Source organism: Diadema antillarum, unplaced genomic scaffold (genome assembly GCF_040938485.1).
Source record: "Diadema antillarum isolate AM-2024a unplaced genomic scaffold, OU_Dant_1.0 seq00001064_RagTag, whole genome shotgun sequence".
Lineage (NCBI taxonomy): Eukaryota > Metazoa > Echinodermata > Echinoidea > Diadematoida > Diadematidae > Diadema > Diadema antillarum.
In genome coordinates, this window is record NW_027271890.1 from 455,898 (window position 1) to 527,986 (window position 72,089).

The 72,089-nt window shown below is 38.7% G+C and overlaps 1 protein-coding gene, 1 long non-coding RNA gene and 1 pseudogene across 2 annotated transcripts in view; 1 reads left to right on the forward strand and 2 right to left on the reverse strand.

Moving 5' to 3' along the window:
- Nucleotides 1-3,922: 3,922 nt before the first annotated feature.
- On the reverse strand, nucleotides 3,923-35,203 carry LOC139743268 (cornifelin-like). Its single transcript, XM_071653764.1, has 5 exons — nucleotides 35,093-35,203; nucleotides 12,034-12,094; nucleotides 9,532-9,622; nucleotides 6,199-6,338; nucleotides 3,923-4,976 (listed from the first exon to the last, which is right to left on the reverse strand). The coding sequence occupies exons 2-5, from the start codon at nucleotides 12,082-12,084 to the stop codon at nucleotides 4,869-4,871; spliced, it is 390 nt and encodes a 129-aa protein (XP_071509865.1). The 5' UTR covers nucleotides 12,085-12,094; nucleotides 35,093-35,203; the 3' UTR covers nucleotides 3,923-4,868.
- A 22,762-nt stretch (nucleotides 35,204-57,965) lies between these two features.
- LOC139743277 (uncharacterized) lies at nucleotides 57,966-59,896 on the reverse strand (annotated as a pseudogene).
- Nucleotides 59,897-66,779: 6,883 nt separating this feature from the next.
- The window catches only part of LOC139743269 (uncharacterized), a 15,299-nt gene continuing 9,989 nt past the window's right edge, over nucleotides 66,780-72,089 (forward strand). Inside the window, exons 1-2 of the long non-coding RNA XR_011711747.1 lie at nucleotides 66,780-66,900; nucleotides 69,624-69,701. This is a non-coding gene — a long non-coding RNA (uncharacterized lncRNA). The remainder of the gene's footprint in view (nucleotides 66,901-69,623; nucleotides 69,702-72,089) is intronic.

A 72,089-nucleotide genomic window follows, 5' to 3' on the forward strand; every position in this document is an offset into this window, starting at 1 on the left:
TGCTTTGTGTATATTGTATGTACATTGTTCATACTCTATGTTTGTAATGCCAATCCATACGATTGGAACCAGTACAGTGATCCTTGTGTTCTTTTATTTTCTGTTATTTGTGTGTATTTGTCATTCGGATGTCATAATAATTTTGTTGCATGTCGTTGTTTTAAAAGAGATCGAAAAAGTGTGCAACATTCTAGAACAATAATTAAAGAATGGAAGAAAGATATCGGCGGTGGATTGCGGTGGATTGAGGTCTTCATAATCTTGTTCAATCAAAAATTATTATATCAAGAGATGATTGTCTTTTTTACCTCGCCAATAAGGGAGCGATGACTGCTATAAGGAAGCAGTCTGGGGACCGACCATGAGGACTAGATGCCTTGAATTGGCAGATTGGGGCGCAACTGGTGGGATCAGTGGACTTGAACAGGAGAACCTTTTGATTGGCATATGGGGGCGACAGTGGGGTTTGGTTCCATTCAATTCTAATGGTCCATGGATATCTTATTACAATTGGATATCCAATGAACAATCGCTTACTATTATGTGTGTGTGTGTGTGTTCGTGTGTAGAGGGCAGCTCCTCCGAAAGGCCAATTCATGCCATTGAAATGGTTACCCGAAATAAAGTAATAAAGATATGTGAACAGTTAAAGGGGAAGGTGAGCTCACACGCTACATTACAGAGATGACAATTTGTGACTGATTGATTATAGTTATCTTTAAAGGGAAGGTACAGTATTGGTGGAGATGAGAATTGGGCTTTTAACTTTTTGCGAGATACCAAGAAAACACTTATGATATAGTACAGAGCATACCACTTTAAGAGGAATTCAAAGTTTATTTGATAAAAATCGGGTTTGGAATGACTGAAACATCCAAAAACAAAGTATAACAAAGCGATCGTAATAAAGTGTGGGTCCCACACTTTATTAGAATCGCTCTTTTTGGATATCTCAGCCATTTCAAAACAATTTTCATCAAATAAACATTGAATTCCTCATAGAATAACATGCTCTTTCATATTTCACAAGAGGTTTCTCATTATTTCACAGAAAAATGTTAGAAACCTGAAATTTGGTCTCAACCAAAACTGTGCGATCCCTTTAAGATATCATAACTTTCTTCGTTTTGATCAGAATATCATCAAACTTATTCTGTCTTGTTCCTCTCATATTTCTGCTTCTATTTACACGAACTTATTTTCAGGATGGGCACCTATACTCTGTACACACGCAAATGCACCTACACCTACACCTTCACACCTAAACACACACACACACACACACACACACACACACACACACAGGCACACACAAACAATACGTCATACACATACTTCCATTTCTACTATTGACCTTTTCCATTTACTCAGTCGTTCATTTATTTATTCATTCATTCATTCTTTTCCATCACTTTCATAACTGTATCACTTTCGAAGACGCTTGGCTAATTCGTCTCTGTGGGCTTGACCCTTGGTGTATGCATTAAAAAAAAATATAGGTTTTTCTTTCTCTCTCTCCCCCTCTCTCTCTTCCTCTTCTCCCTATTTTCTGTTTCCCTTTTTCACAATTGTGCATTTTTTTTTTTTATTCCCGGCTTTCTCCGTTTCCCGTACTTTTTGTAGTTGTAAGCTTTTCATCCTCCCTTATTTCCCCCCCCCCCCTTCCCTCGGAGGTATACCCACATGATACAAGCATAGTCTTTTGAGTGGGTACCTCCACTTTTTTTTTTTCGCAGAGTGTATATAGAGTGTTTGTTTCTTCTTCTTTTCTTTTTTTTTACTAAACATGTAGACATAAACATGTTGTTATCACTGTCTGACTATGTATATTATCAACGGTTCGCATGTCAAATGTATCATATTGTTTCTTGTACATTCTGTTGGAAAATGTGAAAATAAAGTTTGAATTTGAATTTGAATTTGAATTTGAATTTCGTGCAGAAGGGAATAAGTGTCATGCCTTTCAATAATGAATGCACGTACTGCATTTCAAATACAGAGAACGAATTACTCACAATGGCATGTCCTGAGATTCGATGATGATAATAATACAAAAAAGATGAAATAAAATACTATGCAGATCACATTTACTTTTTTGATCAGTGTCACATTACCAGCAAAATTTACATTTAAACGTAAAACGTTAAAACGTTAAACGCTAAACGTCAAAAGTTAAACGTTAAACGTTAAACGTTAAAACGTTAAACGAAAAACGTTTCATAGTCAACTCTCCATTGTATTGTTACTCCTACTCCAGTCTCATTTCATGTTTATTTGTTTGTATATCTGTCTGCTTTTGTTGATCTATCTTTCTAATGGGCTTCCAGACTATTACTTTTTTTTTCTCAACTGATGTTTTTCCTCTGAGGGGCCCACAATCTACAAGCTTTGTCTTCTCAGTGGGTCCCTCCATTTTTCGAATTTTGCATACTGTATAATTACTTCTAATCGCTTGAGTTATATGATAGTGTATAATTATTATAAGGTGGTACAATCATTGTATATACATTCTTTCATGTTATACTTTACGCACCTTAATTTCTGTTATCAAAAAAGTGATGTTCATATCTTTTTTGTCGAAAAATGAAATAAAACATTGAATTGAATTGAAAAATTGAATTGAAAATCATGAGTATTGTTTTCTTGTCAAAATTTGTATTCAATCTTTCATATCAAGATATGATGGCTCATAATTTTCTTTTTCACACTACCATTATAGTACAAGTGTATTACTCTTATTTTTAATTTTTGCTTTGTCTTTAATAGTGATGCATTTGTTCAATATGCTGTGCGGAACCAATAGATGGCGCCCTACAGTTTCTCTTGTCGGGACCGGTGAAGCTGCAGCCTCCAGGTACGCCGCTGAGCAGTGTACTTTAAAGGGAACCCAAACCCAAAGAGCAATGTGGATTGAATGAAAGCAGCAACATTAGTAGAACAGATCCGTTAAAGTTTGAAGAAAATCGGACAATCGATGCAAAAGTTATGAATTTTTAGAGTTTTGGCGTTGGAACCGCTGGATGAGGAGACTACTAGAGGTTATGACGTATTGTGGACAATAATATAATGAAATACGTATAAAGAAAATTCCACAAAAATTGATTTTTCATGTATCATGAAAGAGCACTTGACTATAACCGCTTTCAGAGTGCAGGGAGAATAATTGCTGCCCTTAGTATGTCGGTATCAAGTTGATGGAATGTGTAATTTTCATGATCTTTTTTTTTTTTTTGGGGGGGGGGAGGAATTCATATTTTCTTTATATTGCTGTCCTCTCATACATCATACCCCCTAGTAGTCTCTTCATCGAGCAATTCCAACACCAAAACTTTAAAAATTATTATTAGTTATTATTGTTGATAATTACGGTTGGTCAAAGAATGACAGAAAACTATAAAAAAAATCAACTACGAGGAACGGTTTTGCTCATTTTTACAGACACAACCACTGAATACATACATTGTAGTTACTGTCGTACATCTACCATGACCTTAAAATCAATTCTGACAAATGAAACACAGACACAAGTTTTAATTTTATTGAAAGCCTCTGTATTATTTTATCAAAAAAGTTACTTTAAGTTTGGATACGAAAACAAAACAGTCTGTGACTTTACTTTTACCCTTTTCTAAAAGCATATTATGTACAATATAATGAGACATAAACTTACATACTTAGAATGACAGAGTGAAAAAAAATAAAAACACATAAATTGTACTTCATCAAATAAGTACGTGGCAAAGTGTAAAAACTTTAAGACATGATGGTCTTTCTAACTTTTGCTCAAGGTATCAAAAGTACCTTAGACTCATGCCAAACATGCATCAACAGTCTTTCTTATGCATATTTCTACAGCAGCAAGACCATAGACAAACGAAACCAATGATTATAAATACGTGTAAGTCTTCCTTTCCTTCAAAATGAAAAACCGAAAAACAAACGTAACAGGCAGGAGTTCGGTCGTCAGTAGGAACAAAAAAAAAAAAAAAAAAAAAACGTAAAATCTCCCATGCAAAGACAATCAAATTTGAGTTTATCATTATGAAGAAAACAGTAGTCAACATAAAGAACACACGAGATGAGACCTACAGAATCTTAAGATAGTGTTAGCTGTAAATGTCCTCTCCCTGTACACTGTAACAACGCCAGTAATAAGAAACCATTAATGCCCAGTATTTTACGTTTATTACAGTGTTTGATACCACTCCAAAACTTCTATTTCTTAGAAGGGAAAAGTGTTTTAATGTTTTTGCTGTTTTTTTTTTTACTAATAAAAAGAACTGACTTTTCACAACAGCATGGTTTATAAGATGATAGTGCGTGTCTTCAAGTAGCGTCTGCAGATCGAATATCCTTGATAATGAGTGAAGAAATTACTACAGAGTATAATCATATTCCCCAAAATTAGGTACAGTGTATATGAAGAAAGCAAAAGGTGCTGGTCTATTTCCACTTTTATGGCCTACTAGTAGTCATGATTGCCTCAGCTCTTTACAAAGGCGGCTAATACAGTATCTACAAAAATGCAGCTACAGTCTTTGTTTGTTTTTATATACAAGCAAGTTTCGGATGTGCATATTTTTTTTTTTTGTAAATAAACGTTTATGCCAATATTACAAACCTGATTCTGCTCTACAAACCCATGTTTACAAATACGCAGTAGTTACAACATCACCTCAGGTTCCTGGAAAAACTACGGTAAGGCACAACATACAGCATAATATGAAAGAGACGCAGAACGTCCGTAATTACACTACAAAGCCTATGGAGACGAATGACTGCAGCCCCCTCTATCGACAGATCCGGTTCCATGTTGCCATCACACGACAGGTCCTGACCTCCACCTGGTGCACAGGGTCGTGACCTTCTTACGCCTGCACGCGTCCGTCCTTGATACCCTTGACCTCGCGGTGGAGTTGGCACTGCGCGCACGGCCCGCAGAAAGTGGACGTGCAGCAGTCGTTCATCAGTGTACCCTACGCGCACATGGGGAATGAAACAATAATGACCAAACTTAGAACCAAATTTTATTTCTGTAGTTTACGGGGAGGCGGGTATTGGGAGGAAGTACTAGGTGTAGGGGGAGGGGGTGGGGAGGGGTGTTTGGGGTTTGGAAGATTCATGGTGTTAAAATGAAGTAAAGAGTCAATTGCGAGTCGCCTTTGCAAAAGGCTAGGAAAATAGGGGAAAAACTACGGATAATTTTAACCAAAGCTTCGATACTGTAAAAATTTCTTAGGGCCACAATGTCGTGTCATGTACATTATGTTTATAATGTTCTATGACATGCCTCATGCTGACAAAACTCCATTTCCTTTCCCGAGCAAAAATCATACAGTGATGGGAGTGGGGTTTCTAATGAAAATAGAAACTGACAATACATGTGCTGGGGAAAACAAGCTTCAGTGATGACTGTGTATACGATCATAACATTTCCGCATACTTGTAGTGCACTGCATCAATATTTACAGAAACAGGAAGAAAAACACATAAAAGCAGACACTTTATAGGCAAACAGAACAGGCAAACGAGAGTCTTTTGCATTATAACTATGCTGGAGTCATGTTTAACTCTCTAGCTGTATGCATTGAGTCCGGATTTGTACAGAAAGGTGTAGTACATGTAAACGTTAAACTTTATTGTCGAAGGTCCGTGGCACACATGCAGGGCACACAATAGATTACGAGATTGTATCTATCATGAATTACAGTAAAAGTAATGACTGTGAAGTCGAACTGACTGTGGGTATGCTAAAAAAGTGAAAAAAAAAAGATTGAATTTTGTCATGTCAATAATATTATCAATCATTTTCGCATGATGTGTGTGTGTCTTATCTTATACTTAAACATAATTATGCATTTAGTGAATCATAATGACACGAATAATGTCATATCAAACCTACATTTCATGTGTAATTGGTCTTGACGAAAAATAATCATTCCTCAACACTTAAAGGTTACAATCACCCAAAAAATGGGTGATGATTTCAAATCGTGAGTGACGAAGACGTCATGCCTACTTCAGATGGTCAGATTACGTCATGTGAACTGACCAATAGAAATCATAAGGAATGAAAAAAATAAAAGCACATTCGTCGTGGTACCTCTATATTAATGGTGGGAAGATGAAATGAAATGAAATTTGCCCTTTGAAAAAAGTAACAATATCTTGCAACAACAACAACAAAACATGACGTACCTGCACGTTGTGTCGTCCACGGTGAAGCGCCCTCATTGATAGGAGCGGGGCAGGCAGACACACGGCCGTGCAACAGTTCTCGTTCATATCAGTAGCCACACAGCAAAGATGGCACGGCTCGAAGAAAAAGCCCAGAAGACCTGGTACCAAATGAGATAGACACAAAAAACGAACAAATTAAAGCAGAGTAAAAAGTGTGTTTTGCAAAATATAGAATTTGTTAACCACATACATAACTACAGGAGGTTTCGATATAGGCCTATTAACTCGTTATTGAGCGATGAAAAGAGATAACTAGCCACATTAACTATAGATTATTACATTGGAAGGACGCTCTATGTAAGAGGTCGAAGGTTTACCATCATACTGCAAGACACCTGATGTAACAAAGAGCTGATTTTGATGGTCCCAATATACATTTTTTTTTTTTTTTACGAGGTTACACTGTCCGGACAGTCATAGTTTGAACTGAAATATTTTCTCTCCCCTTTCCTTTTGAACGAAATGCCCAAATATCTCCCCACTAAATGAGTGTTGCAAAAACTATCAAGAATACCTCGCTACAGCATTGAAACTACCGGAGCTTTGAAACAAGATCCGATCGTTCTCTGCTCACAGAAGGGCTTTTTACACTTGTAAATTTTTGCTTAGTCCCGTACCAACGGTGGGGCTAGGGGGGGGGGGGGGGGGGGGGGGGCCTTAGCCCCACCGTTGGTACGGGACTATCCTTAGCCCACTTTCTGTTTACACTCGTTTTTGCCAAAAGGGCTTTTTACACTTGTGTTTCGTAACCCCGGACTTTCTCTGACCCAGGACTATCGTTAGTCCCGTACCAATTTTTTCAGCTTTTTACACTCGCCAATTAGTCCCGTACTATCTCTTGTCCGGGGCTAAGGAGAAAACTGACCTTTTTACACTCGTATTTCTTAGCCCCGGACTTTCCAAACCACATGAATATTCATAATTACGTTGTGTACTGTACACGTACACGCACGCACCGGCAGCACTTGATTACCTCGTTTCTTATTGGTCAGTGAGGGTCGGACTTCGTCTCCGTCGCTTAGCCCAGGATTATTTTTTCGTTCTGTTTACACTCACTTGCTTGGCACCGCAATTGCGGTGCTAACCCCTGCTATTTTGCAGGGCCAGATAGTACCGTACTATCGGTGGGGCTAGCCCACTTTGGCAAAAACGAGTGTAAACAGAAAGTGGGCTAAGGATAGTCCCGTACCAACGGTGGGGCTAAGGCCCCCCCCCCCCCCCCCTTAGCCCCACCGTTGGTCCGGGGCTAAGCAAAATTTTACAAGTGTAAAAAGCCCTAAAGTGGGCTAGCCCCACCGATAGTCGGGTACTATCTGGCCCTGCAAAATAGCAGGGTTAGCACCGCAATTGCGGTGCCAAGCAAGTGAGTGTAAACAGAACGAAAAAATAATCCTGGGCTAAGCGACGGAGACGAAGTCCGACCCTCACTGACCAATCAGAAACGAGGTAATCAAGTGCTGCCGGCGCGTGCGTGTACGTGTACAGTACACAGCGTAATCATGAATATTCATGTGGTTTGGAAAGTACCGGACTAAGAAATACGAGTGTAAAAAGGTCAGGTTTCTCCTTAGCCCCGGACAAGAGATAGTACGGGACTAATTGGCCAGTGTAAAAAGCTGAAAAAATGGTACGGGACTAACGATAGTCCTGGGTCAGAGAAAGTCCGGGGTTAAGAAACACAAGTGTAAAAAGGGCTCAATTTTAGGAACACAAATATCATAACAACTAATTAAGCGTATATGGTCGATATCAACCATTTCCCCTCTCAAAACCATCATGATGCAAAAGTGCAAAAGGTTGTTGCTGTAGTTGTTGGTGGTGGTGGTTGTTTTATGACTTCATGTAAAAAAAAAACGGGTAAGTTTCGGGGAAATCTGTCAATTGCGACTTGGGATGCAATGGTATCAGCAAGCTGTTGTTGATGTTGTAGATTCTAATCATCACTACTTCTGAGGAAACTGTCAAAATAAATGATGACTATCTAGAACCCCGATACAGGTCCAAGCGCAATGAATCACACCACGTGTTACGTTCTGGAGTCTGCTGTTATATTTTTTCCCCTGCAGACAGTGAGGCGTCGGCACATCGAAACTGCATAGATACCAGCCTGCATGAGCTGGCTGTGCTCACGCATTCACATTTTTTTTTTGTCCTTCCACAAAGTCAAAACAAAAACACACTATGATATCATTATTGGCAAAATGTCAGATTTTAAGCGTCATTTCTCGATAAGACAATATTGGTATGAGGCCCTACACAATTCCAGGCTAAGCGCCAAATAAACAATCATACGTGCGTGTTCACAGTGGAGAGCTGCGATGGCCGTAATGTTGATATTGCTTCACCTACAGAAATGGCGCAATATCTTATTAATGACGTCACAATCACTTGGAATATCCAGACAAATATGTTCAGTGTTTAATCACGCGTGACAGGTCCGTGCTTGACACTTTTTTTTACTAACACCGTAGGTTACAATCCACTTCACAGCAGATCACAATTCAGACTGCAAACGAGATTAACTGAAACTACGAGAAATAAAGTGAACCGATCCTAGGATTTAGTCGTACTCATTAATTTTGCCTCTGCAACTGTCTCTGTGCTGTAGTAATTTGGAAAAGAAGTGAGCGAAAAACAATAACAACAAAACAACACAAGAACAAAACAGACGAACAAACATACAATGAACATATTAACATTATTTTTCGCATTATGATCTCATATTTTTCGCATTATGATCTCAGTTTAACTCGCATGTATACAGACCTTGTGTATACCAAGACAAACTTTTGAACATTCCGGTGAAGTTCTATTTTGAATTATGTTCTGTATAGATTTCGTATCAATTTATTTTATATTGTGATATATGTGAGAAATATGAAAATAAATTGAAATGAAATGAAATGAAATTATACAATACTAGGTACTTGGTCCTAACTATATTTAGCACATGGGAAGGATAATAGTGAAACACTCACAAATACTAACAGTGAACAAGTGAACAAGAGTAATAATTCTATGTACATTTTTAGTGATTGATAAAACTATCAGACAACAATCTAATTAGTCATTGCTAATACAATTGTACATCTTGAATTCTCAGTACCTCCAGTAGGCCTATACAAATCTAAGCGTTTTAGTGTCAATCCAACTGTAAGAATTTATATATTTATCCAGGACACATATTACGGTTTTTTTTTTATGTGATGCAAGTTTATCCTTTCCCATCTGTTTACGTATCACTGTAATAACATTTTATAGTTCCGGCGGCAGCAGTAGAAGTGTACTTACACACAGGGATGTCACTGAAGCAGTCAAAAAGACTCGTGCTCCAATCACGCGGGACACCACGGGGCATCAGCGGGTTCGACGTCGTGGTCATCTGCCAATTCGAAGGGGGGGGGATGAGGCAAAGCAACGAGTTTAAAACATGAAATGACGGTAAAAAAAAAACAAAAACAAAAAAGTCGTGTTGATGGAAACAGAATGCAATAAGTTACACATTAAAGGGATAGTACAGTAATGGTGGAGATGAAAATTGGGCTTTTAAATTTTTGCGAGATACCAAGAAAACACTTATGATATAGTACAGAGCATACCATTTTAAGAGGAATTCAAAGTTTATTTGATGAAAATCGGGTTTGGAATGACTGTAACGTCCAAAAACAAAGTAAAACAAAGCCATCGTAACAAAGTGTGGGTCCCACACTTTATTAGAATTGCTTTTTTTTTATATCTCAGCAATTTTAAAACCAATTTTCATCAAATAAACGTCAATTCCTTATAGAATTACATGCTCTTTCATATTTCATAAGAGGTTTCTCCTTTTCTCACTTATTAATGTTGTAAACCTGAATTCCCATTTCAACCAGTACTGTACAGTCCCTTTAAAGGACAAGTTCACTTTCAAAGACATGTGGATTGAGTGAATGTAGCAATATTAGAAGAACACATCAGCAAGAGTTTGAGGAAAATCAGACAATCTGTTTAAAAGTTATTAATTTTTGAAGTTTCTGCTCAGTCACTGCTGGATGAGAAGACTATACCACAGCTTGTGATGTCATATGTTTACAACGATATAAAGAAAATATAAAGAACATTCAACATAATTATTTTCACTTTTCTCGAAAAATAAAAGAACACTTGACTTCCCTCTTTCAGAAGGCAAGAGGGAATAATATTACTCTTAACATACGTCAGTGACGATTCGAGGAAATGTGAAATTCTTTTTATATTTTCCTTATAGGGATGTACGCATGTGACATCATACACATGCAGTAGTAGTCTTCTTATCCAGCAGTGACTGTGTAGATACTTAAAAAAATCATAACTTTTGAACGGATTGTCCGATTTCCCCCAAACTTTCATTGATGTCTTATACTAACATTCGTTCAATTCACATGTCTATGAAGGTGGACGTTTCCTTTAAAGAGAAACTCCATCTTGATATCAAGGGGATGGTATAGTTCTTATGAAGATGGGGCTTCAGGTTTTCAACTTCTTGTTGTGTGTAGGTGTGAGATAATCAGAAACTCTTTTGAAATAATATAAAAGAGCAAAGAATTCCAAAAGGAATTCAAAGTTTAATAAACTTCGAATTCCTCTAGAATCGCGTGCATTGTAACAATTCATAAAGTGGTTTTATAAGTATCTCGGAAAAAATTTGAATCTAAATTCTCATCTCAACCAATAATATTAGTATACGATCACTTTAAGTTGCCTTGTATCATGATGAAAACAAAGAAATCAGACAAGAAGACCAGTAAAAATTAGGGGGAAAAACAAAAGGGGGGGGGGGACATAGGGCCTACACAAACAGAACCAAAAAAAAAGTTATGTACTGTTAAAGGTTAGAAAGCATGACAAGATGTCAACCCTGTGTGATAGAGATATGTTAAGCAGCAGCTCTCTATCCTGTCTGTACACCAAATTTTGATTTTCGCGGGAGAAATATTTTCTTCCGATCTGTTCTTGGTACACAAAAAGAGTAAAACGTTGTTTGCATATCCTCCTCAGCTTATAGTTCCGTCAATGTACAAATATTTCATGAACATGAAATTTAGCGGAAATGTTTGTGTAGAAAAGTTATGGAGAGCTGCTCAATACGTTGCCAATGTTTCTTTCTCCCTAAACTTCATCAGGTCATAATTATTTTGTGTTTACGTCTGATTTTTTTTTCCCCAAAAATTTCACTGATCTGCTTCTCTGATACTTTCTGTTTTCATGCAAAGCAACATAATATCAGTAGGTATGGACTTTTCCCTACAATAAGCAGATCTCTCAAGTCACATATATGATTATCTGAGGAAGACACTTTAAATCCATAAATCTATCTATCTACCCATGATGCACAAATTGGCTGCACGTTATAGGTATGGTGCGTCATGCCGCCTAGGGCAGAGTAGACAAAGTTAAAGAATAGCGAATGTCTGCAAATTGACAATTGGAACTTTTCGATTGTGTGGACGTGGACGCCTTTCTCGTGAAAGAGCGGTTCCAAATTGCTGCCAGTCCACTCGTTATCTCCGCGGTGTTATCACCCATTTCGATTTTTCAGTGCACGCCGTTCACGACGTACTGCTATGACGTCATGGCCACTTCCCCTCGAGAGGGTTAGCAATAATTGGTGCGCCAAGCGAAGACATCACTCATGTCCCGAATCTAGGGGGACGTGAAATCCGTGGAAGACGCGTTCGCGATTCTGGCGTTGGACGTGCTGTAGAACCTGTAGCAAGCGCAGTTGTATTCCCTCGATCAGGGTTATCGCTAGGGACACCGCAGGCCTGAACTTACCTGAATCACCTGGCCGGCTACTGGCTGTTGCATCACAACGGTTGTTGTCATGGTGATAAGTCTGTGAGATGGACAGAAGAGGGGGGGGGGGGGGGTGGGGGGAGAACAAGAACAACAAAAACAACTTAGATGAAGTTTTGACATCGATTCAGATTTCTCCTATATGATCGTGTATTTGAATTTATTGGATGCATTGTGAAATAAGAAAGCTAAACATTTTGAATCTACCACTTCCCTATCTCATTTGTACCCTCCAAACAATAAATATACTCATTACATTGAACTATGTTCAAAAACCTTGAAACCGCACTTCCCCTGGTCATCTCATCTTAACCCTGTAAAACACACACACACACACACACACACACACACAAACATATATATATATATATATATATATATATATATATATATATATATATCATATTCAATTACATAAATTTATACCCAATGAAAAAAAAAAGTATTAATCATTGGAACGGTGGCAAAAAGGGGTCCAATTAATCAGCCTTTGAACAGACGTTATTGATATTCTGTACGATTCAAAAGCCGCTCCCCTTTTTACACATTTTTGTTAAATACAAGATGTTGAACTGATATATGTGATTCTATTAACGCATAAGAAGGGTATATCATATAAAATACGTGGATAAACCTACTGCGCCTCCTTTAATAAGAAGAGTTTCTCTTATTTGTGTGAGTGCAGAATGGATGGTACAGAAACTGGGCCCCGTTGCATAAAAGTTACTACTGTGGTAACTTTGCCATCCAATGGTAACTACCATGGTAACAATACTCAACAGCCAATCAAAATCAAGAATTCCATGGAAGTTACCATTGGATGGCAAAGTTACAATAATAGTAACTTTTATGCAACGGGCCCCTGGTTCTGCTAAACAGTATTATAATAATTGCAATCTGCAGGTCTTGGACTTACTTTTGGAAGCGCTCTGTGTCACGTTAGCTTGAATGGACGCTATTCGTATATCATTATAGTATCCTAACCAGGAAGTATAAGTCATTGTATTTGTGCGAGAATAATTTTGTTGCTCACGTACAAACGTCACAAGAGGATTTTTTTTTCAATTAGTGTGCGAGAAAGACGTTACAGAAACTCTAGGTACTACATGTTAAACTTCAGGAATATTCTGGGCAGGTAAACATAATTCTACCGCCCCCCCCCCCAAAAAAAAAAGGAGAAGTAAGAATCTATGAGCAAAACAGTCAAAATTTGATGAAAATTGGATAAACAGTTGAAATTACCGAAACTTGTATGGAGTTCGTAACTTCCTTGGTTTTCATACGATTATGATCAAATTTTCACTGTTTGTGCTTGGTAACTTAAAAACTTCTTTGCCATTGCTCTGTACTATAACAAAGAGTATCTTATGGGCAGAATTGTTATTGTCCGATTTTTTTTTCTAGGTTTTACTGCGTGTTTCAGTTTTGTTTCGTTTGGTTTTTTCTCTTCACTCACGGAAATCGCACTTCACGTTTGAGAGAGTTTCCCCCATGTAAGTGTTATCGAGTGCTTCTCTGAAACCAAAGTACTTTGATGGACAGTGATTAAATCTTGCCCTGAAACAACAGACGCCCTCCAACCTTTTCTTCCAGTGTAGCCTGGAATAATGTACACGCTTGATGGCATTTATAAACACAAGTGACTGGGAAAGAGTCTATACTTTCGGGGCGTCGCGGCAGAGGTCACATAGCTCCGCTTAAGGTCGGGCTTACGTAGCTCCATATCCCCACCCATCAGTAATGTAAACTTGCCCGAAAACACACGCAGGGAGTGGTGGTGGGGGGGGGGGGGGGCGCTCTTTCAGGTCCCTGGTAAAACAAATCCCCCGCCTCCGCACCCACACACGCAAGTTATCGCATGTTATACGCTAAAACAGAACAAAACAAAACAAGAAGCGGGCGTTGCTGGAGAAATGCTTCTTAACCCAACCATCACCACCTGCAATAAGAGATGAAACATGAAAGAGCATGGAATTCCACGTGGAATTCAACGTTTATTTGATGAAAATTGATTTTGAAGTGGCCGAGATATCCAAAACAGAGCGATTCTTATACAGTGTGAGACCCACACTTTATTAGGATCACTTTGTTTTGCTTTGTTTTTAGATGTTTCAGTTATTTCAAACCCGAATTTCATCAAATAGACTTTGAATTCCTCTTAAAATGGTACGCTCTGTACTATTTCGTAAGTGTTTTCTTGGTACATGATGTATCTCGCTAAAAGTTAAAAGCCCACTTCTCATCTCCACCAATACTGTACCATCCCTTTAAGTTACATGCTCTCAGCTTTTAGAGTTTTAATGTTTTTTTTCCCCAGAATATTTTATTTCCACAAACACGCATAATACACACCCTGGCCTATTGTGTGTGTGTGCGCGCGCGCAGGGAGGTGAGCTAAGGGTGTATGTGTGAGAGTGTATGTGTGAGGGTGTGTGTGTGTGTGAGTGTGTGTGTGCGTGTGTGTGTGCGTGTGTGTGTGCGTGTATGTGTGTAATAACATAACATGACTTAGTCTTATACCTATGCTACGGCATAGAGGAATCGGAAATAAAGTAGTCCTATGTATCGCTCTGGAGTGAAGGACGATAATCTGTCACGATTGTGTTGCAACTTGTTATTCTTTTCTTCTCTCAACCCCCCCCCCCCTCGACTACCGATCACTTTCTCCCTCTCTCTCTCCCGTGTCTCGGGGGTGGGCGGGGGTGACAAGGATCTACATACAGTATACAGGATATGATCAAGGTTAGTTAGTTTGTGGTCGATTGCAACACGGACAGTAATCGGTTAGTTGCAGATCATTTTAGCACGCAGGAAGCGTTGACGAGCTCATGATAGAAGAAAAAAGTGCAGATGACAGGACAGGGAACTGGTACACAAGCACATGAATGCAAATCTCATTTATAGCTTTCTGAACCCTTTGATTTTTGGTTTGGTTTCTCTTGTAAAAGGGACTGTACAGTTCTGGATGAGGCGAGGATTTAGCTTTTAACGTGTTGTGAGATAGGCCTATTCAGAAACCACTCTATGAGATGTCAAAGAGCATGCAATTCTAAGGGGAATCAAAAGTTCGTTTGATGAAAATCGGTTTTGAAGTGGCTGAGATATAGCCAAAAACAAGGTGAAACAAAGAGATCCTAATAAAAGGCGTGGCCTGTCGCCTTTTATTATTATCTTCTCTATTTTCTTTTATATCTCAGCCAAACCAATTTTCATCAAATAAACGTTGAATCAATGTTATCAATATCATGCTCTTTCACATTTGAGGTTTCTCATTATCTCATCTAGGAATGTTATAAACCTGAATCCTCACTTCAACCAGTACTGCACAGTCCCTTTAAGGTTTAATCGTTGTTCTTGTTAAGGGTGGAGGGTAGTCTGGCTTCCAGACCCTCTGCCTGTCATGTACTACATGTATTTCGCTATTTAAGATATTGACGCCCTCAACGTCGAAAACTAATTAAGGTGGTTTTTGCCTTCGGCAAAGGCGGCGACGAAGAAGTCAACGCGGCGGAGTCCATTATTTTGACAAAGGGTCTGGAAACCAGACTAGGTGGAGGGACGAGGGAGGGAGACGCGTACACGAAACTGTGTATTCCCCTTGAAACCGAAACGTTCTTTGTTGATGAGACGTAAAACTCTTGGTTGGTTTGCTGTTTTTTCTTTCTTTCTTTCCTTCCTTCCTTCTTTCCTTCATTCTCTCTTTCTTTCTTTCTTTTTTCTTTCTTTCTTTGTATGAGGACTGTGAGCAAGAATATAAAGGGAATTCCATTTAAAAAAAATCGATTTTTCATAAAAATTACACATTCCATCAACATGATACTGACATAGTTAGGGGGAGCAATTATTCCCCCTGTTTTCGGAAAGCGGTTAGTCAAGTGCTCTTTCATTAATTATGCTAGAAATTTGAATTTTGCAAACTTTTTAGGTGATCCGAGTATCCTTCGGATCACCTTCTGTATCTGTACGGATTCTTTCTTCTTCTTTCTTTCTTTATTTCTCCGCAAAAGTTGTGCAGAGGTTAGCTCAGAAAGTCCGCTGCCTATCAATTTCAAAATTATACCATGTATGCATCATGTCCCAAAGACGACAAATCTAATGTATCATTGTGATCAGTGGACCGTGACGTCACTATGACGTCATTATATGAAAACACATTCTCAATCATATCTCATTAATGGAATGAAATTTTTCAATGAAATTTACGTCACATATATTTCAAATTATGCGCATTCTACTCATGTTCTCAAAATGCATATTTTCTCTTAAAACGTGCGCGTACGCGCGCGTTGAAATATTTGTATGCTCCAATCGAGCTCAAAACTTTTTTGCACACGTTTCAGACCATTTGGAGCATTTTTTGAAAAATTGAAAAAATCGGACGGACGCGTACGCGCGCGCGCATATACGCACGCACAGCTCATGTGCAATTGAAATTTCCAGTTTTTTCACTTTGATCGGCTGTCTGAAATGTTAAGGAATATTTATACCAAGTTTCAAATCAATCCGACTCAATATGACGTCATACGGGGCCGTCAAAGTTGAAATTCCGCGCGCGCGTCAATGGCGATATGCAGTGCAACTATGCCAAAAAACTGCCAATTTTAAATCCGATTTTACTCGTCAGGATGGACGGTGACCCCCCATTTTCTGTACATATTTTGAAAGCTGATGAGTTGTACATGTCATTTCATGGGGTGGCAATGCTGACAAAATGATTAAAAGATATCAAATTTCTTAATAAAGTAAAAAAAGTAAATTTTCAAAATGACGTCATCAAATTTCAAGTTCATTCGAGCATATCTCACTAGTCCTTTGTCAATTTTCACCCAGATTTCAGTATGATGTAGCTTATTTAATGTTCTTTCAAACATAAAATTACAATATTTTAATTGGATAACGGTATCACCTCGTAAAAATGGATTAAAAGTAATCTTGTCAAATTTGACCAGTTTACGTGTTATCTCTATGGGAGTGCAGTTTTTCTGGAAATGAAAATTGACATGACTATCTTTATCGAGCACTAGCTCACTTAAGCTTCGGTAAATTTCTCCCAGATTTTAATATGTTGTAGCTGAGACTTTACGCTACCGTAAGTGTGCCCTTTGTTTTTTCATACGATGTCAGAATCACGTCAAAAAATTGGGTTGAAATTCAGGCTTATCTTCGATGTATTGAGATATTTCTTTCTTTCTGCAACTTTCTTTGCAATAACTCAAGAAAAACGGCCTCTATCACTTCTATATTTTGCACATGTTTAGTTCATGTCACGTGAATTATTTCATAAAATAACAACTACTTGATCGGACACCATCTTGGGTATGTAAATTAGGGTCAAAGGTCATAAGTGTTTTATCCTGTATCTTGGTGAATACATGTTCTATCTTCCCCATATTTTGCACACGTAAAGACCGTGTTACAAGGATCATTTCACAAAATAACCACTTTTTGCTCAGATGCCATCTTGTCTGTGTAGATCGGGGTCAAAGGTCATATGTATTTCTTTCTTTATCTTCGTTATGACGTGTTATCTCTATGGGAGGGAATTTTTCTAGATGTGAAAAATTGACATGATTGTCTTTATCGAGCACTAGCTCACTTACCCTTCGGTGAATTTCTCCCAGATTTTAATATGTTGTAGCTGAGACTTTGCGCTATCGTTTTGTTTCCTTTGTTTTTTCATACGATGTCGGGATGACGATAAAAAATTGGTTGAAATTAAAGCTTATCTTCTATGTATTGAGATATTTCTTTCTTTCTGCAACTTTCTTTGCAATAACTCAAGAAAAACACGCCCTATCACCCCCATATTTTGCACATGTTTAGTTCATGTCTCGTACATTATTTCATAAAATAACAACTACTAGATCGGACAACATCTTGGGTATGTAAATTAGGGTCAAAGGTCATAAATGTTTCATCTTGTATCTTAGTGAATACCTGTCCTATCTTTCCCATATTTTTCACACGTATAGACGATGTCGCGAGAATCATTTCACAAAATAACCACTATTTCATCAGATGCAATCTTGGGAGTGCAAAGGTGGGTCAAAGGTCATATGTATTCATTGCTGTATCTTCGTTATTCAGTGTATACAGAATTTGGTACCAAAGATGGCAGATATGACTCCCTTTTCTAAATGAGAATGCAAACATCACACGGCCAATGTCTCTAAACAGAGATGAAACTTGTATGGTCATGCCTATTGCGATCAGGACTCGAATCATTGATAAAAAAAATCGGATCACCTTAATTTGTCAGTGATGACAAATTACAATCTCTAGTCTTCATATTGTTGTCCACACATACGTCGTAACCTCTAGTAGTCTCCTCATCCAGCAGTTTCAACACCAAAACTTTAAAAATTCATAACTATTGCATCGACTGTCCGATTTTCCTCAAACTTTCACTGATGTGTTCTTCTTAATGTTGCTGCTTTCACTCAGTCCACATTGCTCTTTGGGTTTGGGTTTCCTTTAATCAATCAACAAAGGCCTATATTCATTTGGGTTTCTTTCTCATTTTGTTTTTGATCCAATGACAATGTGAGTGCAGAAATGTGTTTTGTGGAGGTTCTGCTTGGTGGTACGTGACAATGTAAATACCTGACAATACACATTATGTGGGAGTGTCTGTTTTCAATGTCAAATCACACAAAAATTAAAGCACATAAACCTCTCGTGTGTACCAATCTATGTAGGTGTACTGCGATTTATGATAATTAGGTTTGGATATACAGAGCAGTGTGGTTCCTTCCTGTTCGTCTATCATTGTTTCAAGTTTTGATATGGCAATCAATTATTGTGCGTTATACGGACCAACGCATCATTTTGTGTGCCAGTTAAATTTCCGGTTCCCTCGAGGCCTATATGAAAATCTGCGGAAGCCATCAAATCGTACAGAATGGTTTATCACTTGCGGGGTCAAATCAAAATAGCAAAATATGCACCCAAAGAGGTAGGCCTCTCTCCTCAGTGCAGAGCACCGTATCACTCATATAGGGCCTATGCATTTTGGAATCTGCATACACAATGAGCAAAGTCAAAGCTGACTCAAGGCATAAAGTTTTCATGAAAATCGAACGCGGCACAAGAAAACTTTCGAGACTGTAATGTTCTACATGTTACTATGCGAAGCCGGGATCTTAGCAGGTGTGACGTAACGTCCCTGGTCTTAGTGATGTTACCATGGTAACGGTTCCACAAGTCTCCCTTCGGGTTGACCTGTATACATGATACCCATCTTCAAATCATTCAAAATCTGCACTGAATTTCAGCTTCCATTTGGGGTTTGGACATGACAAGAAAACCCATTCACATTGCACGTCATTCACAAGTACAACCAATCACATTATTTTTTTTTTAGTTGCTTATAACAGTTATACAAGAGTTATAGCTGAAAAAAGGCATGATTTTCATATTTGTGTGTGTGTGTGTGTGTGTGTGTGTGTGTGTGTGTGTGTGTGTGTGTGTGTTCTGATTTGATAAGTGAGAGAATTGTGACTTTGTAATGTCATTTTCTCGGGGAGCTCAGGTATAGTATGCCGGAATATAGATTCAATTATCACTGTGGTCATGCACCATCGATTTCACTGTTCGGTGAAAATACAGTAATGTTGAAACTTTGGCATTCCATTAGGCCCATTGTGTCTCATTCCATCTTTCTATCATTCTTTTTCTTTCTTTTTCTTTCTTTTTTCTCCTTCTCTCCCTCTCTTCCTTCTTTCTCTATGTTTCACAAAAGACACGGCTCCGCATGGCCAATTCTCTTACAAATGAAAATATGCGGGAAGCCAGGGATGTTAACTGTGTTATAGGAAACAGTTATATGCAAATAGTTTCCACATGTTCAAACACAAATTCTTCGCTTTTCATCCCCCCCCCCCTCGTTTCCTTTGTGATGCACCCACGCATCCTGGTTATAATGGTTAGAGGTTATTGTGATTTTCTTTGTCCTTTTATTTCCGCCCAAGTTCATCTGTATAATTTAAGTTTGCACAAGGGAGGCGGCACCGCCCTTGCAGTGCACGTTTGCCCCAATCTGTTTCGTTTTCAATGCACAGGTGTTCGCTATATTATGCTGTGGATTAAATGAGAATATTATCACGTATCTTGTCGATGCACAGCGTACATGTGTATATACCCAGGGTGGTCTCACCTCCCTGATACAACAGGATTCATGCTACACACTATGGAATTGGGATGTAGTATGTATGGGCGTAGACAAAATCATGTTATAACTTATATAGTTCGCGAACGACAAATACATAATTTACCGCATCGAACAAATACACAAACACGCACAGACACACAGTAAGTAACAGCAGCAACAACACATGAAATACTGGAATATTGAATATGTCTTAAAGATTGTCATTTATATATATATATATATATATATATATGTATATATATATATATATATATATATACATATATTTGGCCTATAGACCTATCATTTTTTTAAATCAAAGTCAGATAATTCTCATCATACGTACAATGTACCCTGCTTTATGATTTTAAACGTATGTTGACATCTCATCCCTATATTCACTATGTAATTATCCATGTGCTATTGATTACCTATAATTAATGGATAAGCAGGGGGAAATAACTTGAACATGCTCATGAACTATGGACTGATGCTGGATTATGACACTGCGTTAGTGCGTTTGCCTTGAGAAATGTTAGGGTTCCAGTATACAATGCGATGGTCACAGAAAACGAACTTTGGTACAAAAATCCCCTCAGTGCCAGAGACTTTGGAGAGAATAATCAAAGCTATATGGGGGTTTCTGTACCAAAGTACGCAACAGGTTAATGCGTGTTAATGGTAATCATCACTACGTAATGTATCATACAACTATCAAAGGCGACTGATGTGGTAGGTATAGAAAGCTTATCCGTCTACCTTATCATAAAATATTCCGTCCAAATCAGTCTGCATTGTCTTCACCCGCTCCGCCCCCAGCTGCCCCGCCTACCTTTCCCAACCCTCTGCTTGTCTGAACCTGCCATTATTCACCGGTCCTCTAACGAGTCTGAAATTTCACTTGTTTTTTTTTCTTTGCGACCCACTTTAGGATTTCCGCCGAAACACCGGTCAATGCAATATCAGTGTGTGGGAAGATTGCAACATCGCCACGAAATTATCTGAGTATGTGATATCAGCGATAAAAAGTTACCAATGCTTTTATCGAAAGAGACAGATTTTCACCGTACAATGAAAATGAATGAATACAAAGAATACGAAAAAGAATACCTGGTGGTTGACAAATTTTTCCAATCACATGAAATTATTTCTATTCACAGGAGTGAAAAGGATAATCATGTAACAACATCTTAGAAGGGATGTGTCATATTCTTTTTAAAATTTTCACTGATCTACTTCTTTGATTTTTCTGTTTTATACAAAGCCATATCAGGATGGAATTTCGCTCTGATAAAACAAGGATCATGATAGGCCTACACTATAAGCAATACACTTTAATTATCACATTCTCGGTAAAGTGGCCAAACACACAAAACCGATTGATATGAGCGGTTATCACGTATATTGTTGTGAAGTCTATACGGAACAGAGAAACGACTTTGACTACTATAAAGAGAGCTTTAGATAAAGAGATCTTGCGTGATTTGATCTGATTAGATTTAATTAAATCTAATTTAATGGAACTTAATTTAGTTTGATTTGATTTTATTTGATTTGATTTGACTTAATTTATAAGAGTCTCTCTATTATCATTATCATTTGATTTGCCTTGATTTGATTTGATTTATTCTCTGTATTGTATAGCATTGCTTTACAATTATACCAATTTTACAATTAAACCAATTTTACATTGCATAATGTGGCATTACACAGTATGATTATTGTAGTACAATTTTAACATTTATTTTTCGTTGCTTTGTAATTTTATTTTCGTTGTCTGTAATAAAATCAAAGCGTTACATCTCAAATTCCACATACAGTTTGCCAGAGAATTTATGACTGTCCACACTCTTAAAACATCCGAGTCAGAACTGACCCGGAACTGGGTCCGTTGGGGTCATACACCGTTCCGGGTCAGAAATGACAAGGAATGGGGTCACATATAACCCATTTCGGGGTCTTCATAACCAAATTCCAGTCATTTTTGACCCGGAACGGTGTATGACCCCAACGGACCCAGTTCTGGGTCAGTTCTGACTCGGATGTTTTAAGAGTGCAGTAACAAAATTAACAATGACAACTGTTATTGATCAGAACCAATACAAAACGCTCAAGCTGGATTTGAATGATCACACGGCTTCAAACCTTCATGTTTGGAATTTGAGTTTCAATTATTATAATAGTCAACCACGCGCCCTTCATTATCATAGGAATAGGATCCTGATTGAGCAGTAAAGTTTGGGGTGGGGTGGGGACGGATATCCGGGCAGAAAATGAAGTCTTGAGATTATGCCATTAAGTCAAGCAACATGACAGTTATCTATGAAAATTTTAATCGTACTGCCAAGCTATTTAGAAAACCATCCACAGAAATAATAATAATGGTAAATCCGGTCACTTTATACCTGAAGTACTACAGCTGTACTAAGAAAAGTTGGGACCCACCTTTCATTAGAACTATACTTCATTTTCGTTATTTTTCTACATATCAGGTATTTCAAAACCAATTTTCATTAAAGAAATTAATTCCTCTTAGTTGAAATATGAATTCCCCATCTCAACCAAAACTATGCCATCCCTACTAATATAATCATGGAATTCTATACGGATCAAAGGAAACAACACACTGCGTCGTCGAGACATTTTGAAATCTCATATCCCATACCAGCTCTCTAACCTTACAGTAAAAAACAAACACACGTAAACAAAGTCATGCGTGAATACTACACCCACATTATTGCAAGTATAAAAGGATCGTAATTGCCCATACCAGGGAGGTGACCTCCCTGCCCATACGTTGCGTACCAGCTGACCCGGTATAGCCGTTGTATTAATTCCTTGTGGTTGCTAATTCACCGACAGAAAAAAAACTATAATGTAATATACTATAATGACACCGCATGGTGTTGATTTGATACTGCTGGTGTTAATGTCAATGGAACACCCGTCCAGCTTCAATTATGAGACCACACCAACTGGTGTTACTATAGTGTAGATGTGTTCACACCTTTCTTTTTCAAAAATCAAGTACTTTATCGGAAAATTCTTTATTGTCTTGTTGAAGTTCAAAATCAACAAGAAGAACAGTAACTAAGAAACTATTCCAAAAACAATTTTATATTTTTAAATGACACCCGGAGGTGTCAATTTAGCACCATAAATGAGCACCGGAAATTAAACACCAGCTCGGTGTTTCATATTTTTCATATTTTTTGCAGCGATATAGCTTCGGCTGAGTTGGCAATTCATGTTCTAAGTTTTTACGAGATAATTAAAAACTTCATAGGCCTATATGAAATATTAAAAAGCATACAATTCTAAGACGAATTCAAAGTTTACATGACGAAAATTGGTCTTAAATGCCTGATATATCTAGAAACAAGGTCCTAATTAAAGGTGGGACCCAACTTTTAATAATTATAGGACCTATTTGTTTTACTTTTTTTATATATTTCAGCCATTTCAAAACGCGTTTCGTCAAATAAGCTGTGAATACCTCTGAGAATTGACTGGTTCACAATCATACAAGCATGCTTTTTGCACCTCTCAATTCTTTTTTCTTCTCAGCTGAGGCATATAACTTTGTATTTTTGCCGGTATGAATGTATATCTTAATCTGTATCATTTATCCTCCGCAAAGTCGAATGTATACATGTATTATGTTTATGATATAATTCCTGATTTATCTGTTTGCATTCTTTTTTTTTTCAACAAAACGAAAAAATAATAAAAACAAATAAATTGAATTGAATTGAGTACCTCTACGAATTGAGTGGCTCTCGTGCCCCTTTCATTTTTTTTCAACTGAAGCATAACTTTGTATTTTAGCCGGTATATGCATATCATTCATCCTTCGCAAAGTCGAATGTAGGCCCTATATGCTTAAGATATCATTACTGATTTAGTCTGTATTATGTTTTGTTGAAAAAAAAATGAAACAAATTTATCGCATTGAATTGCTCTTTAATTACAGGACAAGTTCACCTTCATAGACATGTGCGTTGAGTGAATGCAGCAATATTAGTAGAAGACATCACTGAGAGTTTGAGGAAAATCGGACAATCCGTTCGAAAGTTATGAATTTTTGAAGTTTCTGCTCAGTCACGGCTGGATGAAAAGACTAAGTAAGCTTGTGATGTCACATGAGTGCAACAATATAAAGAAAGAATAAAGAAAATTCAACATATTTCCATTTTCTCGCATAACAAAAGAACACTCGACTTCTCTCTTTCAGAAGGCAGGGGGAATAATATTACCCTTAACATACGTCAGTAGCAAGTCGAAGAAATGTGCACTTTATTCAAAAAGTAAAGTTTTGTGAAATTCTCTTTTTATTTTCCTTATTATAGTTGTACGCATGTGACATCATACACTGACGATAGTAGTCTTCTCATCCAGCAGTGACTGCGCAGATACTTAAAATATAACTTTCGAACGGATTGTCCGATTTTCCTCAAACTTTCACTGATGTGTTCTATTAATATTGCTGTGTTCTCTCAATCCTAATGTATATGAAGGTGGACTTTTCCTTTAATATTCCATATAATTGGTTTCTGTATCTCGTAAAAGAAGTTGAAACCTAAATCACCATCCCAACTGAAACTACTATCCCCTTAAGAGCGCGTGCCGAGTAGATCACCCTTATCAGGTTTTTCTATACAAATGCTCGTGCAGAATCAAAAGCCACTGATGAGAAGTTTGGCGCCACGTCACGAAGAAACAAAACAAAAGCACACACACACACACACACACACACACACACACAAACTTATTTGTTGTTTCTACTCTGCTAGTACAAAGTTAAAACTTATATTCAGAGATTTCTTGCTAGATGCTTGTATAGCTATGGCATAATGATCGTGAAATATAAACCCAAGTTTGTGGGTTTAAACTTTTTCTCATCATGCAAAGATGGAAACCCTTGATTCGCTGCTTACAGCGGTTAGTCAACTTAGTGCAGAGTTAAACGAAACCAATACCCAAAGAGCAATGTGGCTTGAGTGACAGCAGCGAGATTATTGGAACACATCAGTGAAAGTTTGAGGACAATATAAACAAAAAATATGGTGGTACAGTTTCGGTTGAGATTGGGCTTCAGGTCTTCAACGTTTCTGATGATCTTCTTTTTTTTTCAAAGTAATAAGAAACGTTTTATGAAATGGAAGAGCATTATAGTTCTAAGAGGAATTCATAGTGTATTATTGTATTGTTTAAAATCGGTTTCTGAATGGCTGATATATCCAAAACGAAGCAATCCTAATAAAAGGTGGTTTTGTATTTGGATATCTCAGACATTTCAAAACCCTTTTTCAGGGGCGGATCCAGGAATTCTGTAAAGGGGGACTGGGGCGTAACTAATATTTCTGCTGCCACTTCCGGGTTTCATGTCATTTTTTTTCTTTTTATTTCTTTTGTTTTTAACGAAAATTAAAGGGGGCGTGCGCCGGCTGCGCCCCCCTCTGGATCCGCCACTGCTTTTTTATGAAATAAACTTTAAATTCCTTCTAGAATCATAAAATGCTCCTATATTTCATAAAGTGATTTCTAGTAGCTTGCAAAAAGTTTAAAGCTGAGTCCTCAAATCAAACGATACCATCCATTCTTTTAATATTCCTGGGCCCCGTTTTATCAAAAGATATGATCGATTATAAATTTCCTAAACACACAGACTGCCATAGACTTATCATAGAAATCAACTATATAATCAATTGTAACTCTTCATAAAACAGGGCCCAGATCAGTAGTTTGTCAGTTGCATGCGCAGTGATTTATAAACAAACAAACAAACAAACAAAAGAAAACAAAAGAGTTCTTATACTGTACTTCCTAATGAAATCTGGCGTGAGTTAACAAGCAGGTATGTGTAAATGTACTTTGGTTTCCTCTCTGAAGGAACCATGTAGCCTTTTGTCAAGGCCCTCTCTCTGTATGATGGCTTTGACGAGCGAGCGAAGCTGTCAAACTCAGTACGTGAGCTCGCTTCGTTTGCTCTCATTCGCTCACCACCATACAGGGAGACGGCCTTGGTTAAAGGCTATAGGAACCATGCAATTTCGACACCGACCTCAGTCTAGAAAGGCAAGGTCTAGATACCAGTATGGACCTAGGTCCATGATACCAGTGAGCCGAGGTCACACCGGAAGGGGATACAGGCGACGTCTGTTACGGTCTTAAAGTGTAACCCGGTCTTAAAGTGTAACTCGATGCCTAGGCTTCTGAAAATGGGTCAGAACAAGGAGGCTCCCTGGTCAGAGCGATGCGGATGCCGCGGTCGCGCACACATTTCGTAGTTGTGCCAATCTCCCATGTGAGAGAGGCTAAGTGCCAGTGGTGCTTGTTGTAGAAGTCTTGGCGCAGACTCCTTTACGACCAACAAGGGTTTGTGCCCGCAAACAGTATGCATTTGTCATCATCAGGCGCGTTCATTTCAGTTTAATTCAATTTTATTCATTTGTTCTTCAACGTGATGTAAATGAAATTTTTAACGAATATAAACTACATAAAGGAAAAGGAACTTACTTATTAATTACATGTATTGAAGAACGTAGGAGTTTACTAGAATGCAATAGCTTGATGTGTACTCATCAGAGTATAACATTTCAAAAGAAAATAGATTGAAGGGCAACTGGAGAAAGGAAGAGAAAGAAAACAAAATTCAAAATTGCTGTTTTGCACAAAAAAATTAGGACTACACAACGCAGCACACCACATAGACACACGAGCACGGACAATACTACGACAAGATGCCTACTTCAGGGGAAGGGGATGTAGACATACATGAGTTATACTGTCAATACATAAAAAACAAGATCAAGAGCAAGAGAAAAATCAACAATAAAGAAAAAAATTACGATTTTTCATTTTGTATTTTAAACTTTGTAAGATTTATTTCCTTCAACATTTTCCTATATGAATCAAAATTATTTTCAGCGAAATCTATGAAAATATCATATTACAATGTACATGACTTAAAGGAGTTAAAAATGAATGTGTGCATTAATTCTATTACCAAAATGTATTGCATTATAAAATGTGCAGATAATTATCTAAGAAATTATGGATTTTTTTATACCTTCTTCATTATATAGAACCAAAAATAATAGAGCTCGGCAAATGCTATATGAAGACATGGTTAAGTTGAAGTTTCATGTTAGATTATGGCGGTATCCTGGTAGGGGGAGGCGGAATTTCACATTTTCAGCATCTTTTTGAAAAATGTAATTATGACAATAACATGTACATTTTCACCAAATGTGTAGCATCCCTTGGGTAATAGAATCCCGCTTTGTTTGAAGGGGCACCAAGTCCAAAGGCCTAAACATAGGGGACTGTTTGAACAAAATACATGCATATCTTCATCAGAACCATACGTAACAGAGCTGATGCAATGCTATATTTATAGAAAGTGAATGTATGAATGTATTTTTTTATTTGATATGGCGGGTGAGGGGATGCCGAAGGAGGGGGGGGGGGGGGGGAGGGAGGAGGAGGAGGTTTAATGTTCATAATTATTTTCAACATCTTCTTGAAAAATCTCTTAAATTTTTACTTTATATACAAGGCAGGTAGCATCCCCAGAGTAATTCAACACCTAACATATTTTTACATAAACACTGTAACTGTTTTGCTGGTGTGTAAGTAATCAATAACCCCCTTATGGGCTTTGATTTTCACAATTTTTGCCTATAACACATTCCTGGTTGTTTTACATCCCAAGATGAGAAAGGTCCTCTTTGGTTTTCACTTTGAAATCATACATGGTGGTCACTGATGCAGCGTAGGAAAGTGTTCATGATTTTTTTTTTCTGATCGGTGAGGTGTCAACTGCTTGTATGATAAAATTCACAATTTTATCAGGAAATGCAAACCTTATTCCTCATGCTTCCATTTTTCCTTTTATCTTATCTCTGCCTTCTTTCAGTTCAGTTCAAATTTATTTTTCATATTTCATATTTCCACTTTCTCAACGATGAGATCACAAAATGATTGATAAAACAAGAATACAAAATGTATGTAATCATGTCTTTTGATTGAAGAAGAAGAAGAAAAAAGACTTGACACAAATGTACATGGTCATATCATATGAAGATGTCACAAGTAAATATCTGAAATATGATGGGACCTATACATAAAAGCTATAACGCTTGTAAAACTGTAGTTTAACGAATTCATAGGTGTATAATTATACGGAGAACGGATATGTTTGTCTTGACCAACTGAAATTATACCAGTAGTAAAATCGATATACAGAATAAACTAATGAACCACATGGATATCGCTCAAACCAGACAGTATTCGGATCTCGCCGTGTTTGAAAAAGAATGTTATGTATCGGTACCATTGCTGCGGACAAAGACAAAAGACTGGGAGTATAAAAAAGTTGCTAAAAACTTGGTAGTTTGCATCGACTAAGTGTACAATAGCTGTTTCAATTTGCGTTTGAAGGTAAATAAAGATAAGGAAGAAGTAATATCTTGAGGGAGATCATTCCAATATCTGAGTCAAGTAAACATAATTGTTTTCTTTGCAAAAATAGTGCGAGTACGGGGAAGGTGATAGGCGTCACTCTGGCGAGTGGGATACCGTGATTCCTTTTGAACATGTGGATAAAAACAGATGGTAATTCATTAGTTGTTAGGTTATACATGAAAATTCCGAGATTGTAATACAATAGGTCTGGAATTTTCAGAATTCTCTTTTGATGGAAAAAAACAATTGGTATGAGCAAAATATCCGGTTTATGATGGTTTATGGTTTATGATTCTTATTGCACGCTTTTGAATACGGAGAAGGGAATCTAATAATGAGTGAACTGCATTTGCCAACGCCACAATTCCATAATCAAAGTGTGGAGATATTAAAGAAGAATATATACTCTGCAAAATATAAACAATGTTTAGGCTTATTCAAAATTCCGATGTTTCTGGACAAAAGTTTATTTACAAAATTAATGTGAGTTTTCCAGGATAATTCTCTGTCAATCAAAAGCCCTAAAAACTTTGTGTTATTAAGCTGCTTTAAACATAGATCATTTATTTTATCATCATTCATGATGATTTCCTTACCTCTCATGTGCAAAGTTAGCCATAATTAATGATGAATCAATGATGAATCAATAAGTATGTTTTCGAAAGGGATTTGATTAATTGTACCATACAGAAATAGCAATAAACTAAATGAAAAGAATAGCTCATATAGGCCCCTGAAAGCATCTACAGCTTCGCGTTTGTGACGTGTATAATTATTGAAGGTATAATATGTCTGTTCCACGTAATGTGTTGTTTATTGCGCATGATTGTTGTCGAAAACATGCACCTCATAGAATATCCTGCATACCGAAATGATCATGTCTATGTGATTATTGAGTGTAGAAACATTTTACAACTCACTGTGAGAAGGGAAATTTGGTATATCAAAAACTAGAGTAGAGGTTTGTACATGCACTTGTATCATATTGCTGCTTAAAGTCATACAAGACACTCGCACATCACGCATCAACAAACACACTAACACTCACATACATGAAGGTAAACATATTATAGTTAGGTACAAAACCAAATTATGAAAAGATGGCAATTTTCACTTCTTAAAATGTAGGTTTCCAGTATGGAGTTGTGATGTTTTTCACACATACGTGTTATTCCACCCCACCCCCCCCCCCCTTTCAGTGACATTTACTCCGTCATCTCCCCATCTGTCATTCACCTCTTCATCTATAATGCCTCTTAAAAAATAGGCACACTTCATACATAATGACAAGAGTTTAGGGAAGAATGTAATGATATTCATTTATGACATGTTGAAATATAAGCACGCAGTATTATTGTTACTTGTTCTACTTTAATACCATGGCAAATATAAAAGTGAGTGGTGAGTGAGCAGACGACAGAAAGAACTGGCCCATAATGTATCCAAAACCACAGGTGAGGCTCTATACGCGAGACACATTTTTAGAAGCCTAGGCATCGAGTTACACTTTAAGACCGGGTTACACTTTAATACCGTAACAGACGTCTTCCCTTGGCACAGTGCCAGCATTTCAAAGCAACAGGTGAATAATACATGTATTGCATACCATCGATAAAAGTTGAGCTAAATCGGACAACCCGCCAAAAATTTCGGATATTTAAAGGTTTGCTAAGAGATGATTGTAGTTTGAGACCTGGGTTCAGGTTCCCACTTTTTTTTCTTTCTTTAAGATAATGAGGAACCTCTCATGAAATTTGAAAGTGCACGTAATTCCAAGAGAAATTCAGTGTTTATATGAGGAAAATTGGTTACGAAATGGCCTAGATATCCAAAATAAAGCATCTAAATAAAACATGGGACCCACCTTTTAAGGAGATCGCTTTTTGAATTTGTTTTGGATATCTCAGCCATTTCAAAACTGATATTCATCAAATAAATTTTGAATTCCTCTTAGAATGGCACGTTCTAACATTTCATAAGTGGATTCTCCGTATCTCGCAAAAAGAAAATAAAGTTCAATCCTCATCTCCACCAATACTGTACTATCACTTTAAACGGCATGTACTCTACCATCGACACATTGATAGGCAGCTACTCATGGTCCGTTAGCAGTAATAGAACGATTATTCCAATCAAAACTTCAACCAAAACAATGGATATCTAAAAATATGTTGCACGATATTAACGGATTTTCATTGATGTTAATGCTGTCAATCTGTGGCATTTATGTACAAGGAGAAAACAAACTATGATTCAACAATTCATCAAAATCGTTAACAAATTAAATTAAATCTGATTTGCTTTTTCCTCGAAGAAGACAGAGTGCTGGATGGCAACATCACATTTTGTGATACGGCTTTCGAATGATGCAGCTAGTTTCGTTTCCAAACATTTCAAAATGTTAGACTTGGATGATTGGATCAATTTGTGAACTGTAATGGAGTACGTGGAGAGATTCATGAAGGCAGTATTTATACATGGAGCTCCTATGGTACTGGTAGCTCCATTGGTTTTATAGGCTTGGGGGCGTGGGAAGGAATGCTTCGTGCTATCGACACGACGGCTATGGCGTAAGCAGTGGCGCATGTAAAATCGCTTTCTATCAAAACATACGCGTGTGAGTTAGGAAAACAAGACTAAAGAAATACGAGATGTATTCCTGTGTGTATGCTAAGACACACGAATGTGAAGTGGACAGTTCGAAGTTGGCTAGCAAAATACATACAATGTAAAACAGCGACACGTTGCCATCTAAGCTGTCCTTTCTAAATCACTCCGTTTCCCATACCCCAGCTTCCCCCTTTGCTATTTATATAGGCCTATATGTACATGTACATCTATCTATCTATTTATCTATCTATATCCCCCTATCTATTTATCTATCTATATATCTATCTATATCTATCTATCTATATCTATCTATCTATCTATCTATATTCCCCTATTTATCTATATATCTATCAATTTATCAATCCATCTATCTAATTACATCCCCTATCTATCTATCTATCCATCTATCTACATCCCATATCTATCTACATGTATCTATCTATATTTCTATCTATATATCCATATATCCATCTACCTACCTATACCTATCTATCTATCTACCTATCTACATATCTATCTATCTAACTATCTACCTCTCTCTCTCTCTCTCTCTCTCTCTCTTCGTATGTTATCATAATATCTATAACCGTGTCCTTGAATAATTTCCTGCTATGGTTTGGGAGTTGTAGGCTTCGTTGTAATAAGCTTGTTTTGTGTTTCGCTGTGTAAACGCGTCCGAGACTGATATACTCAAAAATATTGGCATGAACACCTACATGTAAACCCTGACACACTTCACCTCACCATTAGCCTACACGTCACATTCGCTAATTACCAGCAGTGCTGAAGACAACATTGGCCTATGATTGCATGTTGTGATATTGGAAAACTGATATTGGATTTATGAGACTTTCATCGCGAATGGATGGACCATTAAAACGTAAGCTGTGATGGGCAACGACCGACAGACACAAGTTTTCAGTGTAATACGATTTAATAATCTTGGCGTGAAATGCGAATTATCGCTTTGTTTAACGAGCATCACATTTTGTTGTTCTTGTTGTCGTCGTCGTTCTGTATAAAGTTAACAAACTTTTCAATGAAGCTACATACCTGAATAACCCATCCGTGGACTCCGCCTTTTATCGTGAAACCACAATAACAAATCTGCCAATATTTCACTCCAAATTTGGCGCTACCGGTCTTTTTGTTAGACATTCCTTCCTTATTTTTTCAAAATAACCTTCTGCACGAAAAAAAAAAAATGGCACAGATATTTAATCGGGTAAACTTGTCTGTGGTAATTTAAAATCATTGTTCCCAATCGTCACCCTCTTATACTAGTATTCATTTTCGCGTTTCCGCTTGATCTGAACTGATGTGCTCAAGTCCCTAAGGTGGTTTCCAACTCGCAAGGCGGATCATTATCTTCACAGTCCAGGGAGGGCATGATATATCATACGAGTGGTCTCTTCCGGTTGAAATGGTTCTGTTTATTGTACCGGTGACTTTGGACAGTGTGTAGGCAGGGCTCCACACTAACTTTTTTGCTTGGTGGCCCGATGGGGCCACCAAAATCGTCAAGTTCAAATTTTTGGTGGCCCGAGAGAAAAATTTGGTGGCCCGAAAAAAAACAATAAAAAACATTAAAAGTGCTTCTTTTTTTTTTAATGAGTCAAAAATTAAAGTTTTATCATAGTCAAGGAAGTTTGACTTATACCCTCATAAATAAACCTTATCACTCATTTAGTCCTTTCCATCCATCCTTTAAAGAAATTGAACTGCTAATTTCTGGCGCAAAAAGTTACGAATTTATTGACATACTTTTCAAAAAATTTGGGTGGCCCGAGGCGGGCCACCAAATTTGCCCTTTTTTTAAATTTGGTGGCCCGACTTTCATTTTTGGTGGCCCCGGACCACCGGGCCACCGTTAGTGTCGAGCCCTGGTGTAGGCCCTTAACTTGCTGTGAGGGTTTTCTAGGCTAATCGGCACTTCAAAGCACATGAAGAAGAGTTGAAGATTTTGGAGGATTGTCGATTGCTTTTCCCATCACCATCAGACAGAAGAGAGAGGGGCAAAATTGAGAAAGAAAAAAGAAGAAGAAGAAGAAGAAGATGAAAGAAGAAGAAGATGAAGAAGAAGAAGACGAGAGGAACTGCCTGTGTTTCCGTGAAAGCGCGTGTGTGTATGCCTGATATATTATGCCTAACTGCGACCGCCCCGGGGTTAGCCTGATTATACAAGTTTTAAGTATTAAAGGGAACATATAGTTTTGGTCAAGACCTAAGTCTAGATTTCTAACATTTTTGAACGAGATAACGTGAGAAACCTCTCATGAAATATGAAAGAACATGTAATTCCAAGTGGAACTTAATGTTCATTCGATGAAAATTGGTTTTGAAATGGCTGAGATACCAAAAACGGAGCAATCCTAATAAAAGGTGGGACCCACCTTTTATTGCACTCGCTTTGTTTTACTTCGGGTTTTTTTGGATGTCTCAACCATTTCAAAACCGATATTCATCAACTTAATAAGCTTTGATTTCATTTTAGAATGGTATGCTCTGTACTATGTCGTAAGTGGTTTCTTGGTGTCTCGCAAAAAGTTAAAAGCCCAATCCTCATCTCCACCAATACGCTATACCATCCCTTTAAACTCCCAATCCTCATCTCCACCAAATACTATACCATTCCTTTCAACGCCCAATCTTCATCTCCACCAATACTATAAAGTGAAGCAAGTTTGATGCAGCGCAGCAAAGTGGAAATTCCTGCACCTCCCGGTTTTAGCTCTGATAGAGCGACACGCCCAAATCCCCCATGCACGATATCGCGATAGACCCGACTGTTGTCCATGGAGCTGCAACAGTATAGCGCCATGGTTACACAGCAGCAATGGAGGCCTCCTCCTATACTCCACACAAGTCTGTTGCTTTTATACTGGCCTTGTGTCAGGCCGCTTTGCTAGGCTTAGGTGAGAAAAACCACAGCTGGTGCAAGTCATGGTCGTGCAATAATATATCCCATGTCTACCACATTGATAGACCAGCCAGATCAATATTGATCATCGTCACCGTCAAGCAGTCACTTTCTCAGTTTCTGGGTACAAAAATTGCCCGCCAACCGTTTCTATACAAGTTATTACTTTTCAATTTCAAGTTAAAATAATGGAGATGAAAATGTAAGATGAGACGTACAAAAAACAGGCACACAAAAATATACAAATTATACATAATTCACACATAAATGCTATGCACTTATGCAATCATATCAAGATTTGTATACAACCACAACTACACATAATAGTTATAGAGGTACACACTAACATATTCCCAGCAGACTCAGCTCACAGACACATGCATTTTGATGGTTGGAAGATGACATTATGGAAACGGACGGAAAAGTTTGCTGTCAAAGATTGAGGAACTTGAGAGCCCAGGCCCAGGTGGTTTTACTTTACTTGTTGACCGAAAGATCGGTTTTATCTTGTCGTCAGGGATAATATATTCCGCAGAGACTAGTATAATCTTGCTTCACTCACGGAATCCCCTCCTCTACCATTGTGTCTATATACGGAGGAGAGTAACTAAGAGTCAAGAAAATGATAAAAGACTCCTCCGGAGCTACGCTACATGGTGGTGTATATGGGGGGAACATGCCGTACAATTTTTGCGGCTGGAGGATCATGTAGGGAGAGCTCAGAGGGTTGGGAAGACCTCGGCATAGTCATGCGGCCCCACCCATGATGAAAGAGGAGAAAAATGCAGAGCAGAGTGGTGGGGAGGGATTTTTAGTGTGGGGCCAGATACAGCACATAATATGGAATAAGACTGTCACGAGTGAAGCTGAGAGGAGGTATTGAACTTTACCTTTCTTTAGCTGCAGAGCGTCAAAGGAGAGAGTAAGTAGCAATCCACAGCTTGCTGAAGGCAAGAACTTACAATAGAGGCCTGCACTTTCGACGATCACCAATAACAAACTGCTGGACTCGTATTAGCACGCCTGCGCGTTTGTGTGGATGCATGGAGGTATACAACACTACTCAAAACTGTCAGCGCACTTTGTGTCCGCACAGCACACGCATTCAGTCTCAGCTGCAACAACGCGGGAACAACGATGTTGTTGTTCTTTTGTTTTTTCTCCTTTCACACATATTCCGGAGTTGACTGATAATTATCATGCTCTTGTAGCACACGGCCTATGCACGGACATGAGACACAGCGCTGCGTACTGATCACCATTGTTTTCTGTCCAACTTTCCTAATCTGTTGATTCGATGTGATGTGATTTGATTTCTTTTCTTTCTTCTCTTTTCATTTCATTTTATTTCATTTTATTTCAGTTCATCTCATTTCTTTATGACACGGCTTTACAATTGCACCAGTTTTCATCTATTTCATCAAATACTGTATACACAAAAATATATGGCACTGCACCGCTGTGTGGTTATTTTGAACAATTTAACAGTTTCGTTGGATACAGTACTACATCTAGTAATACAACCACCTGCGTTACATATAATGATTTCTATGTAAGTTTTATGCTATGCCATCAGGGAATAGGCACAATTTTTATTAGCTCTACTGCGCAGTTTGGCAGCCGATATACATTGATATGTTTAAAAACAATAAAACAATTAACATCATAACATGAGATACATTCTTCCGATTCATTCGGGCTCACCAAACTCTAGACTGCGGCAGTTCGAACCGGATGATGTGCAGTTCAAATATAAAATTTTGTCACAAGTCACAATACAGTTGGGATTTTCATTTGATTTTGAAGTTTCCACACAAACCATACAGTGTTGTGTTTACAACACCCATCCATGACAATGTACAGTAACACATAGATTGCAAGTTTTAAGTTCAGTATTATATAAATAGCATTTGCATGGCACACAATCGATTGAAATTATTCTCAAGTGCATGACAGGTATTATGACGGATAGGCCTAAATAAAACTGTGTGTGGCGGTAACCTATACATAGAAGCAAATGCTTGTGATAGTCTAGGTCCCAATAAAGAAAGTCAAACACAGGCTGTTACACACTCACACACACAAACTCTGCACGCACGCAAGCGCACCTGGATTAAGCGTACGTGCGTGCACACACACACACACACACAGTACTGCACACACACAAAACAAGGAGAAGAGTGAAAAAGAAAAAAAGGAGAAAACACCAAAAAGACCGTCCTAGGGACAAGAGTATCAATGACGGTGTATACCTGTAGCTGCAAGAGGAAAGAAATATCAAAGAAAAGACTAAAAAAAAAAAGGTACAATGTGGACCTGTTCTGCAATCATGCTGAATAATCTTTATCAGTATTAATAATTTCAAATAATCTGCTAAATCATATTAATTCATACTATCACTAGAGTGTAACGTTGCAAAAGAAGTTAATTTTTAATCTTACGTTTGAATGAATACCAACTGAGAATTCGTCGTATTTTATTATCTAAAGAATGCCAAAATTTGGGGCCGATGTGAATAAACGTATTCTGCGGTATCGTAATATAGTTTTCGGTATATGGAACATCACTCTGTCGTGTTGGACATCTATTTATTTTGTTTTTGTATTTTTCTTAAATAAAAACTCCAAGACTTCAGACTATTCAAATTATACATGTGAATACGTATACTTTCACTGAATACAAATTACATCGTACTTATTTTCTAATTTTACTAAGAAAGGTTGATCAGAAGGCCTATGTGATATCAATTACATCCATAAAAACATCTTAAAACTCTTTTGAGTAACCAATAACTTATCAATATTCATATTAGCTGAGTTTCCTTATGCTAATGTGTCATAATTGAAATATTTCAAAATCATAGTTGAATAATTAGTGATATCAAAAGTATTGTGATTTAAAAAAATGTTTCGATTTATTGATAACCCCTGCATTTCTAAAATTAGTTTATTCAAATAAACGAGACGAATGTTCCTATTCAAATGAACGTCAATAACAAACTACACGACTTTTAAGTATTTGATTAAAATAATTTGTTCAGAAAAACGAAGGATTCTTAAGAATCACTGAATAACGCGTAATGAGTTTTTGTTTATTCAACGATAATTTACTTGCTTGAATCCAGTTGTTGTAATAATAATTCTTTATCAACAGTTTCGAGAAGTATATTTGGGTCTTTATGAGAAAACAGAACAGTCGAATCATCAGCAAATTGAATGAATGTCAACAGTGTAGAAGAATGTGTTATATCATTAATATAAATAAAAGAAAAGAAAGGGCCCTAATAAAGATCTTTTATCATGGGGATGATGTGGCATCATGGATAAGACTCCCTACTCTCGACTCCCGAGTTCGAATCCCGCCCAGTGCTTACGTCCTTGGACAAGATGTTTTTACCCATGCACTGTGTCCATCTCGACCCAGGTGTATACAATATGTAAATGGGTAGCAACGCTAAGGTAATAATAATAGCAAGGCCCTCTGAAAAGTGACAACACTGAAGAGGCTACCCTGTAATTGCCCTGGGTAAATAAGACCTTATTATTATTGCCATTATTATCATTATTATACAATTGTTATTATCATCATTATTACATACATTATTATCATCCTTGAGGAACACTGCATGAAATAATTTTAGAGTATCGATGACTCGTTATTATTTAAATCAACATATTGCTGCCTGCAGACAGGTAACTTCTGAACCACTCCAAGGCTAGTCCACTTCCTGGACTGTATTCGTATGCAGTGTACCCGCTTACGTAAGGACGTACGTTGATGGTGTCTGTATGTACACTGTATTACACAAGATCACCCCTCCCAATCACGTATAATCATACAGTTATTAGAGAAGAATTTTATTTTGTCGTCAATCGTGTCGAAGGACTTGGAGAAGTCAAAAGCATGCACGCTCACGATATGTTCATATTATCCATTGCAGAAGTATTTTTTTATTGAAATAATACATCGCATTTGAAGTTGAGTGTTTTTTACGAAAACCACATTGCGTTTCAAAATATATATTTTGTTTTTCGATGAAATCTACTATTTTTCATAAATAATTTTTCATGTATTTTGGAAAATGATGTAAGTAAAGATATTAGCCTATACGTAGAGAAAAAATAAGTTTAACCTTGGCTATTTTCATTGAGGGTACGATACCACTATCTATTGAAAATTTGAAAATATATACGAAAGGACGAATTATTTGCAAAGCAACATCTTTAAAAATGTATTATTCGAAATATGAATATAAATAAAAATGAAGTATGAAATGGCTTAGGTACCCTATAGTTTGGAGGGGCGCAATTTCTTTCGCCATATCTGGACCTATGATTCATTATTAAATTCCTCAGCTATTGATTATCTTTTTCAGTTTCGTCACCTATTTTCATTTCCTTGATAATCTATGAATATCCCTTATTAGAAATATTATTAACCACTCTCCATGTTGCTTCAATATTCTTATAGCATTTATCAAAATAAAACATTGCTTAATGAAATATTCTCTCTTTTGAAAACACAAAAGACTTTAAAAATTATTTGCTTCAGAACGGTCTCATTTTCAAGTAATGTGCAGTTTAATGCCCCGTCACTGACCAGGCACGCTAACCTGGAAACATTAAACTGCACATTATTTGAATATGAGACCATTCTGAAGCGAACAATTTTCACAGAACAATAGATATACAATGTACAGTATACTCTTAAATGAATCCCACAAGGATGGGAACAATATCCCCAGCATTCCCACTGATTCCCACTGATCAGTTACTAGCCATCCCCTTTAATAAGGGAAGGGAATGATCAATGGTATGTCTATAGTCCGTTTTGAAATGAATGGGAGGAAAGAATGAAAGGACACAGGGAAGTGTTCTTAGGCCCGATACCGTTCTTAATATTTGTGAATGATACTTCTGATGTCGACTGTAATATGAGATTGTTTGCAGACGATGCCAAATTTTGGCAGTCAATTAGTGATCCTGGTGATACACAGTTACTGCAGGATACCATCCACAAACGTGAGGTCTGGTCCCGGATAATATGGCAGCTCAAATTCAATCACGGGAAATGTCATGTTATGCACCACGGTCGTAGAAATCCTCGGTGTCAATATCAGATGCATTCAAAATAATGACAACAATGATAATGTTGAGGTTATTGAGACAGTCAAAGAGGAAAAGGATCTCGGGGTGTACTTTTCTCCTAATATCAATTTTACTCCCTTTCATGTACACAAAGTTACGTAGCTGCAAAGCCGAATAAAGTTCTTGGTCTGATCAAAAGGATTTTGATTCATCTGACTAGGGAAGTGTTTGTCCTATACCATATATACTGTAATAGGTCCTTGTTAGACAACTCTTGGAATATTGCTCTTTGCAGAGGCTCCAACTCTCCCGGTTTTGACGGGAGATCTCCCGCCGAAAGCCCATTTTTGCAGAATCTCCCGTTCTCCCGCTTGAGATTTAATTTCTCCCCCTTGAAATGATTTCTTACTTAATTTCATTGTATGTTGAAAAATAAGCCTTAGATAGCACGAGAGAGCATCCAGAACCCAGACCGCAAGGAACTTCGTGCTCATGATGTTCGCGCACATCAAGTTGGAGTCTCCCGTTTGCTAGGGGTTTCAGGCAGGAGAATATCCAGATCAGAAGGTGCCGCAGCTTAGGGTTGGAGTCTCTGTCTTGGGTATGGAATGAACTGTCAAAGAGTGATGCGAAAAAGCTTGAATCAGTTCAGAGGAAAGCAACAAAGTTGGTATCAGATTTAAAGAGTTAAATGGTTGTCATATTGTGAGAGACTCAAGTATTTGGGGATTCCATCCCTAGAGTATCGACGTGAACATTCAGATAATTTCTTTTTTATGATTAAAGTGTTTTAGAGTTTGCATGATATGGAAGACTTTGATCCAGCTGTTCTCTTTGTCATCAATGATCATACACGCGGTCATAATAGGCCTAGGTTTAATTTGTATAAAGGAAGGTGTCGAACTGTAATAAAAGGTTGCCACTTTCAGTCAGAGAGTAGTAAATACTTGGAATAGCTTTTGTGCAGATGATGTCGAGGCAACATCAGTGAATAGCTTCTAGTCCAAACTCAGTGATCACTGGAAGCTGCAGAAGCATAACAAATCAAATCTAGATTGCATTAATTGATAATCCTGTGGATATAGTACATCACGTGGATCTCCAGGCTCAGGATAGAATCCTTATGGCCCTATGTAAGTTTTTAACTTAATACTGGGCGTCACCGTAGGTAAATCAGGTAATTCAGGACAAATTCAGGACATCAAATCTAGAAAATCATGAACAGAATTATTATCGCAATGCAAAAGATTGATGTAGTTGAAATCGCCCATTATAAAACTTTTTCCCCCTTTGTCACTCAAAACATCCTGCACACTATTTAAAAAAGAACAGTGATAGCAGAATGAGGTTTATAAATCACCCCTGTTACAATGTTTTTATAATAGGGCACAATTTCAACAAAAAGATATTCTAAATAATGTACCATGTTAAAATTAGGAATACTTTTGTAAGAATGTTTTTGAGAAAATGGCAACCCCGCACCTCCTTTCTTATCTTTTCTATTTTTTGTAATAAAATCAAACCCGGTAACATTATTGAGAGGAGAAACATTGCACAGGGGTCAAGCCATGTTTCAGTAAAACCGATTACAGAACAATGACATTTACATTTTCTCCAAGAAAGATGATAATGCATCAATTAATTCTTCGCTTCAATCGTAGGGCCGATTGTAGTCTCAGAATTTACATACTGTAAATAAACCAAGTTATAGTAATGTAATGCGCTGGCAAGTATGCAAAACAGTGAAATGGTCATGTAATGTTGATGCATTCTGTACTTATTACTTTAAGGTTTAGTTTATTCTTTCATTCTTCGTTTGATTTTTGTCTGTACAAGACAAGACTACGACCGTCGTCTGAAGTCACGTGTTCACAAGTGCGACAATACTATGCAAGAGGGATGCTAGCACAGCACTAACTCGGAAGAAGAAGAAGATTCGAAGACAAAACAACTAGGGTAATAAAACCCCTGGCACAGAACTCTTGAGTTCTGTGAACAACCCCCACCCTGTCACCAACAACAACTCGGTCGCGAGAGGGCGGTACAGAGCTTTGAAAAACTAAGCAGCAGGTAGCAGAAGTAAGAAAATTAATAGATTCTCCTTGCCATGGTCTGAATGAACATGTTGTAGGATTCAGATTGCAATCGAGTATCGTAACTTTTGGACTTCCATTTTCCCCAGCTAGTAACGGGTAACAGCACTAATAAAATCGTAAGTTTTAATCAGTTATCGAGATTTTTCAGATTTCGAGAAATACATCAAATAAGCCACGAGACAGTAACCCTATCGGCGAATGTTCCATTATTATCAGTCCCACGCGTAGCAAACTGTGTTTGAACTGATGCTTTGATCTTGATCCTCTAACATTAGCAGTGATTAGGTCTATCTATGTCTAGAATTAAAGGCACTAACCCAGTTAGAACTAACGGTTAGATATAAAATTCATTGTACATTCACTAGTCTACCTCAAGTACTTCTCTACCTGATCTAGGCCATGCTGTTTTGTCTTAGGAATACTATTTGAAAAATAGTAGATTGTAGCATCATACAGAATACATCGCCAGCTAGTCAACATCCACGTTCCTCACTTCATATTAAACCCAAGCTCCTCCATTTATGTCAGCAGAAGAGATCGTGTGCTCAAGCTCACCGTCCCCGTAGCATCAATTAATTCTTATAAATTCTCATTTCATCCCCGAACCACTCGCATCTGGAACCAGTTGCCAACCATGGCAGTTACTCTACCCCAACAGTAGCTGCCTTCCAGCAGGCTGCCCCTCCTGTCATCAGAGGGCTGAAACCTCCTGTGGGTTCCTTGTGGCTGTAAATCTTACAGAATTTTTAGTGTGCACATTACTCTTTTTATCGTAAATATACCACGACTGCACCATCACCCACTGTCACATCCCATCCCATCCCAGTTTAGTTCAGAAAGAGCGGCTTCAGGGATTATCTCATCAAGGTTCAAGGATAACTGTAGACCCACTGGTTAACATTCGATGCTTTACACTATCAGTATGCACTATTTTACTTAGCTAGACAATTTATGTCAAGTTTGCGAATACACTTCACGGACGAAGTTCTATGAACAGGTAATGAAACAATATGTGAACCTGTGTGGACTCCTGGTAGAAATAAACCTTGCCCTAATTAATAGCTTGCCAGCAGAGGAGAGCCGAGACAAGGTGAACACATGCATACAATATTCTTGGATGATGTAATTCCGCCTTTTTCTATCTTTTGTAGAGTATTATCGGCCTACTAGAAGTTCTGTAAAATGTTATCGCTATGCATAGGTCATATCATGACATTCTTCATATAAAATAGACTCTAGATCTCTGGCCCTTAACGACCAAACTGTAGTTAGTAGTCAACCTCAGAGTGCAGCGGTTCCTATAAAATGTATTGTATCAATTACTCATTGCTTGTCAGATTCTCTCGTCGTACAGCCATAAACCACCATCAAACATGTCAGTGGAGCGAGGGCTTTGCAGCTTTGAGGCACACGGCAAAGTTTTCTTCCTGAGTACCCGCCTTGAACGCGATGAGGAGGACGCTAGGTTCAGCATCAAGCTGATTGATGCTGGAAATCTCCACGCCTGGGAAGGGGAATGTAAGTACATTTGTAGAAACCAAAGAGATTTTCCCCTGTGACTGCTAGAGTGTGGAGTCTTCATACGCCCTGTACTATTGTTTTGTGAGCGCACAGGGAGCACTGAATGACAACGAGGCAGTAGGCTCACCCCTCGTGCTAACACGCTTGCAAACGAGCAACCGAGGAGCACCCAAAATCAAGTGCGTACTCGCGTAAAAGTTCAAAAGTTCGTGTATACATAGAAATACGCACTGTGAAAATTTTACTTCAGTACACAAAGTCCGCCATAACTACAGTGTAAGTGGGTCAATGGCAGTACCCATGAAATCACTGACACCATTGTAGAGTCCGCCCTCTAGTGGTGGGGAGGAGAAAAATCTCTTTGGTAGAAACTGAGTGTGTGTATGTTGTTTTGTTAGGTTTTGCTTGTATGTGTGCAGTACATGAGTACTTATGTAGAAAGTAGAGCATCGTCAATATCAAATCATGCCGTGGGTCTTAGCCTGCAGTGCACAACACTTGATACATTTTAATCTTCAATACAATCTGTGGACATCCAGGCCAGTATCCTTTGCTTCCAAACATTCTGGAATAGAAATGCACCATTACATACAATCTGATCGTATTGTCTTCCAATTCCAGTCAATGATGTTGAGAAAAGAAAATGCTGCAGTAGAATTCTTCAGAAGAGGAGCCTCTTACCCTGAAAGTGCATGAATTTTGCCTGTTTCTATATTCTGCTAAATTAAAGAGATGAAATGTTACTGAAAATCACACAAAATATTTGCGCACTTTCATTTTTGTGCTTTCTTCATGTTGTGTCTGAAAAGTTCAACACTGCAAAAATATCCACTTTTACAGTATATAAGAAGTTACTATTAAGACTTTGTACATGCATGCTGTGCCTTTATTTCAATCACAGAAATTTATACAAATAACAAGAATTTGTGATGAGCAATTATTACTGCCTTGGAAAGCATTTTTGTACATGTGCTCTTTAGTCTTTTAACCCGTTCCATACTAGATTCTGAAATGCCCATAGACTTAATACCGAGATCACCAGGTTTCCGTATGGAACGGGTCAATAGTGCGGGGCATTCTAGTATTTTTGTGTTTTCACTGTTTTATTTTAATTCTGTGTTGTTGTTGTTGTTGTTGTTGTTGTTGTTGTTGTTTATTCCCAGTGGGAGGTGATCACAAAAAACAGGCAGAAGAAGTGGGGATGTCTCAGGAGGAATACATCAACCAAACAAGCAAAGCACTGACGAGACAAAATATGGGTGACCTCAAATTTGAATATCAGGTACACTAAGTTTAAAGGGGATGGCTAGTAACTGATCAGTAGGAATCAGCGGGAATGCTGGGGGATGATTGTTCCAATTCTTGTAGGATTCATTCAAGAGTTCATTGTATATCTATTGTTGTATGAAAATTATTTGCTTCAGAACGGTCTCATATTCAAGTAATGTGCAGTTTAATGCCCCGTCACTGTACAGACATGCTAACTTGGAAACATTGAACTGCACATTACTTGAATATGAGACCATTCTGAAGCAAACAATTTTCATGCAACAATACTATATGTGACCCTGCACCTCAAAACAAACACAAAGTCGCCAGACATGAATTTTTAGTTAAGACCATATTCTGAAAGAGCAGACTTTAAGCTTTAAAATGTGACCCTGCACCTCAAAACAAACAAAAAGTCGCCAGATATGAATTTTTAGTTAAGACCATATTCTGAAAGAGCAGACTTTAAGCTTTAAAATGATGTATAACATAAATCAAATGGACTCTCCTAACCTATCTAAATACTGGAAAGAAAGCACAAACTAAGGAAAAGTGTGAACTGAGAAATGAGGCTCTGAAGTACAATGTCTATTCAAGCGCTTAATCTTTACCAAACCGTGCTGGCTGTGCGATGAATGGGACAAAAAACAGGAAGTAAACCACCAGAGTAACAACAATGAAGGGATTATCAGATTAAACTGAAATCAAGCATGCCTCATTAACACATTCTGTCCATAATTAATGCTAACTTTCAAAGCAGTAGCACTATCCTTTTGAAAGTTATTAGAGTTGAAAGTGAAGAGTGTGGACAAGGTTTTTCAGAAATGAAAAAGGGATTCTAAAGACACACCTAATCACACTATTCTACCAAAAATGTTCGAGATAAACTGCTAAAAAAACACACTTTCCTGTCCGTTTTATGATACCAAATTTCAGCATAATGTAAAAGAAGACCCACTCTTTCAGAAAATATGAAAAAGTCAAGTTCGGCTAGGTTGACCCATTTCACTTATTTTCAGTCCTCACGCAAAATCAGTGTTTGCGACTTTATGTTCGTTTTGAGGTGCACAGTCACAAATGATGTATAACTCAAATCAAATGGACTCTCCTAACCTATCTAAATATTGGAAAGAAAGTACAAACTCAGGAAATGTGTGAACTGAGAAAAGAGGCTGTAAAGTACAGTGTCTATTCAAGCGCCTAATCTTTACCAAATCGTGCTGGCTGTGCGATGAATGGGACAAAAAACAGGAAGTAAACCACCAGAGTAACAACAATGAAGGGATTATCAAATTAAACTGAAATCAAGCATGCCTCATTAACACATTCTGTCCATAATCAATGCCAACTTTCAAAGCAGTAGCACTATCCTTTCAAAAGTTATCAGAATTGAAAGTGAAGAGTGTGGACAATGTTTTTCAGAAATGAAAAAGGGATTCTAAAGACACACCTAATCACACTATTCTACCAAAAATGTTCGAGATAAACTGCTAAAAAAACACACTTTCCTGCCCGTTTTATGAGACCAAATTTTAGCATAATGTAAAAGAAGACCCGCTCTTTCAGAATATATGAAAAAGTCTAGTTCGGCTAGGTTGACCCACTTCACTTATTTTCTGTCCTCACGCAAAATCAGTGTGTGCGACTTAATGTTCGTTTTGAGGTGCACGGTCACATATAATGTACTCTGAAATAAATCCCACAAGGATTGGAACAATCATCCCCCAGCATTCCTGCTGATTCCTACTGATCAGTTACTAGCCATCCCTGTTAAGTCATTTTGTCACTGTAATTGCTCGATTTGTGTTGTTGTTGTTGTTGTTGGTGGTGGTGGTGTTGTTGCTGTGTTTACAATGTGTTGAATATTCCTAGAAGCTGGAAGACATTTGTCAGTCACTGTAGTCACTTGTCACAACAAATGCCCCAAAAGATTTTAAACTGTTTTTTTTTGATTTTTTTTTTCATTCATTATTTTTCTATTATTTTCTATTATTATTATTTTTTTTTTTCGGGGGGGGGGGGGGGGGGTGAGGGGATTCCACATAAGGTCAAGGCAGACTCACCGTTCTGGTACTGATTACATTCTTCAAAGCCCCTATTCTCAATTTATGTTAGCTCTCTTGCAAGCTTAAATGCTCTTTCATTTCAGATGGGCTAAGAACAGTCAGGATAGATAGATAGGTAGATAGATAGATAGATAGATAGGTAGAGATAGATAGATTGATATTAATGTAGATAGATAGCTATAGGGGCAATTCCGCAGTTAGGTGGACATGACATGGATAAAAGAAATGTGCCTCTTTATCTTACTCTTTAATTTAGGTACCAACTAATGCCATGGATGTTCACCAATCATTAAGGTCTTTCAAATTCAGTAGATTTTATTTTTCATATTTATTGATTTCGCGAGATCTAAAACCATCATTTAAAATGTACATGTGGGACTGGGGATGCTGAAATTCACTTAAATGCAAATTACAGTGGGTTCCTTTGAAATTTTTTCCTCAAAGTTTTGCTAATGGGTAAAAGATGAATACATTTAAATACTCCAGAAGTCATGTGACATTTTGTCAATTACAAAAGGGTGAAATGACCTGCGGAATTACTCCGGACAAATGTAACGTTACTAACCGTAACGTTACTAACCATGCTTTTGGGGGTCTAGCTAAAAAATAATTGGTCGAACTGCTCAAAAACTTTGTGTGAACATTTGTCATGATGCAATAATTAAAATTAATGCAACACTTTGTTTGAAGTAACTTGAATTTTTGCACACTTTTTGTTACAAGACATTGATTTTTTTCGTAACGTTACTAACCTGCCCTTTAAGCTGCCATAGCAATTCTAATATTTCATGGATTGTATTCATTCTTTTCTGTATCATAAACCTGGGAAGGATGAACATGTTTTTGACATAATTTTGACTTGAAATGAATAAATGGTAATTTAGTAGTAAAAACAAATATCTGAATTTGTTCAAATGTAACGTTACTAACCGCGGAATTGCCCATTATAGATAGATCGATGGAGAAAAACCATATACAGTTAAACTCCCCTAAGTCGACATCGCATATGTCGAATAATCGCGCAAGTCGATGATTTTAAAAAGTCCCGATTTTTCCCCATTGACTTACGTGTATTAATTCACTCACAAGTCGAATTTTGTAAGTCGAATACTCGCCTAAGACGATGAAATTCCAAGAATACTTTCACGGAAAAGCCATTAAATTCACAGTGCCTAAGTCGAATAAGATTTTATTGTGCAATAAATCACTGTCAAAATCACGAGACGCCAGTTTTTGTTTACATAAGAACTAGCCCGACCAGACAGGTGACAAAAAATGATCTAAAGCCTAAAGTATCAAAATTCAAAGCGATCGCATGCGATTGTTGAACTCTCTTCGTGTTTGGAGGTCCGCTGGTACTGCCCTGCCGCGCTAGCGCTACGTATACGTACAGCTACTGGGCTGTGTATAGTCTGTGTATGTTTGCAGTTTGCGCTGTGCAGTGGATGGAGGAAGCTGCTGAGTTTTCAAAGCTGAAAGTAGGGGGAAAGTTATGGGCACGGGTACGCATTTCAAGCCACGGTATGGTAAACTGGAATCAATCACTGCTCAAATATCGTTCATATTCACTTCCTCAAGGTTTAACAAGGGTGTAAAGTAATCGGACCTGTGTCAATACTAATGCACTGTTCATGTAAAGTTCGCCGCGGCCCTGCCGGGCGACCCGTGCTGCGGCACACACTTTCTCTCCAGCTCTCGGCTCCAGAGTAGACAACATACATGTACATTTATACATAATGTACGTGTGGTATAACTGTTGTTAAGTCAATTTTTTTTCGACTTACGCACAAGTCGAAAATCGCCTAAGTCGATGTGTTTTGTTCAGTCCCGAGAAGATCGACTTATGCGAGTTTAACTGTATCCTCTTTCATATTTTGGCCTAATAACTGAAATAATCCACCTGCCTCCCCCTCATCCTTATGTGTTTAGTGATGCAGGGTCATAGAATCTACCTGAGCTGTGGAAATCATCTTCTTTAGTATTGACAAGTAGAATGTTTGTTTAACTTAAAGGGATCGTATAGTTTTGGTTGAGACTTAATTTCAGGGGTTTTTTTTTTTGTGAGATAATGAGAAACCTCTTATAAAATATGAAAGAACATGTAATTCCATGAGGAATTCAACGTTTATTTGATGAAAATTGGTTTTGAAATGGCCGAGATATCCAAAACAGAGTGATTCTGATAAAGTGTGGTACCCACCTTTTATTACGATCACTTTGTTTTACTTTGTTTTTGGATGTTTCTGTCATTCCAAACTCGGGTTTCAGTCATTGCAAACTCGATTTTCATCAAATAAACTTTGAATTCCTCTTAAAATGGTATCCTCTGTACTATTTCATGTGTTTTCTTGGTATCTCGCAAAAAGTTAAAAGCCCAATTCTCATCTCCATCAATACTAACACAGGTGAGCTCATCCGGCAGGAACGGAAAGGTGTTATCATGGAAGAAAGCTGTATCTTCAATCAAGGTATGTGAAATATATTTTAAATATTCCCTGAAGCGTAGCATCTCTCAGGTGGAAACACATTCATCCATCTCTGAATTTTGTGTCTCATATCTGAGGTTTTGTTTGCTTGTTTGTTTGTTTGTTTGTTTGTTTGTTTGTTTGTTTTTTGCCATGTCAATCAAACTGCGTGCACTGCAAACTACAATATTTGTGTTTTTGTGTGCAGTATGTGTGTGTGTTCTGTACTGTAAAATGGCCTGATGCATAGTTTTTGTGCAATAATGCAGCTGTACCTTCTTTTTTGTATTGATTGTGTCAAGTACTTAATCATTGCTTATTTTGCAGATTTCTGATTTGTCCTTTTGTATGCTCAACCCTTTGGGTGGCGAGGCATATATTTAGCTTAAGGCCGTGTCACACCAGCCTTGCATGGGCGTCACCAGGGGGGGTGCGTTGGGTGCGAACGCACCCCCCTTCAGATCCTTAAAAAAAAAAAAAAAAAAAAAAAAATCAGTCTGCGAGCGACCTCAACGCCGGACGCTAAATAATTACTCTTTTCTAATTCTTTTTTTCATATTTTGCACCAGGGACACACACGCACACACACACACACACACACACACACACACACAAAAGAAAATCATCGGCAAAAACAATTCGCACCCCTGGTTCTGGCAGCACTGATTTTATACATATCTATTAGTATTCTACAGTGTTTACTATTTATCGACCGTACTGTACATCCGTACGATACGGAGCACTTATACACGTTTGCATGTACGTGTGCACACTTACAAGTATGTAGGGTCTATGTACGTTACTTCTGACCAATCCATATTGCCAGCCCAAGAGCGAGCCTTAGCCTCATTAACAAAAGATGAAAAAAAAAATGGAGGGGCAAGCATATCATTTTACCCACCCCCCCCCCCCCCTCCATAATTCCAGAGACGAGAAGATTTTCTTTTTTTTTTTTTGACAGAAAAACAAAAAGTTACCCCCATAAAAATATTGGAGGGGCCAGCATATTCTAATTTTGCCCCCCCCCCCATAATTAATAATTCCCGAAATGAGAGGATTTTCTTGCTTTTGAAAGAAAACAAAAATGTTGCCCCCATAAAAATATTGGGAGGCAAGCGCATCATTTGCCCCACCCCACATAATCATAATTCCCACGATGAAAAGATTTTCTTGCTTTTTTTGTTAGAATTCAAGAAATCTGTCCAATTATTTCACCCAAATGGAGTGGCGTAATTACGGAGGGGGTGGGGGGGGGGGGGGGGTGCGCCCCCTCCCAATTCGCTGGTAAAAAAAAAAAGACTTACCGAAATAGTAATTCAGGTGTTAGTAAACTGCTTTTGAATGAAAGGGTGATCAAGAAATAAGATATTTTTCTATGATTTCTTTTAACCATAATTAGATATAGGTATATAGTGTGAAGCATTGTTCAAAAAGCCCGGACCCGACAAAAGATTGTGATTCAGCGTGATTCCTGGCATTCTGCATATAAGCAGGATGTGCGCAGTGTACTCAGTACATCCGAACTAAGAGTGGCTACAATGTTGCGCGATGTGATGTAGAATGTACACCTTTGTACCTTGCGCTTCGTTATATCAAAGCTAGATCATTGATTTTGCAGTGTTGCTTTACATACTAGTCTATGTAAAAATGTCTTGCATTGCCAATAAAAAGACTTGACCTGGGCTAATTCCTAACTTTTCCATGTACATATAATACACAGACAAACAAACATGCACAATTAGTTTAGGGGATGCTCTAAAGTGCTGATTTTGGACATCCTTTCCCCGCTTGGTCACTTCGACGCCACCTCGCTGGTCAAACCTCCCCCAGTCATGAACATAAACCCACACCATTGACTACCAATGGGGGATCCAGGGAGAGGGGCGCACCGGGCGCACCGGGCTTCCCCCCCCCCCCCTCCCCCTTTAATTTCCAAAGCAAAAAAAAAATAATATAGCTTCAAACGGCAGTTTTTGGACAGTAAAATGTCAAAACTTTCAAGCTCGCTCGCTCCTCTCGCTCGCATTTAGTTGTAATGCCATTCTCCTGAAGTTGCTGCCAGTATACCATTGCCTGCAGTTGCGCCCGTTGCGCCCCCTTAATTTCCAAAGCGAAAAAAATGGCTAAGAACGGCAGTTTTTGGACTGTAAAATGTAAAATTTTCAAACTCGCTCTCTTCGCTCGCTCGCATTTAATCGTTATGCAATTCACCTGATGTTGCTGCCAGTAATTGCCAGCAGTTCCGCCCGGTGCCCCTCCCCCTTAATTTCCAAAGCGAAAAAATATGGCTAAGAAAAGAACGGCAGTTTTTGGACTGTAAAATGTAATATTTTCAAGCTCGCTCGTTCCGCTCGCTCGAATGTAATCATTATGCTCTCCTGTTGCTGTCAGTATTTGCCAGCAGTTGCGCCCGATGCGCCCCCTTAAATTCTAAAGCGAAGAAATATAGCTACAAACGGCAGTTTGTTTGTTTTTTACTGTAAAATGTCAACATTTTCAAGCTCGCTCTCTTCGCTCGCTCGCATTTAATAGTTATGCCATTCACCTGATGTTGCTGCCAGTAATTGCCAGCAGTAAGATGCACCCGATGCGCCCCCTTAATTTCCATAGCAAAAAAAAAAAAAAATACGGCTACAAACGGCAGTTTTTGGACTGTAAAATGTTAAAATTTTCAAGCTCGTTCGCATTTAATTGTTATGCAATTCTCCTGATGTTGCTGCCAGTAATTACCGGAAGTTGCGCCCGTTGCGCCCCCATCCCTCCTTTATCTCCAAAGCGAAAAAAGATGGCTCTAAATGGCAGTGTTTGGACTGTAAAATGTCAAAATTTTCAAGCTCGCTCTCTTCGCTCGCTCGCATTTAATTGTTATGCCATTCAACTGATGTTGCTGCCAGTAATTGCCAGCAGTTGCGCCCGGTGCGCCCCCCCCCCCCTTAATTTCCAAAGCAAAAAAATATGGCTACAAACGGCAGTTTTTGGACTGTAAAATGTCAAAATTTTCAAGCTCGCTCGCTCGCTCGCATTTGATTGTTATGCAATTCTCCTGATGTTGCTGCCAGTAATTACCGGCAGTTGCGCCCGTTGCACCCCCACCCCTCCTTTATTTCCAAAGCGAAAAAAGATGGCTCCAAATGGCAGTTTTTGGATTGTAAAATGTCAAAATTTCAAAGCTCGCTCTCTTTGCTCGCTCGCGTTTAATTATTATGCCATTCACCTGATGTTGCTGCCAGTAATTGCCAGCAGTTGCGCCCGGTGCGCCCCCCCCCCCCCTTAATTTGCAAAGCAAAAAAATATGGCTACAAACGGCAGTTTTGGGATTGTAAAATGTCAAAATTTTCAAGCTCGCTCGCTCCGCTCGCTCGCATGTAGTCGTTATGCCATTCCCCTGATATCGCTGCCAGTAATTTGTCGTTTCACACCGTCATTCCATAATCCATTTATAAGGGGTGCAACCCTCTCCGGCACTTCCACACCCTCCCCCCACCCTTGCTCGGTCCCTCGCATACTACCCCCTCCCCCCGAAGATGAAATCCTAGCTACCGGTGCCCTTTCCCCGCTTGGTTTCCCTCAAAAAACAGTAAAAGTCTAGGGATTGAGAGCTTCCTATATTCCAAATGTCTGTCAAAAAAATCTCGTAAACATTTAGTGTCAAAACGCACCCCCCTTGAAAAAAAGCTGGTGACGCCCCTGCCTTGCGTGCGACTTGCAAAGAACAATTTTGACTACCCGGAGGTCCCCGTAGATGATCTGCACATGACAGTACCTAGCATGTATCTCAAAAGTAGTCGCCCGGAGGTGCGCACGCATATTTTTTTACCGGCAACCGTGTTTAAGCCCTGTCACACCTTTCCGGGCAAGCTACTCGGGCTTGTTACGTGTAGGGATTTTCTAGCATACCGGACATTCCTGAGGGCGGAAAAGGACTTGTGCAAGTCAGTGCATGTGTCTTACTTGCTGGACGCGTTATACTTGCGAGTATACTGTGTGACCTTTGTACCAGTCGCGTGGGGGCTGACAACTCAGTGAAGGAATTCCTCTAATGGAATGGCTGAAATCTCACAGAATTTCATTATCTTGGCTGCATACGGGACTGCGAAGTACCTGCGTGGGAACTGCCTGGGAAGTACTGCCGCTAAGGGTCTTCTACTGGCGTTCTGCGTGGACCTCTACGGGCATTCCCGCGACTCACCCGGAAAGAGTTTTGGTCATCCTCAAAACTTGGCTGCGGTTAAATCGGACTTGCGTGAGCACCTCCGGGCAACTATGCGCTAGATACTGTCAGGTGCGGACCAACTGCGGAGAGCTCCGGGGAGTAAATTTGTTTCCCCGCAAGTCAAGCCGCAGAAGTTCCCTTGTACGGTATGACAAGGCATGAATGAAAATTGCAAACATTCTTGTTCGCCCGCTGAAAATCTTCTACGTGCTGGAAACTACCTCCTCGCCACAAGCCCGCGTAGCTTGCCCGGAATAGTGTGACACGGCCTTTAAAGGTGCATGGTCCCGGTGTTTTAGTCAAATGCATACGCGGGCGCACTGCGCAAGTTTCCTATAGAGACTTATGCTGTCGACTCCTCTTTGGCGCTTACGCTTTGGCCCACTTCCCCGTGTCCGAAGAAGTCTGATTCACTGTTGTCAGTGGTCCGATCACAGTTCGGCTCATGATTCGGCTGAGGGGGGTGACAGCTTTAGCAAACTTCTTTTGTGATGTCATAATAACAAGCACATATGCACGCACCCTGGCATCACTACAGACTGCGCGAGAGAAGACGTAGCAGAGAAGACAATGAAGGCAACGTTACTTAATAGCAACTCTTACGCATTTTACTCTTGATGACAGCTCAACTTCGGTAATCTTCATATCAATGCTAACGGTGATCGGCAGTAACATCAACTCTACACTACCAGGACTATGCACCTTTAACTTGCCATGTTTTTTCATCAGCATTTCAATCCAGCCAAACTTAACCAAGTTTAATACTGGATAAGCAGGCTCTCTTAGGTGTAGCAATGTACCTCAGTCCAAAACAAAGGCCATGGCAATACAATGGAGATTAGAGGCATTAGGTAATCTCTATGCATTGACAATGAGTTTTTTAGACATCCGTGCCAATTGATGAAGAAACTCTCCAGCGTGTGTACAAATGAAGAGTTTGTTTGCAAAAACTGATAAATCCATATTTGCCAAATGGAGATATTTGCCATTTTAAGGTCAAGAAAAATAAAGAGAATAATAAGAACATTTTTGCTTCTTTTGACTATAACTCCAAAAATGTACCTGTATATGTAGTGACCAATATATCATTTAAAAGGTATTATTTTGTACTTTATGACAGAGACCGTACTTCAAAATCTTCAAAAATGAACTTATCGGTTTTTGCGAACAAACTCTTCATTTGTTGAACAGAGAGGAGAACATTCCCAAGAATGTAAAGGGTGTCTATGATGAATATGTGTCGTTCAATTGTAACGCAAAATACACTACTCTACAAAATTTTCCACCAAAGCCACAAATATATATTCCAAAGAAATATCACTAATTTTCTCAATAAAGCATAATTTTAGATGCTTTATTCTAGAAGCGGTTTGTAATAAAACTATCGTTCACAATATAGTTATTTTTACATACAACTGTACGTAACATTCTACCGATTAGCATTTTCATGTTAGTTATTTTCATCCCTAACTCAGAATTAAAAGCTATTTTGAAGCATTCAAGGAATGGTATTGTTTTGGTTGAGAATTGGCTTCAGGTTTCCAACCTTTTTTTTTGTGAGATGATGAGAAAACTTTTATGGAATATGAAAGAGCATACGAATCCCATTTTCTTTGCTCACTTTTCCACTAATAATTTATATTCTTTCTGGTCAGTTTATTCTGTCTTTATTTGTTACAATCCTAAGAGGAATACAAAGTTTTTTACTTGATAACAATTGGTTTCCATTTTGAAATGGCTGAGATATCCAGAAACTAGAAGGCCCTAATAAAAGATGGGACCCACTCTTTTAGGACCACTTTGTTTTACTATGTTTTTGGATATCCCGACCAATTCAAAACCGATTTTCAGCAAATTAATTTTGAATACCTCTTGGAATTTAATGTTCTTTAATAGGTCATAAGTCGTTCGTAATTACATGTATCTCGCATTAAGTTGAAATCTGAATCTTCATTTTCAGCCAAAACTATACCATCCCTTTAAAGTTGTTTGTTTGATTGTTTATTTTATATTACAATTTTAGTATGGAGCTTTGAACGAATGACTAAACCAATACATGATTGCATCTTTCATATATACCATCAGCTCCAACTCGGTTCTGTGCCCTTGGAGCCCGTGGCGTCATCGCCGGATGCGGTGAAAGATATTCTGTTGTATTCCATTGAGGCAGCCACAGACCTGAAGAGCGCCATCTGTAGGCTGGAGACGGAAAATGAGCGTTTGTCCAGCGAGCGAGCCCAGGCCCTAAAGGTAGGCAGTATTCTCTGGCTTGGTTGCCTTTTGACACTTGTCTTAGCTACCATCTAGTCCCAGTCAGCACTGTTATGCAACGACTTGTAATTACCTCCGCCAAGGGAGGAGGTTAAGTTTTCGTTGCCATTGGTGTGTCCATGTGCAAAATACCTCAAAACGTTGTGAACGTGTTCAGATGAAACTTGCAGGAAAAGTTGAGAATGACACAAGAAACAGATGATTAAATTTTGGTAGTGATCCGGGAATTTTTATGGATTTTATGAAGGATTTTCGATATTTTGGCAGGTAGGGTCAATGAACTTGGGAGTTCAAGCTGCGTATTTTTTTAGGTTTTCATACGCGCATTAGAGTGCGTGCTCTAGTTTCTGGTCCAAGGCAAGGCATGCCGCGCAGCTGGTATTGATGGCATAACAAAAGGTTTCTATCATTGGGAAATTGGATGATTTTCAGCATGTGTATGCATAGGTCGAAATCACTGATCTGTACAGAAGAACAAGATCAGTGGTGGAAATGAGTTGCTTGGCAGAGGTCCATGCTCTCAGAGTGCTTCTCTAGTTTGACATGGAATCAGTACATTTTATGTGTGGAAATATTCATACACAGTGTGTGGGTATGTTTGAAGTAGTGTAAGGTTCTCACTTGGTTTTAACAGTAATTCTAACAAAACTTGTTTAATCTTGGTCACACTGAAATCAAATAGGAAATACTACCCCAGGTTTGTCTCTTTTGCCATACAATGGTATCATTTGATAAATAATGTCACAGGCATCCTATTAGTAGGAAATAAAACGCTACAATCAGGGGCGGACCCAGGAATTCCGTAAAGGGGAGGCGCCTTTACAAAATTAAAGGGGGGCGCCAGAGCCCCTCCCCCCCCCCCCCATTTTTTTCTTTTTATTTCTGTTGTTTTAACAAAAAATAAAGAGGGGATGCGGGCCCGATGCGGCCCCCTCTGAATCCGCCACAGACAATGTATACTTACTTCCAACAACCAGACAGAATGATCATATAAAGTGTTTTCATGTCTTTTGTAACTGATTTTGAGGAAGGTTCCACTAGAGTTTGATCACCTAATTTCTTCACCTTTTTTTTATTTAATGTGGCAAAAAAAACTGCTGAAAACTGCTTATCCAATAAGGCGAGCCAATGGAGTAAAATGGAGTCAAAAGGGGCCTGAGCTTTCGATCCTAGCAGAATCTTCGTCAGAGGCAAAATGACAAACAAGCAGGGAAAGCACTCACATATAAGGACTTCACACAAGAACAGACAGGTACAGGCTGGGTACACAGAACAAAGAAAACAAAGGAGAGGGTGGGAGTTCATGGGCAAGGAGCCCAACAGGTAAAGAGAGGGGGGATTAGAGCAGGAGGGTGGACAGACAAAGGGCAGAGGAGAGTGGACAGACAAAAGGCAGAGGAGGGTCAGTGCTCATCAAGAGGATCAAGGGGGCAACCAATGTAGGAAAAGGATGAATAGGGAGGCAACATCAAAGAAGATAAGGAACACCAGAGGGATAAAGAAAGGGAAAGAGTGAAAAGGACAACAGCAAGGGGAAGGGGGGGGGGGGGGGGGGCTGAGCAAACAGTGAACCCTGAAAGGAGTACCAGGAGGAGGCAGCAAAAGGAAGTAATCAAATAAATCAAAGTATATATACACACAGTAATGACAATTGAAATAACAATAATGAAAAAGATATTGATAAAAGAAATGAAAAAAAACACATATGAAAAAACTGGGGGAGAGAAAATTGTATACAATGTATGTAGATAAGCAGACAAGGCATAGTAAGCACAAGTATGTATAAACCAACAAAACTAAGTGTGTGTATGTTTAGGTAGAAAAGGGCTGTATGAAAGAGACCCGGACTGGAGAAAGGGATTAATTGGGATAAACAGGTCTGCAAATGGAAAAAGCGCAAAGAAAGAACAAAATGAAATTCAAAACTGAAAAAGAGAAAAACAATGGTAATAATAATAAAAAGAAATAAAAGGTGGTTAGTCATTTCCCTCCTGGATGTTGAGGCCATGGGGTTGGATAGTGTGAAGACGTCTCATCCAGAGCTTCTCTCTGCTGGTTCTGACTGTGTCTGGACGAGTGCTTAAAGATTCAATGCCCTGTAGAGTCATATCAGTGATGGAATGATCGGGTAGATTGAAATGGTGGCCCACTGGAGTGTCGAGCTTGGCTGTGTTGACAGTAGATCTGTGTCCATAGAAGCGTCTTTTGAGTGTTGTCTTGGTTTCCCCAACATACTGGATTCTGCAAACTCTGCAAGTGATGAGATACACAACATTAGTGGTAGTACAAGTGATGTTTCCCTTTGTGTGGTGAGAGAGGCCGGTAGAGTTGCTGGTGAAAGAGTCACTCTCGTGGATGTGTATGCTACAAATGATGCACCTACTGGCTGAACATTTGAATGTGCCATGCTGTAAAGGAGAAGAATTGTCAGTGAGGGAGGGTACTTCAGCACGGACGATGAGATCCTTGAGGTTGTGGGGGCGTCGGTATGCCAGGATGGGAGTATCTGGGATGGCCTGTAAGAGACGATCAGAGGTATGAAGGATATGGTGGTTATCACGAAGGATATTGTGGAGAGAGGGTAGATTGGGATGGAAAGTGGTCACGAGGGGTATTCTGTCAGTGATGTCCTGCTTGTTGGTTTTCGGCTTGAGAACTTCAGATCTGGGGAGAGAACGAACTTTGTTGATGGCTTGTTGAACTCTCCTGGTACCGTAGCCCCTGGCTGCGAGATGTCTCTTCAGGTTCCTGGCATGGAAAGAAAACTCAGAATCCTCAGAGCAGATACGGCGAAGTCTGAGGGCTTGACTGTAGGGGATACTGGTTTTGCAGTGGCGGGGATGGCAGCTGGCTGAGTGAAGGTACTGATGGGTATCTGTGGGTTTAGTGTAGAGAGTGGTGGTGACATGGTTAGACTCCTTCCTAACGGTGACATCAAGGAAGTTGGTCTCTTCTTGGGAGAAATCAGAAGTGAATTTGATGGTTCTGTGGAAAGAATTGATGTGGTCAATGAAAGTATGGAGGCTTTCTTCCTCCCTGGTCCAGATGAAGAAAATGTCATCGATGTAGCGCCACCAAATCCATGGACGACAGGGGGCTGAATCTAACATCTGCTGCTCTAGCTTGGTCATGAAGAGACAGGCGAAGGAGGGAGCCATCCTGGTACCCATAGCTGTGCCAGATACCTGTAGGTAGTGCTTGTCCATGAATGTGAAGTTGTTTTTCGTCAGTACATGTGACATGAGGGATTTGATGTGAGATATGGGGGGGTTGGAATGGCCGCTGCAAGTCAAAGCCTCACAGGAGGCTAGAATACAGTGGAAACTCGATATAACGAGATGGTCGGGACCGAGTCATTTTCCTCGTTATAGCCGATATCTCGTTATATCAGTAGGCATAAAAGAAGGCATAAAATAAAGACATTAATTTGCACATGTGGGACTACCCATCATATTTCAATCAATACTGATAACTTGATATTGTGTGTGAGGGAATTACTCACCTTTAAGGGTAAGAAGATGTTTTTTCACCAAGGAAATCCAATATCAAGAATGTGTTTCTTATTAACTGTAGATGTTTGAATTTGTAAATTTATATAGCTTGCGATTGTATCAAGATCGTCTGTGGATTGGTATGTGGTTATCGTATGGGTGTGTGTTGTGTGGAAAGCTTGAATACACATGGTCTGCACAATGCTGTGTGTGTATGTGACACATTCTGTATGTACATTATGACTGCGTGTGTGTGTGTGAACTTTGTGAAGACGGGGAATTCCCTAAGTAGAAGGCCAATCACAGCATCAGATTGCCTCACACCTGCTAAACGTCATGATACATATGGCCATCCCACCACATTTTCTGCATGTATCAGTGTGCGTGCACACACACATTTCACACGTACAACATGCAGTGCTAGCTGGAGTGCACTGAAGAAAATGATTATGTGTGTACAAGACAATTTTTGGCGCATCAAGCTTTACAGTCTCGGAAGATGAGAGCACAGGCAAAGTAAAGCTTTACCGAAGGCATTTTGCTTTACCTCGCTATAGCAGGTTTGATTTACTATGTTTTTCTTTGTTTGGAAGTCACAAAATTTATCTCGTTATAGCAGTTATTTCGTTATAGCCGATCTCGCTATAAGAGTAGCATTTTACATAGACTTGTGTGGAAGGAAATTTGGGACCGAGAAAATTTCCTCGTTATAACCGATATCTCGTTATAGCAGTGTTCGTTATACCGAGTTTCCCCTGTACCTTCATCGTGGGGAATGTTGGTGTAGAGAGAGGAGACGTCGAACGTACCGATGATTGCTGTCTCGGGTATCTGGTCCTTGATGTCATCGAGTTTCCTGAGAAAGTCTGGTGTGTCATGAATGTAGGAGGGTGCGAGTGAGACAAGGGGTTTAATGTGGTGATCAACAAAGAGGGAGATGTTCTCTGTTGGGGAACCATTTCCAGAGAGGATGGGACGACCGGGATTGCCAGGTTTGTGGATCTTGGGGAGGAGATAGAATCGGGCAGGTTTGGCATTAACGGGCGAAAGAAATTTGTGAGCCTTCTTGGTGAGGTGTTCATGTTCCTTCATGTCATCGAGTGTCGACTGGATCTGTTGGGAGAAGTTATTGGTGGGATCAAAGTCAAGAAGTGTGTAGTGGGAAGGATTGCGGAGATGTTTCATGGCTTCATCGATGTACTGCTGGCGGTCCATTACTACAACAGCTGATCCTTTGTCTGCGGGCTTGATGATGATGTCAGACCTGTTTTTGAGAGATGAGAGAGCCTGGCGTTCTTCCTTTGGGAGATTGTCATGTGATGCAATGTCGAGGGTATCTGCGGAGTGGACTTGAGATGAGACAGCTTCGATGTACATTTCCAGGGAGGGAACTCTATTCTTGGGGGGAATCCATGAGCTTTTTTGATGAAAGGGCTCAGGAGCAGAAGGGGGTTCATCAAGAAAAAATTCTTTGAGGCGTAACCTGCGGTAGAAAGTAGAGAGGTCTTGGCTGAGTGCTATCTGATCAACCTTGGGTGGAGTGGGGCAAAACTTGAGACCTTTTGAGAGAAGAGACGTTTCTGCTTGAGAAAGGGGAGAAGAAGAAAGGTTGACGACAGAAGTGGAGGATACATCAGTGGGTGTGGTGTGTCGCCTGAATCTGTTAGACCCTTGACGTTTCTTCGTGATGTTGCCTATTTTCTTGTTCCTGCGAGCAGTGAGGTCAGACACATGTTTTGAGAGACAAGATTCAATTTCATCATTGTATTTGAGCCATTTGGTGTCGGTGCAGCAAGAGCGAAGTTCACTCTCCAGTCTGTCGATGTCAGCTGAAAAGGAAGTGAGAGAGGCGGCACACTGTTCAGAGAGAATGTTAATCAAACGGATGGAAGCTCCACGTAGAGTCTGGTTCCAGCGTTTCCGTAGTTCAGGTGAGAGTGTTCCAAGAGCTGGAGTGCAGTGGAGTTGGAGGCCTGTGGGTATCATGCGGTTAAGGGAGTAGAATCTGTAATTATCCTGGTGAAATGAGAATCTGAGGGCCTTGAGCTTGGTTTTCCTCAGTTGATGAAAAAGAGGTAGATGGTTAGCCATGGTAGGCAGGGGACAGAGAAGAACAATGATAGCCAAACAAGGGAAGGAGAAATACATAACCTGTCAGAATTGAGGGAAATTCAAAAAAGGGAGCAAGATTGACCTGTAAGGCGAATAAATCAAAGGGAAAAGGGTAAGTACAGTCAGTCTAAGTACAGCTAGGCCAACCTGTGCTAAGCAGAAAAGTGAGTGAAGAGAAATGATAAAAGGAAATGATACAAGCTCAGAGATAAAGGCACGGAACTGAAGAGAAAAGTAACAGGGACGGAGACAAACACCTGAGAAGAAAGAAAGAAATACGATAAAAACAAACAAATACAATACTGTGGAAACAAAGATACTGCAAGTTGAGAAGTGGGAGGGAAACATAAAAGCAGGGCTAGGAAGGAGACTGAACTGGAACAAAGCAATAAAACAATTAAAACAATTAAAACAGAACAGAGAAGACAAAGAGGATAAGGAGGATCACGTGGGCGTGATGCAACAGCAGAGAATGAACTAAATGTGGCAAAAAAACTGCTGAAAACTGCTTATCCAATAAGGCGAGCCAATGGAGTAAAATGGAGTCAAAAGGGGCCTGAGCTTTCGATCCTAGCAGAATCTTCGTCAGAGGCAAAATGACAAACAGGCAGGGAAAGCACTCACATATATTAAGGACTTCACACAAGAACAGACAGGTACAGGCTGGGAACAAAAAATACCAGCAAATATTGACTATGTGGTGGAGCTAATTCATATTTGTCCATTCCTTGCCAGTTATCTATCTCCACGATAATTATGACATTATTCCACTATCAAAAGGAAATACCACCGAGAGAAAAATCTATGAACCTTGTTGAAACCTTGTGGCATACTGCAAATGTTTCTAGCACAGTGTAGCTGAAAACTTGTGTTTAATATAGCATGCTCCTTGTGCGAAATTTGGCTCGCATGCCTTTACCAAGCATTAGTGGCTCTTGTTGTCTTTGAACAAGACAGACTTTAGGAGCGAGTTTCTTCAATTTGTCTCCCTCTACCAGTGAAATTTGTTGAGATCGCAACTGCTGATCTGTAAATTAACAAACATGTCGCAAAAAAAAAAGGAACCAGTGGGACTCAATCCTGTCATTAACCCTGCTTTCTGGGCAGCGACACTACCACCAGGCTGTCCCTGGTTGCCGGCGGTGACACGATGAACATGGAACAAATACCCAAGAGGGAGACGAATTGAAGAAACTCACACCTGAACCTTCACCCCTTTGAATGTGAAATCTTTCTTTCAAGACAGACTTAATGCTGTGTGCTGCAGGCAAAAAAGAAAGAAAGAAAAAAAATACCAGAGAATACAAAATAAAATTGATTTATGGAGGTAAATTGTCGTGATGTTTTTTATTAGTAAAAAATTTGCATACTTCATTATTTGCGCCTCACAATCAAGTATTCAATGTTCTTTTTCACTTGGATATTATTGCAGAGATTAGAGAGATGTGTGGTACAGAAGGAAGACATGGAGGCTGACCTGTATGCTAAGGTAGGCAACCTTGGATGATTACTGTGATACCATCATCTGCATGATTTTCAACAGGACCAGAATAATCCTTTTCCCCCTTTTTTTGAACCCTAACCAGGCCAGGCTATTTTGGCTGTTCTGTGGCTGGGGAGGGTTGAATCACTCCCGCCCCCCCCCCCCCCCCACAATGTATTTGGGGGAAAAAAGATTAAAATTAATTGCTTATATGTATTTTATTGTTTTATGTATTTCTTCTTTTTGGACCTTTTGTTTTATCATTTTTTTAGCAAAATTTATGTCAGAACCTATTTCAAGCATAATTATGCTAAATTCAATTGATTTGAGCTAAGGAGCATGAAAATAGTCATATCTTTTTGAATAAGTTAAAACTCTACTTGCATAGACTTTGTACACAAAATCATGTTTTTGAGCCATTTTTGGTCAGACAAGCATGTATAAAAGATTGTGCAGTGTCGTAACAGTATGCCCAAATTTTTGCGGAAATGGTGTCAAAAGATGTGTGAGACTTTAAAGTAAAAAGTCAGGAGCAGCGCAGTCAAAAAATTTACCCTTTAAAAATACACCCTGTAAATTTTGAAGTGATTCTAGTTTGGGGAGTTTTGAGAGTTTTCTGATATTTTTGTAATTAACACATGATCTCAAAAATATTGCCTCTTATTGCACAAAATGTGATGTTTATCTTCCCCAAGGAATGCTGCTGCTTTCTTTTTCCTCCAGCATGATTACTGACCAGGGATTCAACCTTTTGTGAAATTGTCTTCCAAGTCCCGTTTTGCGAAACATCATACTTGCAAATTAAATGATGTATACAGTATCACAAGCCATATGTATAATTATGCCCTCAAGATGTTGTCAGGAGTTGTGCAAAAGGCTTCAAACGGTTCCTCCAAGGATGTTTGTTGACGAATCTTAAAGGGATCATATAGTTTTGGTTGAGACCTAATTTCAGGTTTCTAACATTTTTTGGTGAGATAATGAGAAACCTCGAATGAAATATGAAAGAGCATGTAATTCTATGAGGAATTTAATGTTTATTTGATGAAAGTTGGTTTTGAAATGGCTGAGATATTCAAAAAAAGAGTAATTCTAATAAAGTGTGGGACCCACACTTTATTACGATCACTTTGTTTTACTTTGTTTTCGAATATTTCAGGTATTCCAAACCCGATTTTCATGAGATAAACTTTGAATTCCTCTTAAAATGGTATGCTCTGTGCTGTATAATCAAGTGTTTTCTTGGTATCTCTCAAAAAGTTGCAAGCCAAATTCTCATCTCCACCAATACTGTACCATCCCTTTAAAGGACAAGTTCACCTTCATAAACATAAGGTTTGAGAAAATGCAACAATATTAGTAGAGCACATCAGTGAAAGTTTGAGGAAAATTGGACAATCGATGCAAAAGTTATGAATTTTTTAAATTTTTGTGTTGGAACCGCTGGATGAGGAGACTACTACAGCTTGTGAGTCATATGCGTACAACAGTATAAAGAAAATGTAAAAGAAAATTCAACATATTTTCACTTTTTTCGCATAATAAAAGAGCACTTGACTTGCCTCTTTCTAAAGGCAGGGGGAATAATATTACCCATAACATTTGTCGGTAACGAGTCAGGGGAATGTGTACTTTTTTCAAAAGATGGAATTTTGTGAAATTCTCTTTATATTTTCCTTATATTGTTGTACGCATGTGACATCTAGGTTATTCATACACTGCAGTAGTCTTCTCATCCCGCGGGTACTGCACAAAAACTTCAAAAATTCATAACTTTTGAACGGATAGTCTGATTTTCCTCAAACTTTCAATGATGTGTTCTATTAATATTGCTACATTCTCTCAATCCTTATGTTTATGAAGGTGAACTTGTCCTTTAACTTCTCAAGCCCTCTCTTGTGTCTGTGGGGGGTTCATGGAATCAGATTTGTAAGCTGAATATCTCCCACGGATACCAGCTGAAACATGGATCACATCAGTGGGACAAAGTGGACTTCAATGCATGAGCAAAACTTCTTGGGATAGGAAAGAAAAATGGTATGTGAAATTAGAAATGCAAATAAAATAGGTGATAGTAATGATAAAAAAACAACAAGTTAGTTTAAACAAAACACAAAAACACTACCCTTTCTGTGGAAAACAATAAAGTAGTCATCATATTGGCTTTTAGCCATTTCCTTGCAATGGTACTTTATTGGAGGGCTTTCCAAGAAGTGGCATGTGAATATGTCTGCTCGCTGATCTTTTTCTGCAGTTCGCAACCATTTTGAATGAGAAGAAAGCCAAAATCAGAGAGCTGAAACAAAAAGGTAAGAGAATCGGGTTTTGCCCAAGCGCTTTTAACTGTGGATTGATCAGAAGGATTGACCCCAACAGATATGCAGAATTGATTAGGCAAAAAAAAAAAAAGTGTAGTATGTCTGTTGTGGCATTTCCGAGATGTCCAAGATTTTAAATATTAGTTTTAATGTGTTCCCTGTTTCTCTACAGTTGAATCAGTTTTAATGATATGTTGTCTTTAAGCAGTGGACAACATTCTTCTTTACATGGTGAAATCATGTGATAAAGCTATTTTTTGTTGTTTAAATATGTCAAATATGTTGTAGAGAAGTGTTGTGTTTCCAGCATACTCTAACCTGGCATACTGTATGGATATATGCATAATTTGGCAAACACAAGGGATGTCGTAATGCATGCTCTACACAGCTGTACTGTAATTCGGCAGAACAACGCATCATGTTGTCATACAAGCTCTGTGCAATTGTACTGTAATTTTTCAAAACAATGCATGCTGGACTTCAGTTGTGTGGAGCCCATTGAATGTGTCATGCTGCTGTGATGTAAAACTTTTCTTAAATTTAATTAGTTTATTCCATTTAAGAAGTTGAACTTTTTTTCAGATGAAAAAGAAAACCTTAATGTGTCTCAGAATCTAAACAGACAAAGGTTACAAAAACAGGAATATACAAGTATACATGTATGTTGTTTTTCATTTATAGTATCTTCTGAGCGGAAAACATTAAAGGTTAAAGAGATCACAAAAGGTGAATATGAAAACTGGAGCCATTCTGATGCAGGGGTGCAAAGTTTGAAAGGGAGGGTAGGACGGGGGCCTTCCAGTACCATTCCAGTCCGTTTTAGGGTTGAAAGAACACACCTGCTCATCACCAAAGGTCATTGAGAAGGTCAATTAATAAGGATATGATCGACGGAGATTACAAACCACTTCTCATCCAGTTTCTTCATCCATTTCCTGTCTTGACCGTCAGGTAACCGACAGATCGAGGCAGAGGATGATGACGGCCGAGGTCAGAGGTCAAATCAGTCCCCTGACACGGTCAATCCGGAAGGTGAGGAGGAGGAGGAGATGGAGGTGGACGGGGACAATGACGACGATGCTGCGGACACGGATGAAGAACGAGAGGTGAGCTAATATTTGTAGGGCCAGAACTGTAATAGGGAAAGTAGTTCCCTATTATGTACCTTGTCCGATTTAGCAAGATTTTATAGTTAAATGAAAAGCAGGAATTCACCCCTAATATAAGTGTGGAATCAATGATTGCGGGTGTGTCAGTGGTAAACATCAGGGAAGGTTGAGGGCTATCAGACCACCTGTTTAAAAGTTTTCTTTCTTTTTTTTTCTTTAATGAAGTTTTGAAGGGGAATGAAATCCAAATATGTGGATTGAGTGTTTGCCGAAATACGCAACATATCAGTGAGAGTTGAGAAAAATTAGACAATTGTTTAAAATATGAATTTTTAAAAATTGTGATAAATCAGTGTGCCATCATCATTAGATAAAATAGTGATGTGACAGTAAGATAACAATATGAAGAAATTAAAGAGAATTCAACATATTTTCATCTTTCTAGCATAATGAAAGAGCATGTGGCTTGCTTCTTTCAAAAGGAAGGGTGAGCCATATTTCCCTTTGACATAACACATCAGTATCAAGTCAAGGGGCTGCATTTTATCATAAAAAGATAACATTTTGTGGAATTCTCCTTATATCTTTCTAGATAGCTAAACCACTGACCTACTGTGACATCACAAAGTGTTGTGGGTAATGAAGTTAGGAAATGTTATCTCCCATAATGTTAATGTAAGGAAAATTATCTCAGGAAGAGGGACATTACTTTTTCTCTTAATCGTGCTTGTGGTTCCCGATCCCAAAGGCAACAATGTAAAATTTGTGTCTCAAGGTGAAATGTGCAAAAAATTATGCTTCAGAAATATATTGCTTATACAGTAAAACAAACAAATGAAGAGATATTCAGAGAAAGACAGCACAATTGCGTGACCCAAGACAGTAGAGGGTCAAAAATAGCAGTTAATTTTTGTCTATTTTTCTAGCATTGTTTGTCACTTTTTTGGTATTAACTGTCTGGTTTTGTTTGTTTCACACCTTTCTGTCAAGTGACATGTTTTTCACAGGGTACAAATTCTCCAAACACTTTGTGTTATCTTATGTAAGTGGCAAAACAAAAAATTGTGTTTCTCAGCAGAAAAATACTGCGAGCAGAAAGCGGCAGAAGAAGGCCGAGGCTACCTCGAGCAGGGTCGAGCCAGAAGAATCGGACCTTTTTGATGAAGAGCCTCATCAAGAATCGTCCAACAACCCAAGGCAAGTTGTCTCCTCTCCCCTGCTCCTAACTTTCTATTTTTACCTCCGCCAAAGGAGGAGGAGCTTACGCGATTGTCGCCGTTGGTTTGTCTGTTTGCGAAATAGCTCAAAAAGTTGTTAGTGAACAGACTTGAACGAAACTTGCAGGAAAACTTGATAGTGACACACAGAAAAGATGATTCAATTTTGGTAGTGATCCGGGAATTGTTATGGATTTTTGAGGGATTTTTTTATCGTTTTGCAAATAGGGTCAGTGAACTTGGGAGTTCAAGTTGCACATTAGTAGAGGTTTGCATAAGCATAGCTGCAAGCTGATGAAGTAAACAAAAGACTTCTATTACATGTATTAGGAAATTGGGAAGTTTTCAGCATGCATGTATAATAATGTGGGGGGGGGGGAATAAGCTGCTTGGCGGAGGTCATTTTACACAGTGGATTTCGTGCAATATAAAGTCATATTATTATCATTATCATTATATGCACAATTTTTAAAAACATTTTGAAGCAAGCCCATCATCAGATAGATCAAAAGGAAATCTTTCCAACAGTACCTCGTTTGTTATGTAACAAGGAATTTGCTAAGTTATGATTAAAAATTTTCCATATTTTCTACTTATTTTCCCTTTTCTGTGATGCATTAATCGCAATTATCTCAATTTTACATTTGTGGAGTTAATTCGTTTTGCAATCAACTCTTCATTTCTATGTCATAAAATGATAGATATAATATATGTATGTGGTGGATTGTTTAGCAAGTGTGTGTTTAAATATCAAAGCAGCAAAAAAGCTGCTGAAAACTGCTTATCCAATAAAGGCGAGCCACTGGAGTAAAATGGAGTCAAAAGGGGCCTGAGCTTTTGATCCTAGCAGAATCTTTATTCTCTTTTTTTCATTTTTTAATTTCATTTTGTCCTTTCTTTGCGCTTTTTCCATTTCCAGACCCTTTTATTCCCAATTGATTCCTTCCTCCAGTCCGAGTCTCTCTTATACAGCCTTTTTCCACCTACACATACACACACTTGGTTTTGTTTGTTTATATACATACTTGTGCTTATTATGCCTTGCCTGCTTATCTACATACAATGTATACAATTTTCTCTCGCCCAGTTTTCATATGTGCTTTATTTTAATTATTTTTTTTTCAATATCTCTTTCATTACTGTTATTTCATTGTCATTATTATCATTACTGTGTGTGTGTATATGTGACCCTGCACCACAAAACAAACAAAAAGTCGCCAGATTTTTAGTTAAGGACATGGATTTTTAGTTAAGGACAGATTCTAAAAGGGCAGACTCTAAGCTTAAAAATGATGTATAACTCAATTAAAATGGACACTCCTAACCTATCTAAATATTGGAAAGAAAGTGCTCACTCTGGAAAAGTGCGAACCGAGAAAAGAGGCTCTGAAGTACAGTGTCTATCTGTCTATTCAAGCGTTATCTTTTACCAAACTGTGCTAGCTGTGCGATGAATGGGACGAAAAACAGGATGTACACCACTGGAGCAACAACAATGAAGGAATTATCAGATTAAATTGAAATTGAGCACACTCTATTAAAACATTATGTCCATGATTAATGCCAAGTTTCAAAGCAGGAGTGTTCTCCTTTCAAAAGTTATCAGACTTGAAAGTGAAGAGTTTGCAAAGGGTTATCAAGAAATGAAAAGGGGCCTGTAAGACATACCTGGTCTCACTACTCTACAAAAAAGGGTTGTAGAAAAACTACTGAAAATGCACTTTCCCATTCATTTTATGATGCCAAACTCAAGAATAATGAAGAAGAATAGCTCTTTCAGAAAATATGGAAAACTCAAAATTGACTTGGTTGACCCGTTTCACCTTTCTTGAGTCCTCACGTGAAATCAAGTGATGCGACTTTTTGTTCGTTTTGTGGTGCACGGTCACATAATTATACACTTGATATGTTTGATTACTTTCATTTTGTTGCCTCCTCCTGGTACACCTTTCAGGGTTCACTGTTTGCTCAGCCCCCCCCCCCCCCTTCCCCTGGCTGTTGCTTTTTTCACTCTTTCCCTTTCTTTATCCCTCTGGTGTTCCTTATCTTCTTTGATGTTGCCTCCCTATTCATCCTTTTCCTTCATTGGTTGCCCCCCTTGATCCTCATGATCCTTACTGACCCTCCTCTGCCTTTTGTCTGTCTGTCCACTCTCCTCTGCATTTTGTCTGTCCACCCTCCTGCTCTAATCCCCCGCCCCTTACCAGTTGGGCTCCTTGCCAGTGACCTCCCACCCTCTCCTTTGTTTTCTTTGCTCTGTGTACCCAGCCTGTCCCTGTCTGTTCTTGTTGTGTGATTCAGTCCTATTATGTGATTGCTTTCAATGCTTGTTTGTTATTTTGCCTCTGACGAAAAATTCTGCTAGGATGGAAAGCTCAGGCCCCTTTTGACTCCTAAATATCAAAGCACTCATTTGCAAACCGTTATCTTCCATTATCAATTTTGCCAGGATAGGGTAAGTTTGCTTTTGCTTTTTCTTTGAATGCAACTGAAACAACAAAATAATCACATGATCAACCAAAGGCTCTCATGAAACATTGTGACACATTAACAATGTATAATAAAACAGCAACAAAAACAACAACAACAGCAAGCGGTAGAAAGTGCTCGAATATAGCTTTCAGGACTTTGTGGGTAAACTCACAGCGTGTAGCCCAGAAAATGTGACTAGGATTCTTTTCAAAACTGTTTTTCTCTATACAGAAGAAGGAGAAGAGTACCTCAGATGAAGAAATCAGCCTCGGGGGGAAAACCTGCTATCCCCAAAGTATCATCAGGCGGGTGAGTCAGGAAAATCAAGAGTGTTTCACCTCACCCATCTCAGTTGGAGTGGTGAACGAGGTCTCCATCTCTGTAAAATTTCATAGAGCACACGTTAAAGACAAGCATTAAGCATTGTAATGCCTTCAATCTTCAAACCTCCCCCCTTCTCTTTCCACTTGTGATTTTCCTTCATTTTTTTCTTTGTTTTATATTTTATGGCTTGAGTTTTCTCTTCTTCATTATACAAGGTGGCCCAAAAAGAACGGAACACCTAAGATCTTTAATTTTAGCTATACTGTTGCTAATAGGTCACTATTTTGCGTACTATTGGAAAGGCCATACCTTTTCCCATATAATGACACCAAGTTCTTTAATTTTGGTTAATGCGTTACGATTTTAGAACCATTTTTGTCAACCCTTGCAATTTTCAAAATGTGATGATTTTGCACTCTCAGAGATACCGAAGCCAGCGAGAATTTGGCTTGTCATAGAACCAGTAGCGTTCACAATGTGCGGAATGTTGGGCGGACGGTGTTATTGTCGTCAGGTCGTCTAATTCACAATGGTAACGGACAATGACAACCACATTCTACACATTGTGAACGCTACTGGATCTATGGCAAGCCGAATTATCGCTGATTTCGGTATCTCTGAGAGTGCAAAATGATCACATTTTGAAAATTGCAAGGGTTCACAAAAATGGTCCTAAAATCATAACGCACTAACCAAAATTAAAGAATTTGGTGTCATTCTATTGGAAAAAGAATGGCCTTTCCAATAGTATGCAAAGTAATGACATATTTGCAACAATATTGCTGTAATTAAAGATCTTAGGTGTTCCGTTCTTTTTGGGCCACCCTGTATATTTTTTTTTTCCGTCTTTGTCGTATTTTGTCTCCCTTTGTCTCATTCGGTCTCATTGGCCCGAATTCACGAAGGTGGTACTAATGAAACCATGGTTTAAACCATGGACAAAAACCATGGAATGCCAAGTGTCGCATGGAATATATCATTATAAAAGTGGTCATTTCGTCGACAAAATGACCGTTTTTGTTATCGAATGTTCGTTTAGTTACAAAATGTTGTCATTTTCTTTAAAAATGCGTAATCATTTCATCGACAAAATGACTGATTTCGTAACGAAATACTCCATGCGACACTTGGCGCTCCATGGTTTTTGTCCATGGTTTATACCATGGTTTCATTTGTACCACCTTCGTGAATTCGGGCCATTGGGTGTTTTTTGCAGGACATGTTCGCCCAAGTATATGTGTGGATTGAGCAAATGCAGCGATACTATTACAACAAAACTGAGAAATGAATAGAAAAGACAAATGAAAGAGCACTTGCCTCTCTCAGGAAGCAGGGGAACAAGTTTACCCAATATCATGTGTTAGTAAACAGTTGATGGAATGTGTTCATTTTATTTTAAAAAAAAGAAGTAAAATTTGGAGGAATTCTATTTATATTTTCTTTTATATACAGTTATACTGCAGTGATTTCATCTGAAATTGTCAGCAGTGGCGGATCCAGAGGGGGCGCAACCGGCGCACGCCCCCCCCCCCCTTTATTTTTCGTAAAAAACAAAAGAAATAAAAAGAAAAACAATGAAACGAAACCCGGAAGTGGCACCAGAAATATCAGTCACGCCCCCCTCAGATATTGTCACTTTGACAATTCATTACTTTTTAGCAGATTATGTGATTTTCCTCAGACTTTTGCTGATGAAGAGCACTTCACTTGCCTCTTACAGGATGTAGGGGAAATAATCTTACCCTTAATTTACATATACATGTATACATGTACATGTACATCCATAACAAATCGAGGAATGAGTACTTCTATTTTTGTAGAAGAAAATGAAGTTTTTGTGGAATTCTTTATTTATTTTCTTTATAATTGTTCTACGCATGTGACATCACAAACTGTTTTAGTCTTCTCATCCAACAGTAACTGCAAAGAAACTAAAAAATGTATAACTTTAGAATAGATTGTCTGATTTTCTCAAATTTTTGCTGATGTGTTCTATGTTGCTACATTCATTAATCTACCCCAGAATTTAAGACAAATCACTGATATAAATCGATACAAGTCTGCTTTTAAAACGCATTTGTTTACGATGTAAGCAGACATGAAACTCGGTACCATCACTGTATTTGGAATTGTATGTTTTTGCATAATCTTTCCATTAACCCTAACTATGCCGGGCTATTGAGGGAGATGATAGAGCGGGGGGGGGGCAGGTCCCCCCCCCCCCTCCGGATCTCGGCCGTTGACCGCGCGATAGCGACTTAAATTGGCACACACATAATGATGCATAATGATGCATGAAATCAGACAATTTGGTTTGAATCACTATTAAAATAAAGCTCAAAACAGGCACATTTTTTGTGTAAATATTCTTTT

Coding starts and splice junctions, on each gene's coding strand:
- LOC139743268 (XM_071653764.1), bottom strand. CDS start 12,084: ATGACAACAACCGTTGTGATGCAACAGCCAGTAGCCGGCCAGGTGATT. Junction 9,623..12,033: donor TAGCCGGCCAGGTGATTCAG/GTAAGTTCAGGC, acceptor TCGAATTGGCAG/ATGACCACGACGTCGAACCC. Junction 4,977..6,198: donor GTGGACGACACAACGTGCAG/GTACGTCATGTT, acceptor ATGTGCGCGTAG/GGTACACTGATGAACGACTG.